The sequence below is a fragment of the Balearica regulorum genome, chromosome 2, assembly GCF_011004875.1.
Source record: "Balearica regulorum gibbericeps isolate bBalReg1 chromosome 2, bBalReg1.pri, whole genome shotgun sequence".
Taxonomy (NCBI): domain Eukaryota; kingdom Metazoa; phylum Chordata; class Aves; order Gruiformes; family Gruidae; genus Balearica; species Balearica regulorum.
In genome coordinates this window covers 140,036,067-140,106,775 of record NC_046185.1, presented here as the reverse complement: position 1 = coordinate 140,106,775, position 70,709 = coordinate 140,036,067, and the positions used below count along the sequence as shown (strand labels likewise).

The 70,709-nt window shown below is 41.3% G+C and overlaps 3 protein-coding genes and 1 long non-coding RNA gene across 6 annotated transcripts in view; 3 read left to right on the top strand and 1 right to left on the bottom strand.

Moving 5' to 3' along the window:
• TAC1 (tachykinin precursor 1) overlaps window positions 1–4,978 on the top strand; it is a 6,435-nt gene extending 1,457 nt beyond the window's left edge. Inside the window, exons 4-6 of the mRNA XM_075747147.1 lie at window positions 515–538; window positions 1,965–2,018; window positions 4,597–4,978. Coding sequence (XP_075603262.1) covers window positions 515–538; window positions 1,965–2,018; window positions 4,597–4,646 — 128 coding nt within the window. The 3' untranslated portion in view covers window positions 4,647–4,978. The remainder of the gene's footprint in view (window positions 1–514; window positions 539–1,964; window positions 2,019–4,596) is intronic.
• Window positions 4,979–19,328: 14,350 nt separating this feature from the next.
• On the bottom strand, window positions 19,329–48,155 carry ASNS (asparagine synthetase (glutamine-hydrolyzing)). Its single transcript, XM_075746113.1, has 14 exons — window positions 47,948–48,155; window positions 46,850–46,941; window positions 36,544–36,836; window positions 35,143–35,425; window positions 32,638–32,875; window positions 30,972–31,157; window positions 30,581–30,682; window positions 28,279–28,406; window positions 27,375–27,501; window positions 25,895–26,001; window positions 25,448–25,548; window positions 22,625–22,706; window positions 22,207–22,362; window positions 19,329–20,853 (listed from the first exon to the last, which is right to left on the bottom strand). Exons 4-14 carry the CDS (start codon window positions 35,389–35,391, stop codon window positions 20,644–20,646), a joined length of 1,686 nt encoding a protein of 561 aa, XP_075602228.1. The 5' UTR covers window positions 35,392–35,425; window positions 36,544–36,836; window positions 46,850–46,941; window positions 47,948–48,155; the 3' UTR covers window positions 19,329–20,643.
• On the top strand, window positions 37,899–42,155 carry LOC142600577 (uncharacterized). Its single transcript, XR_012834135.1, has 2 exons — window positions 37,899–38,070; window positions 39,166–42,155. It is a non-coding gene; the product is annotated as an uncharacterized LOC142600577 (long non-coding RNA).
• Window positions 47,610–63,771, top strand: C1GALT1 (core 1 synthase, glycoprotein-N-acetylgalactosamine 3-beta-galactosyltransferase 1). Of its 3 annotated transcripts, XM_075746115.1 has the most exons (5): window positions 48,412–48,550; window positions 48,717–49,021; window positions 54,417–54,656; window positions 56,309–56,976; window positions 59,213–63,771. In XM_075746115.1, exons 3-5 carry the CDS (start codon window positions 54,434–54,436, stop codon window positions 59,420–59,422), a joined length of 1,101 nt encoding a protein of 366 aa, XP_075602230.1. In that variant the 5' UTR covers window positions 48,412–48,550; window positions 48,717–49,021; window positions 54,417–54,433; the 3' UTR covers window positions 59,423–63,771. The 3 variants fall into 3 exon arrangements, with proteins under 3 accessions (XP_075602231.1, XP_075602229.1, XP_075602230.1); XM_075746116.1 differs by lacking the exons at window positions 48,412–48,550; window positions 48,717–49,021 and adding an exon at window positions 47,610–47,739; XM_075746114.1 differs by lacking the exon at window positions 48,717–49,021 and having other exon boundaries at window positions 48,392–48,550.
• The last annotated feature ends 6,938 nt before the right edge of the window (window positions 63,772–70,709 follow it).

Sequence of the window (70,709 nt, the reverse complement as noted above, 5' to 3'; positions counted from 1 at the left end):
GTTTGGGTTTTGCTTTGGGTTGGTTTGTTGTTTGGGCGGGTTTTTTTGCAAGTTTAATATCAGATGATAAACTCACCGATTGGAAAAGAGTGGGCTTCACGTTGAAGTGCCAAGTGCACACCAACTACAATTACAGCATGTAAATACCAGTAAGGAGTATCACGATAATTCACAGGTCGGCATATGTACCGCTGAATTGCCCAAGTGTGGAAATTGGTTGTATATACAATTATTGCCGTGTTTTCTACATGTTTACTGATCCAAGAATTATCTAAGCAACTTGGAGCTAAACAGATCTGAATTGTGTGGGTTTACCTGAAACAAGATTTTGTAGTCTATTCAAAAAGAAGTGCAGTTGTAAATGATCACCTTAATTTTCCTTAAGTGGAATATGCATAGGGTAGTTTCTGTATTTGATGCTTCAAAACATTGCAGTAGCATCATATGTATATGCCAATCTTTTTTCAACGACTCTTTTTCCTTTTTTTCCTCTTTCCATTCCTCTTCCAATCAGGATATGGCCAGATGTCTCACAAAAGTAAGTTTAAAAAATGCAAATATTTAAAGTAATTATTAGAATATGTTCACATAGGGAATAGAGTATTTGAGGGGATTAGTTAGAAGGTGACTGGGTTCAGCTGAGGACTGGCAGCACCGGTGGTGGAGAAATGTTCTGTTACAGGATTGAAACCCCCCCCAGTGACGCCATGAGCCTGTACCTCATCTGAGCCGCCACAAGCTTTGAGATTTCAGTGCGCATTAATGTGTGGATGTTGCAGCTCTCTCTTATTTCCCATGGGGGGGATTCTGTAAGCGTTTCTCATAGGCAAGGCAGGCTTACTGCCAGACTCGGAGAGGAGCAATTAAGATGGCAAAATCTGGAAAATTAGAACAGCGAATTCCCAAATCCCCAAGAATGATTCCACAGGAGAGCCCATGTCATCACATGTGAGATAATGTATCTGTGCTCTCAGCGTTGTCTGGGTGGGAATCAGACCCCTGCTCCCAGCAGAGGCTGATTGATGATCTGCTGCCATATAAACAAGCGTATCTTGTCCCATTAATAAGCGTGCCTTCCTTCGCTTCTCTGTAACACCAAGCGGGAGATGCTATCAGCAGTGTGGTGTTAGCTTGTTCTGCACAGTGATAGTTTTATTCTCTGAATTTATCTGAAGATACTTAGACTGGAGCCGGAAGACTTTTAATAAGTAAAAACGATCTTATATTCTGTGAGACCTCCTCTGTCCACAGAGGTCAATAACTACCCTGGTGCTCTGTTACCCACAAGATTTTATTACTAGGATTATGTATTGGAAGACCAATTAAAGAGTCCGATACAAAGCTCTAGCTATATCTGATATATATCTGCTGTAGGCCAAAACTTGGAATAATTTATCCTTTACACATCCAGTGCCTCGAGGAGTACTAATGGGACAGGAAGGTAATATCTGAACTCATAAATATTCCAAAAATAGAGCCAGACTGTCTAGCTCAGATGTGTGCAGACATAGAGTACCATCGGCTTCCTCTCCAGTAAGGGCTCTGCCTGACCTGCGAGGAAGAGGTTTTTTCCATGTTACAGAAAAAACACCATCTGATAGAATAGGTGCATCAGACAGATGCAGGTTATGCCAAGATACTGCCTTCTGCATTGCTCAAATCAATAGTAATTGTACTAGGAGAGGAATAAGAATCAGTCATTTGCCATTGTTTTATACGTAAAAAAACCACAAACCAAAACAAAACGCCTACCTGAGTTAATGAGTTCTCCACTAACTGGCCTGTGCCTTGGTCTAACCTCTTCAACCTGATTAGTCAGACTGATGTTTGTTCTCCATTGCCTGAGAGTGGTGTGAACAACTCGTATATTTTTGGAGCCTGTGTCTTCCTTCCTCATGAGAATGTAATCTTAAAAGCCCGCCTACTGAAAATGTATTAAAACACCCCCAAATATATTTTTTCAGGGCATAAAACAGACTCCTTTGTTGGACTTATGGGCAAAAGATCTTTAAATTCTGGTATGTATAATACTAAATCTGGTACTCGGTAACATACAGCCTCCTCATTCGGTTGCCTCTTTGTTCTCTCCCAGCGGATGGAAGAAGCAGTCTTTATGTAGCGTAGACCCAAAATTCTCTGAAAAAGGATCAGTATTTTCTTTCTTAACTAAGATATTTCAGGGTCTGCTTCACTCCAATGCTTGAGACAATCAGGCTGGTCTGAGCTGCCATAGTGCAGGCAAGGTCAGGTAAAAGTCCTCAGGGCACTTTCCTTACAGCATGTTCTGCTGGTCCCCAAAGGGCTAATACAAGAAAAAAACTAAGTTTTACTGACAGATCAAGAAAAATTCAGAGGTTGAAGATGTAAATCTTTAAACTCGTGATCCAAATCTCCCCAGATAAAGGGATACCCTCATTGTCTCTGCAGATCACTATTCCACAGACTTGAGCAGGAGGTGAAAGAGCAGAGATCTGCTATTAACACTACCTCATTCTGCAGGTCAAGCTGTTAAGCATTCCCAGCCTCCTCCAGCTTTTCATTTTACTTTAAAAAAAAATAGCAAAAAACTTTTAAGCTTTGAACTACTATTGTGAATTTTTTGCTATTTTCCCATAGCATCTGTATAGAGCAGAATCCTCCTCCCTCGTGTGCACAACCCCTGTGGGTAACTGCAGACTGCCAGTAGCTCTACCTTCTCTCTGCTATAGGGCTATCATGAGGAAATCCCTCACTGTGAAGCATAAAGTGTCAGTTAATTCCCCAGAACAGGAATTAAAAAAATAAAAAAACCCTAAGGCATATTTCACGCCTCTGAAATAGTTCTCACTGTTTTGTTAAATGGATGATAAAAGTTAAATTACTAGCTGACACCTTTATATTATGTGAATACACGCTGTGATCTATATTCTGCAATTATGGTTGTCAGTAACTTTTATTTTCAATTAAACCCTGTTCAGACTAGTAATATTGCTCTCTGCATCATTTTGCAAATTGCTATGTATCATGAATAATTTTGTACAATTTTATCTGTGGTGGCAATAGCTATTAAATGCATAATACCTGTAAATATATCTGCTATCACAAAAGTAAATAGCCTGGAAACAATAAATTTGGTTTGGTTTCCATTGGGATTACATTTACATTAATACGAGAATGTAAAATACAGCAAATGTTTTAAAAAGGCAAAGATTTGATTGCCACAATTTCAAAATTGCTGGTATAGTCAGGATACTGTTATGTGGTATTTGTAACAAAGGGGAATCATGAAGTTTTACCCTGTCAGGCTATGTAATACCTGCCTGACAGGTAAAACTAGAATTCGCTGCTTTTCAGCCCGATTCCCTGAGAGGAAAATGGTAAGGAGTTGCTTCTGCTCCTCTGGACAGGTCCTAAAGACTCTGTAATCAGAGCAAGATCAGGAGTATGTGCTAGGACTGTCTTTACGTCTCGCTACTCAAAGAAGTTTAACCGGGTGGGACCTTTTCTTGGTGCCGTGCCTTGGAGCTGTGGTTTTCTTCTGCAGAAAGCCCCTGAGTCCCCTGGCAACGTGCAGGAGTCTACACCGCCCCGCTGCCGGGTGGGAGCGTGGTGCTGATCTAAAGCCCCGTGTGACCAAGCAGGGTACCGGCATGCTGGTGGCTCAGTCCCTGGTTTGGTAAAATGGGGCCTGACGCCGGCTGGCTCCCAGGCTGTGCCGTCTGTCGGGTGAACGCTCCAGGCAGAAACTAGAAAAAAAGTCACATGTGAAGTCAAGATACTGTGAGAATCCATATCGAGAAAGAAAGCTCAAGTCATTTTGCCTTTAGCCTGGTGACAATTGCAGCCTTATTAATGTAAAAGTGTCACTGATCCAAGATGCCAGCTCCCTGCCGGATGCAGCGCTGAATGCCCCCAGGCTAGCTGTGAGTTTGCATGCACTAGTCAGGCATGGACATGCTCTGTGAAGGAAACCCTCCCTCCGGGGTGGAAGCAAAGATGGCTCTGGTGACCAGCTACGTCACCCGACGATCAGGCTCTGACCAAGAAGGACTCTCTGGCTTTCCCTTTCGTTTTAAAAAAGCAAGAAGGAGAGATCTATTGCTACTAAATGCTAAATGTGTTCCTGAAGACTGTTTTAGGCTGCAGGGTAGTTTGAGGTTTGCTTAGCTCCTGCTGCAGGTTTTAGTAGCAGGTATCCCCGTGCGCAGGGCGTGGGGACGGGGAGGGTTTAAACCTGGCAAAGAGCTGACTGCAGGACGGAGGGTGGACATGTCAGTGCGGAAAACCTCTACCCACAAACTGATGTGGGAGTTCAGATCCCATCAGTTAGATGGATTACTGGCAGGTAAAGAGCCTCTGAGTTAATGGTGCTTCAAGCAGCTCGATAGACGAGAGGTAGAAAGCACGGCTCAGACCTTCAGCTTCCTGGAGGATACTGTAGTCTGAGGGGTAAACCCAAATCAAAGCATCTTAGGGTTGGGCAGGGAGTGCTCATCTCGGTTCCGCACACGCTGATGGGGGTGAGCCAGCAGGCTGCCGGTCCCTGGCGTTTCCTTGTGCTTGCTGGGGTCTATGCAAGGCTGCACCATGTGCTTCATTCTGCTTCATTTTTTGCAGGATCCTCTGAAAGGAGCATAGCACAGAATTACGAACGGAGGCGTAAATGAGACATTCGTGTGCATTATTTATTAAACTTTGTTTGTTCCAATGGCCAATGCAGTGTAATATAAACTAATCACTGTATGGAATAATTATTTATTTAATAATAACTGATGGTTGTTTTGTTGCTTTGGGTTTTTTTTTTTGAGTTGTACTTCAATAAAATGATTATTTTTCATATTGTGGCAGTGATACATGTTGTGTAGGTGCGTTGTGGTTCTGAAAGGACCAGCAACCCTGGTGATGTCTCACAACAAAGCACATCGTTTGATATGACCCGTAAAGTTATGTTCACTAAACAAAGAAAATATTCTTTTGTTCATTGAAAGCGAGTCTATCAGCTTCACAGCCAGTGCAGAACAGAGCTGATGTACAGTCTAGTGCCTCAATTTGTTTTCATGGTTTATAATGTACTGTAATTTCCGTATCAAAAAATATATTTGTATCATTGCAGCATGTTTTATGTTTTGTGATTACGTATCTATATAATTTAAAAAGGGGGTGGGTGGGTAAGGTTTGAATGGGAATCCAAGGTCTTCATTTCATAGTCTGGAATTTTATGATAGTAACATTTTAAATAAAACCTACTCTGGGGATTTTGCAACATACTTTCATTGGTGATAGTGATGGAGTTATTTCCCACGTTGGTGTGGAATGATACTCGGATCCAAGGAGCAGTGGTCTGAGCCTGGAAAGAAATATGAAATTAATGACTTACTTTTGCAGGGAGGCTGCGAGCCTCCCAGTTTGTGAGTTTGGCAAATGTTTGGGGGATTTGCCACTGGAGACAGGCATTCCCGGGATTGCTCCATGTCACACCAGGTGCCGTCCGTCCTAAACCCAATGGAAATCAAGCAGTGTGTTGCCTGAATGAAAAGGGCCTGATGTATCCCCCAGGTCCAAGTGGAATAATTTGCTGTGGAATTCATCCACTATTGCAGGTTTATTATTTGAAAGCCAAGCTTTTAATAGATCCTAGCCCTCAGATTCACAATAAAAGCACCTGTTGGCTTGAATCCATGCAATATAAGAGAAAAAAAAGTGACCGTAATTATATTTTTAATTAAAACGTCTGGTTACTATATTTCCAGGACACTCCCAAAATGCTACGTATGTCTCACCAGATGCCAAGGCATCTGGAGATCTATATTCTTTCCACCTGCTAAAAGCTATACTTCTCTGTTGGATGCTATCATACTAGCTTTCATCACAGATGAACCAGCAGTGAAAATAGCCAGCGTATAAACCCCAAACTTCAAAATAAGTAATACAAAGTTATTAACTGGTTGTTGTTTTCCATTTTGGAAGTGGACTTGGTAACCTCCATTTTCCAGTTTACCTGAGGCATCCCCACAGCTGCACCCGTGAAGAGCGGGTGGACGTAGGACCTCTCTCCTGCCAGCTTAGAAGCAGTAACTCAGTCTTAAGCCTTTAAGCCCGTGCTTAAACCAGACCCCACTTCCAACTAAGTAGGAGCCGGCTCTAGCGAGCTTGGGGGCTACACGGTGGGGAAACTGAGGCAGGCTTGCGCCGGGGACCACGTTCGTGTGAGACGCAGCGGTTGTGCTGGCGCTCTGCCAGCTCTTCGTCTTGCCAGGGCTAATTTTCAGACTAATAAACTTCTGTATGAGCTCCCACTGAGCTCCGTGAGGGGGGGAAGCTGATTGCTGGGCTAACAGCTTGGCAAAAGCACTGTGGAAGTGCATGTCAAATAACGCTCAGCGAAGGGTAAAAAGAAAGAAAAAAGCTTTAAAATGTTGTTCCATAAGCCTGGAGGCCCACAGTGCTCCCAGAGCTCACAGCCCGTATGCGCTGAATTGTAAGACACAGAGAAGGAAGAAAAAGCCCAGCCGCTCGCTCCCTGCAGCCTGCGCATCTCACAAACCTCCCTGCAGAAGCAACCACTGCAAACATACCGGCATCCAGAGAAAGCCACACAAGATAGAGTAGGCTTTAGGCGTTTGGAGAACAGCACAAATGTTAGTTAACAGCATCCAGGAAAGGGCTGGAACTGAATTTTCTGGCAAAAACATAAAATCATAGAATGGTTTGGGTGGGAAGGCAACTTTAAAGATCATCAAGTCCAACACTCTGCCATGGGCAGGGACATCTTTCACTAAATCAGGTTTTTCTAAGCCCCATCCAACCTGACCTTGCACATTTCCAGGGACGGGCCACCACAGCTTCTCTGGGCAACCTGTTCCAGTGCCTCACCACCCTCATTGTAAATAATTCCTTCCTTATATCCAATCTAAATCTACCCTTTCAACTCCGAACTGATGCTCCTTGTCCTGTCTCTACAGGCCCTGGTAAAAAGTCTCTCTTGGTCTGTTTTGTAGGCCCCCTTTATATATTGCTCTGGATGGCATCCCTTCCTTCTAGCATATCAGCTGCACCACCACCAGTTTCTCCAGAAGGAAAGGCGGACCCTCCGGCATCAAAATAGTCTCCTGTTACATAGTTGAGTGATGAGTGGTTTTAATTTGGCAATTGAAACAACTCATTTTAATTTCTGGTGGCAAAATAATGTCAGATTTGTGCTAATTAAGGTTTTGAACAATAAGATTAAAATTGGCATTGATTTATATATTTGTACATTCCAAGCTAGAAATAAACCAAACACACACCAAAAGGCGCAGCCTGAAATGTTCCAACGGACTCTACCAACAACACGAAAACCCTTCGTCATATTTCAGCATTGGTGGGGGCCGCTCGGCCGAGCCGTGCTGCATCGGGGCTCCGGGGCAGACGTGGAGGTGCACAAATCGCACACATCTACAGGCCTCCAGCTCAGCAGCTGCCCGCCCCCACCATGGGCTCTTTCCCAACACCCTCCTAACCCAACATTTATCCTCATAGGCATCCTGGGATCCTGGATACTCAAACAGGAATTCTTATTCTTATGCCTTTTTTCAGCCTTTAGTAGGAAGCAATATAGTCTATACATTGTTGAGTACTTCAAAGGGACTTTTTAATAATTTCTGTCATCATTAGTCTCCCTTTTGAGGCTCCTTCAACTTTTAAATGCTTTTAGGTGTTGGACAGCATTGCTTGCAGCCCCAGGCCACTCGTGCCTTGGATCGCTGGGCAATGGCAGCTCTCCAGCTCCACTGCAGGCTTTGGAGGGGCTTTCACTAAATCCCTTGCTGTCTCTGCAACAGCCAGCCTCGACCGTGACACAGACTTAGCTCTTTTTTTGATAGCAAGTCTGACATCCCTCAGGCTGCGTAAGCTGATCGATAACACTGCAGCAAGGGCATCTGTCCGCAAAATGCAAGTGAGCTTTAAATAAAGCAATAAAAATCTTTCTAGGAAATCAGCACAGAGAGTAAACCCAGGGTGATGTTGGTAATTGTCCCCACAGGGACAGGCAGTTTGACACTACAGCCCGCCTCCAACATGTTCTGCCCCCTTTTTGCTTCTCTTTTTCCCCAGCAATACATCATTCATCTGCATCATGACAGGCGGCTGCTCTTCTGGTAGGCACTGCCTCCCTCACACACACAGGCACTCGCCTTCCCCCGGATGAGGGATGCTGAAGTCAGGCTCTCAGCAGCCTACCTGGCCCAACTATGACCCAGAGGACCATCAGCTCCATCCATCATCTCCATCTCTCTGCTGTTGCACAGAGACTGGTCCTCCATGGTGCAGACGCAGCCAAACTTACCCTGGGGAGCCAGAGCCACGGTGTACGTAGCCCCCCATGAACCGGGGAGCTGGGAGGGGGGCTGGCCCCCTTATGCACCTCATCGGGGCAGCTCGGGCTCTGCAGCGCTTGCCCACTTGGCTATCAAGAGCCAGTCCTTTGCAGTGTTGATGTCAGGAGGCTGGTATTTTTCAGCATGGTCCTAACCAAAAGAAAAGGAAGAATCTGGAAATGTCTGGGCATGGAGATCTTTGCAGGGAACCCAGCCCCCAGCCATCGTTAGCTAGAGCAGAATAACATCAAGTGGTTTTTTTTAAATTATTAAAGTGATTCTTAAAAATGCTGTTTATTCAGAGTACGCCAGTAGCGGCTCCTTCAGAGCTACCAAGAGCCATTATTTGAATGCAGACTTTGTCCCTGTACTTTCTAAAACTACAGCTTAGATAACTGCTTTAGCATAAAGAGATACTAAGCAAGTCCCAGTGCAAACTTCGGTAATGACCAAATTTTGCCATGATGAGCCTGAACAGTTCCCTTAGCCGTAATATCACAGACTGCATTAATGAACGTCTCCTGGAGCACCGGGATGAGAGCACACAGTGACTCCTTCCCTGGAGGTGTCAGGATGCAGCCACCTGCGATTCTGGGTACAGCTCCATGTCCTCACACCACTTCCAAAATGGCTCACTTCCCTTTACAGAAAATAGTTGTTACTGGAAAAGTAGGGAATTTTTTTTTTTTTTTTTGGCTCTTAGCAAGCATACAAATGTCCTCAACCTATCTACATCTTTCATGGAAGACAAACAGACTGTCTTTGCATTATTCTCTTATTGTTTTTGAAAGAACACAGACTGAAACATTTGTCAACAGGAGAGGCATCTGGGCTATATGTAATTCATTATGATATTCATTAAAAATTAGCACTGCTCCATCCCTGATAGATATCTGGTTTCTGTCAGAATAAACCAGCAACTCATCAGCTCAGAAACCCCTTTTTAGAGAGGTATGCAGAGTGCGTGCGACAAACACCACCTCTTGTTTTCTACATCCATCTCCAAATTAAACAGTATCACCACTTACTGCATATAGAAGAAATTAAATGTGGACAGACTGTTAAAAAGCCAAACTCTTTGTCTGTCACGGTGCTTCATGCTCTCCCAGAAGCCTGGAAGGAGGAAGCCTGGCAAAGTGAAGTGGCTTGGCCAAAGGTAACAACAGTGGCCGAGCTAGAAATGCAAAGCCCACCCTGTACCCAACCGGCCACTTCCACAAGGTGCTACCTAAGCACTATGAAACTTATGAAGAACTATGAAAGATAAGGCTGAATGTTAAGAAAATGACTGGCAAATTAAAAAAAATATTTTTTTTTCTATCTAAACCATTTCTTTCATTGTTATTTTAGAAGCACAGCTGTAACAGAGTTAAAAGACATACCTGCACCAACATAGGACAATATACTTCTAATATTGCTTTCTGCAATAACTAGTTTGTATTGAAAACACCTAACTGAGCAACAGAAGAACACCTTTAATCACAGGCATTCAATTTTGGCACATAGAAATGCTCTTTATTTTCACTGTTATAATACTAAGAAAACAATAGGCATATTGTAATTCAGTGTACCAAAGCACTAACACTCAAGCAATACCCTCTGGAAGCAAATTTTGCTTGGAGAAGATACACATTAATTACTGAAAGAACATACACATACAGCGTGGCTACATTAAGACTGCATTTAAAAGCAAAGGGTAAAAGTAAAATCCTGTTGGTAAGGAATCAAACAATGGGGACAGATTTTCTGCATATCTGTGTCTGTTAAGTTATACGATGGGTACAACTGAGAAATGCAGTTTTCAGTGCCATAGAAAAGAGGTATTTTAAGAGATATTTTGCATATACCTGCAGCTATCTGTTTGCAGGTGAAAAACTTTGCATATGCACTTAGCTATTTTTTTTTATTGCTCGTATGATGTACCCATGCACTTGAGTTTATTTTAATAGAAGTATACCACATAGCTGAAGAAATACTGTTGTATGCTGTTTCATTTTCTAAAAATATTTCATTTTTGAGATAACGCTCTGTAGTGGATTATGGGGCACTGGGACTACACCCAGAAACAGAGATGCTGCATTTACTTAAAAATAAGACCGCTGGGACAGTCCAGCAAAACGGATTCTGTGTCAGTGCAGCTCTGGGGTGTCTGCCGCCGGGAGGAGGGCTGGGGAGCAGCCTGAGTTTGGCAGGGTGAGGGTGAGGTGGCCGGATAGCCCTCTGCAGCGGTGCTGTGGGACCGTGCTGGTGCCCATGACACGGTCCCACCTACCGCTCAAGCAGCTCTGGGCCGCAGGACCCGCTGCTCTGCGCGCAGGTCCTGGTGCCACACCGGCTGCTGGTTTGAGTGACCTCGTTTTACAAAAATCATCTGGAAAAGAAGGTAGAATTGCACAAAACATCTTCCTCTTTACTCTTTTCTATGCCTGCAGTTACTGGAAGAGTCACAGGGCACGAGCTGCTCAGACAGAGGGGATGTAGTTTGACAGCACCTGCGGCAGACAGGAATGGTCCCCCAGGCACTCTCCAGCTCCTTTAAAGCGAAGCCTTCTCCATCCATCGCGGAAACTCTCCCCCAGGTGCAGCCTTTGACCACCAAGGAGGAGGAAGAGGAGCTGAATTTGTAGCAGGGAAGCAGATCATGCGTCTGTCCTATGCGCCCAGCTGTGTCAGCAATAGTTCTACCCCCTTTTCTTTCCTTGGAGTCAGCCACCGCTACAACTGCATTGAATATATGAACAGCTTAGTTTTAAAGCTCCTGTGTCTATTCAGAGCTGAGAGTCTGAAAAGAGTTTGTCCACTTATCCTTTCAAGTGTTTTCTGGAGAAACAAATGTTTTACCATCATTGTTGGTATTGCTGCATCTAAAGTATACAGCTGACTGCGCTGCAGAGATGATTTATTGCACTGAATATGAAAAGCAAATCTCATCCAGCATTTACCATTACAACAGCAAAATGGATTTGGGTCGGAGCACTTACCAGCTCAGACAACTATTAGTGGGGAAAAAAAAAAAAGGAAAAAAAAAAAAAGAGCTTTGCTGTAAAACACAAAAGTAAAACTTCCAAACAAAACAATACCAGATACCAAAATGATCAATTTACTTTGCCTCTCATCAGGAAGTGTTTGTGCTGAACACAAACTGATGAGCCCACTACGTATTATGCATCAAGGGAAGTGTTATGGCTCAAGCAGACTTTCTTTAGTATTGATATAATATTATTAGCACATTTCAAAGATATTTTATATATAATTAAGATATAATTTAACATTAGTAGATTTTATAGGTGAACTACATAGCCAAATGGACCCTCTTATTTGTTTTTCCTTTGCCAAGCAAAAGAACTGTTTTATAATTCTTAATGCTAGTTCTTCCAAAAACTTAATCAAGAGACTCCTTGAGGAAGATGACCAGCACCAGGGCAGTGCTGCCACATCTCTCTTCCTCTGATGTTTTCCACAGGCACTATGGCCTGGATTATCACATATAATCATGTGATTATATGAGAGTCTCACATTTTATGCTGAAAAAGAAATAAAGTTTCCAGGCAAGAGGTTAAGAGAAAACCTTGAAATTATTCAGAAAGGAGAAGGAAAAGAGAGTTCCAGGTACAGTCTTATAAAACTTTATGGTTTTAATACATGGTTTTAAAAAAACCCAGATGAACAAATGAGTGCCTGGCACTGTCAGCACTCCATATGTTTGTCCACTCAATCACAGATTCTCAAAACCATCAGAATTCTGTTCCCAGGGGGAAAAGTGTCACCTTGTGTTAGTTAATCCCTTTCTCTGCAACTTGACAGAGCACTGAAACTTTATTCTGTAGAATTACTTCTGCATTGCAGAAGACACCCCGTACCATGGAAACCCAAGGTAGAGCTGGCACTGTGGCCTCTTTGGGATTTTCATCCGTACCTTGTTCTTCTGTTAATGGCTTCACCATCATAGCCATAAGATATTGCTGTTAGAACAGTCCCCAACCAGAAGAGACACACACCATATTGGTTTGCTCCAACAAGCCCAAGAGCGTGGCCAAAGACAGGTAGGAATTCTCTTTTGTCACAGGCATATGATCTGAGTGCATAAAGAGAGGTCCCAACTTCAGAAAAAAATCCATGAAAATTGTTAAAAGAAAAGTCTCTCTTCACTAGAAAGGATTTTCCTAATGATTTTCTTTGAGCTTCTCAGAAGAACTTTTGCTTTGAACTTTCAAGTTTTTGGTCAACTATTAGAATTGTAAAGACAGAGTTTCCACATTCCTGATACAGAAAGAGGAACTATCATGGAGTATAGCTTCTTTTATCTTTATTAGCTTTTTGGTTTTAACTCTCATGGTGACGTTAAGGGATAGATCCTGCAGGAAATAAAAGAGAGATTTTAGCAACTTTATCTGAATGTGATATTTCAGGGACCTGAAATTCAGAGCAACCAAGCCACAGGCTCTTTGGTTATCAAAAGAAAAAGAAAAAAAAACCCAGCCTTTTTTTTTTTTTTTAAAGGTGTAATGGGTTACATTATATCATGAGATGATGAGATATTTTCTCAAGAGCTATGTGGGTTAGCAGGGGACCACCAGCACTGTCTGTTAGCCGTTGCCCCTCTCTCAACCACATTTCACTGACAAACCCATGGTTGGAAACAGAAGCTACTGCAGAATGCTACAACATGCTTAGCAATTCAGAACAGCACTCTGACTGCATTCCTCTCGTATCATTGCACCTTTTAAACACACCTCAAAAGATATAATAACCATGACGCCCCCAAACACGTGCGTTAAGCATTTGATCCAGCTGAGGCAGCTATTGTGGCGTTTAAGGGTGATTATGGCAAATTTCTAAAGCTCAATATTTCTTCAAAACCCCACTCTACTAAAACACTCATGAATCTTTCTATTTTTGTCACCTAAGAGCAAAGTTATAATGCAAACAAAAAAAAACCCCTTGCGTAGTTGCAACATTGTTTTAAGATAACTTAATTGAAAAATCATGATTGATACCTCCTACACTTTAGTTTTTGATATTGATTCCTTCAGACTTATCTAAAATAGAAACAATTAAACAAGCCAATAAAAAATCCAGAGATTTAGAGTAAAGATCAGCCTCGAGTAAAAGGATGCTTTTTACAGAGTATCCTGGATGGAGCCATCCATTTCTGTCTGCCGAGCAGCATTATCACTTCAGATAAAATTAAATTTGGTGTTTACCTATCACTTTTTGTGTCTGAAGCAAAAAAAAAAAAAAAAAAAAGTCTTGTCTTGCTCCACTTTTTGCCTAGCATTGCATGCCAAGACACCTCTGTATCTGTTGAAACACAGCACGCCAGTGAGCAGAACTCCTCTTCCCTGGCTCGCGGAGCTGCCGAGGACAAACCCGCTCCATTTCCAGCCCCTCCGCTGCTCTGCGGCAGATGACCTCTCCGATGTGGCTTCATGACTCCCAGGATTTAGCGGACATCAGCCAGTACTTCAAAGGCAGAAGGTAAATAATATTCTGTTGTCAGTGCCCTACTGATAAAAATATTTATCCTGAACTTGTTCTGAGTGCCACCCACTCGCTTCTTAATCCAGTTCTTAGAGACTGCTGATGCCCCTGTGTAACACCTATTTTCTACAGAACTGTAACGCTCTCAGCTCGCTCTTTCTGTCAAGCTGGCTAAGGCGAAGCCTCACGACGTGTGTCTGTATTAAAGCAACACATCTGCCAACAGATGAAGCCTGAAAGTTTTGTAGCGGGCTGACAGCAGGCTTTCTGCTGCGCAGATCGCCAGCGGCAGAAGCAGTGCTGTCCCTCAGACCCTGACAGAAAGGATCACCTCCAGCCGCGTCGTTTCACATCGCACCGCGCTGGGCAGCGTGATGGCTCCCGTGCAAAATGACAAGGTTTTCCAACCATCAGTCCTCAGCACGTGTGTGCACGCAGAAATAAAACCAATATGTGGCAAGCACAGGCTGGGATGGGAAGGTATTAACTCTGCACGACGTTTTTCATATCCCAGACCTGCTACAAACTCGATGTGCATGTGACCTGTTCTTTGGCACTGCAAAATTAACAGTGAGGAATTATCAGGGAGCCAGAGGGCTGCAAGTATTGCTATGCCAGGGCAACTTTCATTCACAGGAATAACACGGGCATCTCTCATTCCCTCCTAGGAACTTCGATAGAGTCAGGTCATCACTGAAAATTATTTGCATATTTAAATTGTTTCATTATCTCATAAATGCCTCTAATCAGTTATTTGCATGCTAAGAGAAGAAGAATGGTAACAAAACTGAAGAGGCATAGGAAATTAATGCAAATATCTCTTCCCAGTCTCATGGAGCAAAAGATTTTTTTTTAAAAGTGTATTTATGAAGAAAAAAAAGAACAAAATTATAAAAGGTCTGTTTTGGCCACAATGATTAAGAAAATTACACCATGGTAATAGTTTCCATAATAGACTATTTCAATAAAACATTTGTGTAGAGGACACTTACATTTCTACAGAGAGCTACTTACTGCATTTATCTTTTCTATTTCAAGCTGGGGCAGTAAGTCATGCTTAATTTTAAACATGAGAGGAGGACTGTCTGACAACTCCAGCTGTTTTAGCTGTGTTCTGCACCAGAGCAAAAATATCTGAACAAAACTCTAGATTAATCACCCTGAGCTATATTGAAACCAGTTAATTCTTTAACAGTGAAGGAGATGTGATTTAAAAATAAATAAATCACGCTGAGAAGTCTGAACAAAATTCCCATAGCTTGGCATCCTCCACAAGTACTATTTAGAAGATACGGGGAGACCAGAGAGACCTCTAGATAATCATACATATTTTATCTCGTTTCTATCTATATGGACCTGCAATTCAACTTAGTGCAGCCTACTGTCGTTACACAGAACTGTAAAGCACTGAAAGACGCTGCTTCTACCTTAGCCCTAATCCACCACAGTTAAGCCTGAAAAGAGAAAACCTTGTCCTGTGGACCTTGCCTAATGCATGACAAAAGCGATAGGAATCTTGCAGTGATTTCAGCTTGGTTTCGACGAGGTCTCAAAATCATAGCTCTGTGTTTGCTCTTGTACCCATGAGAGCCAAACTCTGCCTAGCTGCATGCCAGGTTGCTGAGCTTTTCTTCTTCTTCTTCTTCCAAACATGAAGCATTCAAAAAAATTCAGCATTCAAACTAATACAATAGGCATAAATATTAGCTAGTTAATCAGTTGACTTTTACATCAGGTCCTTTTTCCCCACACAGCCCCTGCCTGGTACATGACTGGTCTATCAGGGGTTCTGCTCTGTGGACGTTGCTGAGTGCCTTCTTCATGATCCTGAGCACCACCAGAAGCTGCTGAGATCAGACACTGAGAAAGGTGAGGGGACCAGTAGAAATTACTGATTTTCAGTCACTAGATTAGTCCCAGCAGAGAATTTTTAGCTGAGAGGATCACAAATTAATTTGCCATCTGAATCCCTGCTGGTCAGTCCTCAATTTACCTTCACAGCACCCTTTTGAGCATGGGAAACGGCTGTGCTGGAAAGGGCAGAGAGGCTTAAGCGTTCTCCTCCTGCTCATGAAAGAAGTTTCTGTTGGAGTGAGAGGTAGAACCCAAGTTTTCTATCGTCTTCGAAAACTAAAGATGGTTCAAGAGCTGTGCTGGGAATGGCATCTCACTGTGCCTCACAATATGATCTAAAATGCATTATTTCAGAAAACAGAGCTGGTGTCATAGTATGCGTACACATACCCCCTTCCCTAACGACCTGTGAGTTGTTAACGCATCTTTTCCATGAATAACTTACCCACTGCAAAGAGCAGGCTGTCACACCAGGTTTCTTTGTCTACCACACTGGAGCATGGTGGCAGCAATGGGGAAGAATGAAACGGCGACAGACACAGCTGAGAAGACACGAGTCTAGACAAGGAGTGTGAGGCTGCACGTGGATGCTGTATCCTTGACCTCAGTATGATTGCTAACCCTGGTGTTACTTCCACTCTTTCTGCAGAAGAGGAGGCAGGAAGAATTTTCCAGGGTGGAGAACAGGCAGCAAAAGCTCCCGGTTGCTAAGAAAATAAAGAGCTCAGTGAAAGAGTAACTAACAGAGATATAACAGCCTGTCACCCCAGAGAGCATCACAGGGTGTCACAACAGATGTCTCACCTTAACCTAGGAGGCTGTCTCTCATGTTTTGAAAGTAACCGATGACACCCAACACACGGGCCTCTCTGCTACGCAACGCGAGTGCTGCAGAGGGACAGCAATCCTTCCCGCTGACGGGCACCTCTGCCATCTTCTACACCAGCTTCTGCACCAAAAAACTCGTACTGACTTAGGGCCCATAGAGCTCAAAATTCCCAGACACCTGCTCTGTGCACAGTCACCCTGCGGTGCAGACTTTTCAGCTACCAACAGTGAAAGTCTTCATCATTCAGTGAATTTTAAGGCAGTGAATTTTTATAATTCAGAAAAGCCACGGTACGTCTGTCTTTCACGAGAGCCGAGCGTTCGCAGCTTGGATTCCCGCAGCACCGACTGAGCCCGGGCAGAGCCCGCACCATGCGGGGCCAGCCCACCTAACCAGCAAACCTCACCGAAATCATGCACGGGCAGAAGATAGCACATCAGAGCATACTCTTGAAACACAATACGATGAATTTTGATGCCCACGGATGATGACCTGCTTATCCACACCACATCTTCCCCACGCTTCCTTACCAACCCGATTTCAGCTGGAGGAAACAATCAAACCTTCCTGCCCTGCCCTCCCAGGCTGCCAAAGGAGTTCCAATTAGTGTCAATTGGGATAATAGCTCTATTTGCATTTTTAAGCTATTATTAGCAAGTTGTCAGTCAGCCAGTAATTTGTATCACTTTGGTATAATGAGTATTTAAATGTTTAAAAAGAGAACATTCCTTTCTCCCACCCCCTTCCTTTTTGTGCTAAAATAATAATGGTTTTAATCAAAAGTAATTTGTATTAATATACATTTTGCCCCAGGTGTTAAGAGCAGTCTTCAAGAGCAGTGGTGAGAGATGTTAAGTAATACAGTATATTAATGTAGAAAACTACTTCTATCCTCAATAGTAGCAGAAATGGAGGCTGCTTGACCAGGTCATTCTGGCTCTCCTCTTGGCTTCTGTAAGATGATTATGGTGTAGAAATTGAGGTAAGTTCCAATAATTTTATGTTCCTGGGATTATAATTCTCTAAGGGACTATTTTGGACCCAATTACTTCATCTTCTCCCTAGTGAAAATTCCTCAATTAAGCACATTGTACCACCAAAAAAGGCTGTGTTTGTCAAATCAGCCAGCCAGCTCTACATTGCCATTTATGCCACCAGTGGTCGCTGGGGGATGTTTCCTGGCACAGCTGGAGTCTAGGTTCTCAGGCATATGCAGTCTAACACTGTTCATCGTCAGATAGAGCTCATAAAACAACTGGATTGCCTCATTTACAGAAATAGGAAATCTTTCCAAATTTATATGATGTACTGCATTTTATAATGTATGTATATACATACATGTTTTAAATAATTCGAGAAAAAAGCAGAGGTATGGCCCTAAGCCTTTCTGATAGGCATCTGTAAAACTTCCTAGCAGGACTTAGAGAGTTCTTTCTGTATGACTATCTGAAATCCTATGATCCACATGTTAATCATGGCAAAAATAGGAAAAAAATAACCCCTAACAAGTTCAGAGGTAAAATTAACATTTTGCATTCCCCAGCCCAGTATTACCTTCCATCTTCCCTAGAACTGGTATTTTACACCTGATATAACTTGCATTTCTAATTTTTTAATTTCATAATTGATTTTTAATTACTTTCAAATTGAATATTGAATGTCTTCAATACTAATGCATTTAACTCTCAACTGCAGCACCAGCATGAGAAGCTCTGCACAGTATCTTGTGAGCAACAGCAACTGAACAACCTTTTTTGTTTCTGCTTGGCTTTGCCCCTATTCTGATACAGTACTTATTAAATTCCCTTCCACAAAGCTCATGCACGAATCCTACTGACAAGTCTGTGTGAAAGAAAGCTAAAAGCAGGAGAGCAGGATGGAAAGCAGTCTTCCCTAGGGATGAAGAGCTCGTTTGCACGGACGTGCTAATAGCGGCTGCCATCTGCTGGTTAGAAAAAAAAAAAGATTTAAAAAAAATCATCCCAAGAAGAAACTTCTCGATCCGAATTCAAACTTTGGCATGCTCTTTTAGGCCTGCTGGAGCAAACGTGTCTGTTCTTGGCTTCCTCGGACACAGGCTGCATGAGCACAAGCACACATTGCAAGGGGAAAAGCTGTGAGGCTGCAGAGTGGAGCCAGCCCCGACCCGCTCGCGTGGGAGAAATGAGAGTGTTGGGTAGATTCCAGTGTACCATCAACATCTTCTGTTGTAGCCCATAGGACACTTGAGAGATCCAAACCACTCTCCTTTGGGTTGATTGTTCAACAGCCAGCTCAAACACAGGGTTACCCCTATAAATAGGGTCAAGTTCCCCTCTGCTCAGGGGGCCTGCAGCAGTTTGCATCACTTAGCCTTATTCAAGTCCTCAAAACAGAGCTTACCATGTTGCAGCAGAAAGTGCATTTGAGTATTGACCCCAAAACATGCTGAGCCTCATTTTACTTCAGGCAAATGGTATTTTCTTATCATCTCAACCTTGGGAAGTTTACAGAGAGTGGTAAATCTTGTCTTTACATATTAGTACTTAATCAACATACGCTATACTCCTCTCCCAAGTCAAAATATACTTTACTGCTTCAAAGAAATCCAAAAAGACAAGCACATGGCCCTTAAGTAAAGAAGCCTGCAGGAACATATTACCTTACTCATCGTATATTCATAAATAACTAATATGTGCAAGTTTATGTCAAAATATGGCCGCTACTGGCCATAGCTGGACAGTTCATGGGCTCTGTGGTACCACTGAGAGGTTCAGTAAGGTTTCTGGAATAGAGCTTCAAGCACAGGATTAGCAGAGAGTAATAAATAGACAGTCATTTTATGAAGATTTTAAACCAAAATTGCTTATATTTTATCTTTTAAATAACATTTGGCTTTGGTTCCCTAGTCAAGAGGGACAATAAACTAGACTTATGTCTTCATAAAGGGCATGATGCTAATCAAGTCAAGCTGCAGCACACATGGATATTTTTTGACCACCCTTATCTTTAAGTAACCTTTAAAAAAACAGCCCTCATGTCTAAGTAGCTAATAGAAAGTTGTCCTGGGTAAAAAGTCATTTGTTTTTCAGTAGGGTAGTAGAAGTTCTTGTGGTTTCTGGAGAAGCTTTTTCTTCCATTTTTCCAAGCAAGGTGCTTGATCCCATTGTCTTCAATGATGATTTGTCCAACTAAAATCTATGGGGTACAGGGCTGGTTCACCACACAGTTGGCCACATGCAGTTGAGCAGTAACGCAGCCTACCTTTTCATCATACAGGTGGAAAAAATTCTTACCATAACTGAAAAATGTCTTGAAATACTTTGCCATGCAACTTCCATCAGACTGATACAAATCACCCAGCAAACACTCTACTTTTCAAGAATGATACATACATTTAAAAATCGAAGCCCCTGAGTAAGAAACAAAGACATAACTCGGCTTCTCTTGTCTGTTCTGCTCTTTGATGAGAGTCACGATATCTTTAGACTGCTGGTATATTTACAAGATTCAAAACAACGAACTGGTGGCTTTACAGTAACAAATAAGATTCCCATTCATTTAATAAGTAACACCCAGCACCACCACTATTATAATCTCTAGTAAGCATCTCTGCATAGCTATGAATATCTAAATAACTTTTGAAAACCAGATCAAGGTTCTCAGGAATGCTTAAGAAGACATTCAGAACAGAACAGTATAGACAGACTATCCAAATCCCACAGCCAGGAACACAAATCACTAAATAGAGTCAAATTCCCCTTTGCTCAAGGGGCCTGCAGCAGTTTGCATCACTTAGCCTTATTCAAGTCCTCAAAACAGAGCTCACAGTAAAATATGTTAAATGACTGCAAAGCAAATGAATACAATCAAGGTCACATAAAGAACAGAGCTGCCAAATAGGGTAGTTCCTTATCCAGGAAGTATTTTCCCTTGAATTACAAAGTTTTGGAACAGCAGGGTGAATTTTTAACAGTATACTAACCACAGAAAGCTCTTATTTCCAATAGTATTGTCAAAATACATCTTAAAGACCATTTAAGCTTTAGGTTTGCATAATTTGTTTGGTTTTGGTTTTTTGGGTTTTTTTTGTTTTGTTTTTTTTTAAGCAGAGTGCATGCAAATTGCTTGCAGCACTTCTATTTGGGGGATTGTTTCAACAGCCTATTCTTGGGTAGCTGACTTGTAATGCTTCAACGTGCGAGCAGAAGGATCAGTAGCTTTAACCCATCTTGGCATCCAGTAGTGGGGCAGCCAGTTGCTTCGCCCTGGGTAGTGCTTTTCAAAGATCTGGCGGTAGTAATAGCTTTCTTTTGTTTTAGGAGGATTGAAAGGATATTTCTCTGCTGCCTTTTCCAGCAGAAGGTCATCAACCTATAGACATAAGCAAAACTCAAGTTTCAGTTGCAAATACATTTAACTTTCACAAGTCAATTTGCTGCAAGTTAAAGACATACAAGGATTCACCAATGACTGAATGCCTACAGGTTTAAAAAAAAAAAAAGTCTATTCTAGAGGCAGAGGTTTCTGACAGGTGAATTTTTGTCATAGGCTCCCTTGATCTTTATGAATACATAACTGTATTTCCAGTGCTATTAATATTTCTCTCTGCCCATTTCTCTTTGGGTTACGATCACCTTTATTAGTAAGGTCACAAAAACTTCTTTGCTATCCTTCTCTTTGCTGTAAATCCACCAGAACAACTTAAAGCAGTCTTTTTTGCCATCTATGTGGCTTCCTGGTTTTTTTTTCCTCAGCTTGGAGAGCTGTTTACTCTGCTTGTATAACCAAGCTCTTAGCAACAAAAGACCTGGGATGCAGAGGCAAAGACACCTGCAGTTGCTAAGTTGGCTAAGAAAGGGAGAATGAACAGTTGCACCAGTTGAGGCAATTTCTAAAGCAGATAGCTTCCACTGCCAACATACTGTCTAACCCCTCACGGCCATGAAATAAATTTGGCCCCACTACACCAATGCAGGCTCAGTCCAGGCAGCACAACGCTGTTGCCTTAACCAACTGCTTTCTTGCCTGTGGATACAGAGAAAGAAAATGGGAAATAAGCAGTTGGTGGTAGGACAGACAAGCACCTGTCCACAGGCCCAGCTACACACATTTCTGTAGAACAGAGCTCTGGTGTAAAATGGGTGTTATTCCTTCCTCTTGATGATTAAACTACCTCTGTACACCAGAGATGATTATCCTTTGTCTAAAGCCAAAATACTGTAAGTCTTCATTGGTTAGTAATGCAAGCAGACGTTTTAAAAAGCAAAAGGCCTTAGCTAGGCATGACTGGGAAAAACAAATGACATAAACAAGAAAGGACATTATAAAGTCATTATGCTGTTACTCTGCTGCAGAGTAAGTTCATGCAAGTGCCTTCAGCTGAAGCAGCTGCTTTGCGTGTAACCCAGAAATTGTGTTTGCTGATACACAATCTAATTTGCAATCCAGATACTTAAGTGAAGCTCACTTCCTTACACAGTCACTTCTTTCAGACTCTAGCATTTCTTTATATCTAGGATTTCAAATGCCTTTAACCAACTCAGATGGCTAGAAGACTGTGATTAAAGTTTATCTTGCTCCTCCATGATGAAGCTCAAGTTACTGTCCTACCCATATTTATTCTCTCAAGTAAGCATGCAAGCTGCCTCCCCTTGGCAGCTATATCTAATACACCTAAACGTGAAAGACAAAAGAAAAAAAGAAAAAAAAAAGGTGGTATTGTACCTGTTGATCAATATAATCCTGAAGAATAGAAAACCATGATTTCTTTACTGATGCTATACCATCACTAAAAGCTTCTTTGGGTCTCCAGAGTATTTCTTTGGGAAGCAAGTTGGAATCTTCAAAGGACTGTCTTAAAAGGTATTTTTCAATTCCATTCTGTTTGCAGAAAAACAAATGTCATGAGTCTCAGGAACTGCAGTACAAAGATCTGGCTTTAAACACTTAAGAAATGGTTTCCTTTCAGAAGGTCTGCTCAGAAAAGGGTTCCCAGTAGCCCAACAATCCACCAAAACATTTAAGAGCATGCTTGACTTTGGGTAGAGGACTTAACCACTGAATTCAGCAATTTGGTCATGCTGAAAACACGTATCAGTGAATTTGTAAGCTTACACTTGGGCCCAACCCTAGTTTTACGTACCTTTGGGATACGCAGTTCTGCTGGTAGAGATAAATAATAAGAAGTAAATCGATGATCCAAAAATGGGACTCTCAGTTCAAGACTAAACAGGGGAAATAAACAGAAAAGATAACGAATTAATCCAACAAGTCATCTACTTATAAATTCCATAACAGTTAAGCTTTCCCTGACTTTCACATAAAGACAAGGTTTTCTGCTTTTACTCAGAAGAAATTTCATGACTATCTGCATTTAATTCACCAATTTGGAAAGTTAAGAATATGGTCTGCACAGATTAAATAAAGATCTCGATGATTTATGATGCCATCTGCTGGATAGTTTCTAGTACAGTGAATTTAAAGACTACAGTCCTGCAGGATTTGCAACAACTGTTGTTCCACATAAGCAAAAAAAATCCTGTTGCCCCCAGAGAACAACCAAGTTGCTCACTGGGGTTTATATCAGCATTTATAAAGATGTCACAGAACAAAGCAAGGATTTCTGCTGTCATTTCTGAAATCCACATTTGTTTGTGTTTTCAAGAAACAAAGAAAGGAACCTGCATGGACACCATTAAGCTATTGACTACTGATCTTGCAGCATTTGCACAAGTTCTCTCCTATACCAGTGGCAGATACACACGTATAGAGTCTTCCTGCTTACATTCTCTTATGTATACCATGGCTTCTAAGGACACTGAAGGCAACAAATAGAACTACAGTAACTGTGTCTTCAGTAGGAAGAACCCCTCTCACTGTGTTTCCTCAAAAGACATTATGCTGCCCAGCTTCAAAGTCAAATGGGGATGTTATACTGCATTCTAGTAATTTCATTGTCTCTGTAGCTTCTCCTCTGATAAAAAGTATTACTTCAGGTAATACCCACCTTACCAAAAAAAAAGCATCACCATTCAGCAATCAAGTACTGAGGCTCAGTTTCCACATATACTGACAAGATTTGCATTGCAAGTCTCTCCCTACAGTTATTTTTTTTCTAAGTACTTTCATCCTTTCTCCCATCATTTCCTCTCTACTCTTAATTCCTCTCCATACAATGGTTCTTTCTTCCTATGAATGCTGTGAAGCTGACCCCAGCTTCTTTTCAAGAAATGGCAAGTCTCCAAAGTGCGGACAGTGTGACATTAAACAGCCTTGAATATGTGGCCAAACCTTTCCACACAAAACAAATTATGAGGCAAATGGCAGGTCTCCTGCACCCTGCTCATCTTTTATACAGGAAAGAGAGACATAAGAAGGTTGTAAAAACCTGGGCAAGTAATTCTGTGGCAGGATCAATATACAATGCAAGTTTCCTGATCAGTAAGTTGCTTTGCCAAAGGTATCATCTTTTTCTCATCTATAGCCAGCTTCCCAACAATATTCTCCTTTTAATTCATGTGTTCCTTTAGTAAAACAATGCTATTTTCTGCAGTGTACAATTTGGTGGTTCTTTAAGGTACCAGTCACAGACTGTATCCTAACATCTCTTTATTACAGTCAGCTATCCGAGTCAATGCACATACTTTTCTCTTTCAGTATGTTTTTATTCTTCATATGCATGATGATTATCAGATTCAAAATTCCTCTTTGTCTAAACCTCAAAAAAACCCACACTCAAATACAACTTTGCCTGCCTTCCATAACTCTGCATATTTGTATTTCTAATCCACTGCTTCTATAAACACCAGTACAACCCCAGACAAAAGATATTTCCTGCATTAGTTGGCAACACAGTGGGCTCTGCAATCACAGAAAACCAGATTAAATTTTGCAGTGTTGCTCAAATTCCTTCAGCCTACAACTTCCAATTTTAAAATCATAGAATCATTTAGGTTGGAAAAGACCTTTGAGATCTTCAAGTCCAACCATAAACCCAACACTGCCAAGTCCACCACTAAACTATGTCCCCGAGTGCCACATCTATGCCTCTTTTAAATACCTCCAGGGACGCTGACTCAACCACTTCCCTGGGCAGCCTGTTCCAATGGTTGACAGCCCTTTTGGTGAAGAAACTTTTTCCTAATATTCAATCTAAACCTCCCCTGGCGCAACTTGAGGCCATTTCCTCTTGTCCTATCGCTTGTTACTAGGTAGAAGAGACTGACAGACACCTGGCTACAACCTCCTTTCAAATAGTTATAGAAAGCGATAAGGTCTCCTCTCAGCCTCCTTTTCTCCAGGCTAAACAACCCCAGTTCCCTCAGCCGCTCCTCACAGGACTTGTGCTCTAGACCCTTCACCAGCTTTGTTGCCCTTCTTTGGACATGCTCCAGCACCTCAATATCTTTCTTGTAGCAAGGGGCCCAAAACTGAACACAGTACTCCAGGTGCGGCCTCACCAGTGCCGCGTACAGGGCGACGATCACTTCCCTACTCCTGCTGGCCACACTATTTCTGATACAAGCCAGGATGCTGTTGGCCTTCTTGGCCATGTGGGCACACTGCTGGCTCATATTCAGCCGGCTGTTGATCAACACCCCCCGGTCCTTTTCTGCTGGGTAGCTTTCCAGCCACCCTTCCCCAAGCCTGGGGTGTTGCATGAGGTTGTTGTGACCCAAGTGCAGGACCTGGCACTGAGCCTTGTTGAACCTCATACAGTTGGCTCCAGCCCATCGATCCAGCCTGTCCAGATCCCTCTGCAGAGCCTTCCTACCCTCAAGTAGATCAACACTCCCACCCAGCTTGGTGTCATCTGCAAATTTATTGAGAGTGCACTCAATCCCCTCGTCCAGATCATTGATAAAGATATTAAACAGAACTGGCCTCAATACTGAGCCCTGGGAAGCACCACTTGAACATCTGCTAAATCACACAAGTCCTCAGCATCCAAGAGACTATGGTTTACCCGTGCGCTGCAGTAGTTCTGTCCGCACGAAGTACATCAAACAGGTACAGCTCCTTCAGAAGCCTCTCGCTCTCTTCTGCAGCTTCTTCAGGAGATGGCGCCTGTAACCAGACATATGCATGTAGCACACAGACATAACACAGCTGCACTGAGGGAACCACTACTTGCTGTCTGGTGTTTGAGTTGTAACGACCGCTGAGTGATCTCAGAACTAGCAAAGACCACATACAAGAAATAATATTCTCGGGAATTTTGACGTTTAAAAAAAAGTTATTTTTCAAGTGATTAAATTGAATCCCTTGGATTTTATGCACCTTAGGAGAAATTCTCAGCAAATATACACCTGTGGCAATTCTCCAACTTCACACCTTGAAATCTCAGTAGAGATTTGCTGTTGAAAGAGAGAACAAACAGCTCAAGGGTTTTCTATACAGTGAATATGTTTACCTTATGGAAATATATATATCCTTGTGTCAGCTCATCTGATCCTTCTCCTGAAAAAATGACCACGCTGTCTGTTTTCTTCCGTATATATTTGGAGACAAGATACATACCTTAAAAAAAATTATAGTTATTAAAATATGGCTACAAGTATGGTGCTATATACAGCTAGTACAGTTTTAAATTTAGCATTATAGAAGTTCTCTCCTACACCGTTTTCTTCTGTAGCAAACAACTGCAACACACTAAAATAACATCTCATTGTTATTCAAAGCCATCAACAGCCACACAAAGTAAGTGCTGCAAATACATCTAAACTGTGTACTCATATGTAGCCCTCAAAATATCAGAAAGATGTGTGTGTGTGTGTGTGTGTGATCCTGGGAATGCTGGAGCATTCCCGTGGGAACACATACAGGAGTTGCTCTAAGTTTGAAATTAAGCACATGATTAATTCCAGCACTGTCCTGAACAAACCTTCTAGCTTTGGAGAACAAAACTACCAGCAAAAGTTGCTGCTTAACTCTCTGCCACTGTGGGCTGAACTGCATGAAGCCCTTTATTCTGCTTAATAAATAATTATTTAACAAAACCCAGAATTATGCCCTCCCCTCATTACATCTTTCCAAACAATATGCTTTTATAACAAAAGAGATCTAATGAAAAGAATCTAGCTTATTATTTCTCATACTAATCAGCAATCACAAAGAAAGATGACAGATAAAAAGTTGGCTTTATTTTTTTAAAGAAACACTTTCAGTATTTCACATTGCAAAGTCCTATCTTCATGTACCAAATTCCACTCAGGGACCTGAAAGTTCAAAACTGTGTTGTCTATTTGGCTTATTAACTTTTTTACAATGTTTCAGGCTGACACAAGATTAACTGGGTAAAACGTTGTAGCTGGCATTACACAGATGGTCACATTTGATAACAGTTTTTCATTCTTATCAGGTTGGAAACCCTTTGTAAGAAGCTGCTGGTGACTTCCTTCATTTCTCAGAATCAAACATACGTTATAAGAAGTCTACCTGGCTTGAACGCACATGTGTTACTAGATGGTGACAAGAAATACTTCACTTTAGTATTAAAATTATGCAAGGAATAGGGTAATCATAACTGTTTTGCTACCGTAACATTCAGTACCTCAGATAACCTGTAAATTTTCCCCCTTGCCCCAAGGTTCATACTTGTTAGAGCAGAAAATCTAGACCTAGACCTAACATTTCTTCTTCATGTAACTTTTGGTTTTCATCCCAAAGCTTCAGGAACAGGTCTTGACAATCATTTTGTACAGTCAGTAACTTTAAAATGAATAAATGGTTTTGCCTCAGTGTGGTATCACAGATAAGACTAGGGAGCAGAACTTGGGAGTCCCAGTTCCCAGGTCCTGTGACAAGTAAAGGATCTAGTAGATGACTACATGATTTTGCATAGAATTTTATTTGGCAAGATAAAGAAAATACTGCTATTAAAAAAATCTTACCAATTGAAGCTCTTATTGTTGTTATATCATAGGTTTCCAAGGAGAAAATAACCTCCTCTATTGCCTGAATTCCTTCTTCAGAATTGAATATTACTTCATGGTGTTCACTGCCTATATGTGCTGCCACCTGTTTGTAAAAAGCCACAATAATGTGTCATTTTTCAATTAAAACATTTTTTAAACATACATGGTGTTTAAAATAGACACTGAGTGGAAGCACCAGCTCCCTTCTGCCACAGTGAGAACTATATGACATTAGGCCAAGAAAAGACGATACTATAGCAGCCGCTCTGACTTGCAGTGGTATATTCGCCAGAGGGAACACAGTGTCCCTCATTACAGTGCCCAATCATGATTGCAACAGATCATCCAGCTGCTTGCCCAAAGCATAATAGAATCTGTAAAGCCTCTAAATACTCCAGATATTTGCCCTGAAGAGAAAAAGCACGACAGCCACAACAGCCTGGACACCTAAAGGGTACCCCAGATGCCAAACAGTTTGTACAAGGCTCTTAATTCAGTAAACTGAAGATTATCTTACAATATTTAACATATATGCAAATGCCATACCACAGGAACCACAGCATGTAGATTTACCCTAAAACTCAGAGGCAGAATTGAGACAACTCTGAAGTACCATCCTTTTGGTAAAAATGCAATGGGAGTCTGTCATGAAAGTCTTCCAAATGCAAGAGAAAACAGGTAAGGCTCAATTATCTCTTTCCTAAGATTTAACTAAGCAGCAAATGTTGTAGTAAATGATTTACTGCAAACTGATTTACATCATAGCAATACATGAATATTTACTATTACTATTAATACTGTACCATGAAGTTAGCATCATTAATACACATTGTTTAGCATTCAGCAGCTCAGAACAAACTGAAAGCAATGCTTACTATACCTTTCTGGCAGCCAGTAAGTCAGGACTGTTTTCCATTCCGATTGCAAAGGTTTGTAATGGATAATTGATGTTGATTTCTTTCATCAGTTTCAGAAGAACAGCTGCAACCAAGCTGGAATCTAAGCCCCCTGCCAACAAAGCAAATTATTTGGTTAGGTGTTTGACTGTTTTTTTTGTTTCCCCTTAAGGACACTGAATCTAGACAGTGGAATCTCATGAGTGGTCTTCATTTTTAAGCTGTGTGAATCCAGGGTATTTCTGTACAAATGCACATTTACCCCTGCTTAACAAGAGAATCAGGCAATTTTAGTGGAACATCTTCAGTAACAGTTGTTAGTATTTTTGGTGTCAGAAGCATCAGTGGAAATCCTTCTTTAAGAGACACAGAAAGTATTCTGAAAACACTGTACCACTACGGAACATGCCCCTTCTCAACTCTGCTAAAATGGTATTTATTCTCCATTTCAAAACTGCTCTCTATCCTCTTCTTATCTATGCATCTGATACTCTATTAACAGAACTATGTAATTTATTTTTTTTTTAGTTTGCTGTTTGAATAAAAAAGAATTAAGTAAAAGAACAGAACATTTAGTTCTGTTTAGTGGAACCCTTAGTTAGGGACTCCACTCCTCCTCAATCATTTTTCCAAAGTGTGTTTCACACATTTTGAGTGGAATTAATCTTTTAAACATCACTTCAAAGTGAAAAGGTTTACTACTGACATTGGGTTTTCTTCCTCCTCTTCTTTCTCAGAGGAGGCCAGAAGGAAGGATTTGAACAGTGTGGAAAATCAACAAAAAATAAACCCAAGAGATGCACAAGGTGCCCAGATGTACTCTAAGACTCCACCTTCTTGTGAGCGAGTTCTGCTGATCCTTGACTAGTTCTACTTGCTGCTCCCTTTTGAAGTACTGAGCAAAACACAGGACCTGTTCTCCCACACCTACCTGCCGTTCTGACAAGCACGAGGCAAAATCCTCTTTCTCTGTTTCTTACAGTCCGCATATGTTTTTTTAGCTGAGTGCATTAGCACCCATTCCCACCCTGATCCCCTTTGCGGGCATGCTACCTCGTAAAAAAAAAAAAAAAATCTCCTTCTGTAGAAATCACATGCAGAGTCTGAAAAAAGGAGAGCACAGAAATCAAACTGAGTGCTTGGGATGCAGAAATCTGGGAAATCAAAACCTGAGTTTCCACTGTGAAGCTGCAGAACTCCCTCTGTGATTGGAAACAAAAGCACTTCTCCAACATGTTGGAGAATGTTCCAAGCATATGAAAAATTGTGAAGCACTGAGATCCTCTGGTATTATACCAGCACAGGCACTTAGTTTTGCTACTAATACATTCTGCCTGTGCATCTGAGGAGCTGCGGACTGCCTTCTAATTTGATATCTGAAATCTGGGGTTTGAACAGGCTTGTTACTGGAACTGGGATCTTCCAACTCTGTATATGTCCCTGTTTCATTTACCTCCCTCCTACTTTTTATGATGCCACAGTAAGGAAATGGTCCAATGGTATCTCCTAGTCAGTTCTCCCTCATTCAAATGCACATTTAATAAGGTTCATGATAAATGAGTGTAATTACTGATGTTCAATGCATGCATGAACAGCATATCAGAACTCTAACCACAAGTAAAAAGTGCTACAAAAACACAGTAAATATGGTGTCAGTCCTATAACTACAAAGCCTTACTTCTGTAAAGCACCTCTGTACACTGATCTGGTAACCACCAGATCACAACACTGATCAGCCAATTCAGTGAACAACTTCCTGTACCACAAGCTATTACCTTACCTGAAAAAAAGAATGTAGCAAATAATTTTGGTCTAGATGCTCCCCTGTAATTTGGTAAATCAAGGGCAGTCTACGATGGAGGCTAAGCAAAGAAGGTGACAAGTAAGAACTTCAGTTCCTCCTGCAAGCTGAGCATGCCAAGGTCTTTTTCTATGTTCACTCAGTGCAAAGTAAATGTAATAATCAAATTTTCTTTTTATATACCAACCTAAGCATAAATCTTTCATGTTTAAGAGTATATTGAGTGATTTTTCAGTAAGAGCATTGTATTTCTTTCTTCTTAGTTAAAAATGGTCAGTGTCTCAACAAGCCAACATCCCATCCCAGAGTAAGCTTTAAAAGCGTAAGACTTTCAAGATACTTGTGAACTGGAAAACTTTATCACAAACTAACAAGTTCTCTCAGATCACTTCAGGTACATCACAGCAGAACAGCTAGCATACTTTCCTCTCACTGGTAGATTATGGGCGAAAGAGAGAAAAGACACAAAAATTCTTGCTTCTTACCTGACAAAAGACAGCCAATCCTTCTGTGAGCCATCAAACGTTTTCTAACAGCATTTTCAAACAGAATACGGATGTTGCTTTTCACTGTTTCAAGATCAAAGCCTGTCCACAAAATAAGAGGAAAAAAACCCCAAACCAAGAAGTGTTACTTAGACTTTGCTGGATTATGCAACTAGGAAAATATTTTTCTGAATTTCCTTTGATAAAGAGGGCATGCAAGTTCAAATATATTTGTACATGACTTGCTACAAAAACAATTCTCAAGTTCCTACATGACAAAGGTTCTTCCAGTGTTTTTTTAAAATGGCACTTTTTTAAACCAACCAATACAAATTTTATATTCAAAGATTGTAATTATTTCACTTAAGTATCAAATACTTTGTTGTACTACCTGAAGGCAGAGTTTCTACTGTATCACACGTAGCATGGAGTGGTTCATCTTTATAGCTATGAAATTTTACTAATTCCACTGATGCAACTTTGCCAGAGGGCTTTAAATCCAACACTTCATAATGACCCGGGAGAAATGGCTCCACTTTAGGACATAAGGATGTTGAATGCTTTAAGTTGATAAGTCCTACAGGTAAAATGGAGAGAAAAAAAAAAAAAAAAAAAAAAAAAAGTCAGAGCTTTTAACCTAGGATGGTTAAATTATACCTCACTCAACAGCCTCTGTACTAAAACCATATAAAAATATTTTATCCAGATCCTAAATTTGGTATTAAAAAAATATAATTTTGAGTCCGAGTCTGCCTTGGATTCTGCTACTGGCAGGTTGCACACATAGATCTGAGCCATCTCTAGTTGAGGCAGACAGCAGAGAAAGGAAGCCAGCAAGTACTACTAATTGGTAAGTAACAATTTATTCCTATGAGCATTAAGAAAAACATTTTTCTAATGGACTACATGATGCCCAGGTCAAGGTGTAATATGCTTATGAGAATTCAAATGACAGTTAATAAATGATTTTGTGTTTAAAATTAAGTGTAGTTAAGCTAACAAAGGGTTTGCAATAAAACTACATCACTGAAGTGATTGCTTAATTGACATTGATTTAGTGATTTCATAACTCATCAGTTCCAGACTGATCTACATTGCTGCTCATGAACACCAAGAATCAGACCTGTAGCCAAACCTCATTTCCATTCCTCTTGAGAAAGAGGACGTTTTGCACTTGCTGGTCACCTGAATGCCACTTGAGGAACTCCACAAAAGAGATCCTGAATTGCTGGTAGAGGGACCAGTAATCCACTGTGACACTTATGGGACATAGTCCCTAAAATATTCACTTCCCTTCTTCCTTCCCAAGGAGCAGAGCTGGTACAGCTCTGGTACTACTCAGTACTACTATTACAGGAGTCAATCTACATTGGAGTCTGATAATAAAATTGATACACAGTAAATGGGAGAGACACAAGTAATCATGAAAATCAATTTTAGACAATGCATTTTAGGCAATAAGCTCCCTTTTGGCACTGTTTGGGTTTGTTTCTACAAGTGTCAAGGCTAGAGATAATTACTTTAAAAAAAAAAAGTATTGGATGTGTCATCTCAAAGGAAAAAAATTGCCATCAAATAAAATAAGTGTCAGTAGAAAATGCTGCAGGAAATTTCAGTAAGGTTTTAAAATTCTTGGCTTTTACAGATTAGCAGTTCCTGTGGCATTACTTCCCAGTTCACCATAGAACTCCAGGAACAAATCTAATATAATTTATTGTAGCATAAATCTAGCCTAACTCTATAGACTACATTTAACTTTGGGGTAACATAAAACATCTTGGGCTCAATGCTGCTATGATTCCAGAACAGAAAGAATTCTAAAATTAAATAAGGAAGTTATTTTAGAGATATCAAGGACAATTAAACATCTTAGACGTTTACTCTCTGTGGCTTTTGTTTTAATGATGTGAGTAGTTCTTACACTACTAAATACACTTCATTTATTACCATACTTACAATTCTCCTTCTTTCACACTTAGAAGAAAAGCCTGACAAAGTGGTTTGTCTCTGACAACAACACTTAAGATTATTTAGGCACTAAACACAATTGGTATTACCTTTTGCCTCAGAACAGACACCCAAAAATCCATCATCAGTCAGCACCTTAAACAGTGGTCTGACTCCATAGGTATCTCTCGCCAGAAACACTTTTCTGTTTGCAGTGTCCAGAAGGATGAAAGCAAATACACCATCTAGCATGGATGCTGTTTGTTCTATTCCTCCTCTGTTGTAAAGATGAAGGATAACCTCACCATCCACTAACGTCTGATATTCAAATCCAAACTGCTTCTGCAACTAAAAAAAAAAAAAAAAAAGAAAAACATGAATAAGCATTTGTAAACATTGACTGCTTATCAATTGAAAAAACACCACCACTCATGTAGTTGTTTAATTACAAAAAAATATTTTTTTTGTAAAATCATAGTTCAAGAGATATATAAACATTTCCACCAAAGAAGGAAATTATATGTTTGTGTTCAAAATATTATCCAGGCTCATCTCTCAGACAATGTAGATTGACTCTGTAGTCATAAGCAATTCATGTTTTCAGGGATACATTTCTATCTGAGGATGACAAACTGCAAACCCAGGACCCTGGTCTTCAGAAGCACTAGCCTCCCCATCTCCCACAGACAAAGGGCAGAAGGAGGCAGGCATTGCTTCTGAAAAACCAACTTAAAACAGGACCAGAAACAGAGACATCATTTACTGTAGTCTCAAATAACTCCGTGCCACTTTCCTATCTGATAATAATGATATTTACATAAGCCCCCCCCCCCCCGCCCAAACACATAGACACTGGTTTCTGCAGAGTAAAGCACTTCAGAAATAAACTTTGGTTTACTTATGCAGTCACTGCAATTCCTCAGGGGTTTTTTTTGTATGCACAGAGAATTTCCTTCCGCCTAATCCTCCTCCATTCCTCAAACTAACCTTTTCACTCTGCCTGTGCAGATGGAGTGGGGGAGGAAGAAATTAGCTGTCAGACTTAAGTCAGACCAAATATTCTTCATGTTCTTGTGGTACTACACTTTAAAGTCCTTTCAATATCTACCAGAGAGATGGAAAGAGGGAATTTCAATAAAACACTAAAAAGCCAAGAAACCCCACAAAACCAATGCTTTAGCATTTTAACTTAACTTCTTTGGTTATAATTGTTATTTCTGGGGCAAAGTCTTGGATCGAATTGAGTCAATATTAAAATAACTAAGTCATTGCCCTAAACAAGATGCCTGTTTCACCGATGATCCTTTCCTAGGTAGGTTTCAGCCACAAGCTTGAAAGAAAAGTCTCTTTATAAAGAAAGAGGGTGTATAATGTAGTGAGAACAACTGAACAAATTCCTGCTGATGGCAATGCAAGTTTTGTATAATTAAATTCCCCTTAGAATTATGCATGTAGCACAATTGAAAGTAATTCTTATTCCTGTCAACAGCAGAAAAAGCATGATGCAAAACATAGCAAGTATTACCGACTGTTGGTAAAATACATTTCACATGTACTGCAGGGCAAAGTATATCTCACCTTTCAAACAGCCAGAAACTTGAAGTTTGGGGGAAAAGAAAAAAAATCTCCTGCCTATTCAGTCAAATTCCCAATGACATTACTGATCTCACTGACACCACTGACAGCAGCCTGACTCTGACTTAAAAAATATGATGTTAGAAGTACCAAAACATCTCAGATTATTCATACATTTTTGATACTACCATGCTTAGTTTATGATTCATTTTAAGCATTCAATTTCAGCATGATTCAGAAACAGTCACAACTGTAAGCTACTTTATACGCCAAATTTGCATGATCTGAATCACTTCCCTTCCAAGTAACACAGATAGCACAGACATCTCAGCACAGGGACTGAGGCACGCAGAGGATGTTCAGCAGCAGTATCACACCCATCAGGGACATTCACTTTGGGAAGTAAGTACAGAGCTGCTGCTTGTTTTGTGCCCAAGAGACTTAGGTGGCTCTCAAAACCCCCACAAAGCATCTGTCTTAAGCTGCAGACACCTAAGGACTTTGGCGGCATACTGGAAACATCTCCCTAGAACTTGTTGCTTTACATAAATACATAAGCATGCATGCTATACATTAATATGTGACATATGCCATCTAGATTGATATGCAGAAATAAAAATGCAATACCCAACAGCTTGGGGAACAACTGAAAATAACTGAAGAGCAAGAGAGTCTAAAAGCATTTGCATTATAAAGAGAGAAGAAGGGGAGAAAGAGGGTTGGAATTCCCCTCTCCAAGAGAATAGAAGAATGCATCTTTATTTTAAACTGATCCAACCTGAAGATACAAATACTTATTGCCCTTGTTAATTAAAACGTGATTTTTCAGTATTAAAGACCAAGTATGTTAATAATTAAGGCACCACAGATTCACAGCTCATTGAGATCATTTCATTTTAAAATACTAATCATTTGATAACTTTTAGGTTTTTTTCTGCTATTTTAATCCACCATGCTTTACACATTTGCTGAATATCCACTGGTTTTGAAATTTAAAAAAAAAAACAAACAAAAAACCGTATGATCCATACAATGCTTACCTGTTTGAAATTGTAGATTTCTCCATTGTAACACAGCCACAGATATGGGAATTTCTTCACCCGGATAGGCTGCATACCATATAGCTGATCGACAACCGCAAGGCGGTGGAAACCAAAACAGCAGTTGGTGAATCCATTGACGTTCTCAAAACGAAATGCGTCAGGACCTCTGTGTGCTATCTTCATGGCACTTAGACACTGGACTGAAAGGCATTCATCGCTCCCAAAGAGGGCCCAGATACCACACATTGTGAGGCTGCTGATCTACCCGAAAGTGGAGAATCTGTTCAGTAAAGACATGAACATTGTAAGCAAGAGCTGACACCTAGAAAACACAGGTAACAAACGTAGGCTACTAATACCTTAACTGTCAAGAGGCCTCCTCAAGCGAGCAGCAGACTTTACTAACACAAGGTAAAACCCAGTTTGCCCAGAATATGATAAGCAACCTTTGGCCAGCAAGACATTAGGCTGAAGTTTACCTTTAGGTAAACACCAAGGCTGTCTATGATTTTTTTATACAGCACAAATAGAACAAATCATTACTGAGCATTGGGTATGATCTGTTGAAGTAATATCATCTCAGCAGAAATTTTAACAGTCCTTACAGTTTGCGGCCTTTCAAACCTATACAACCCTGCGGCCTATATAAAGGGGGAGACAGGCTTTTTACCACGGCCTGTAGTGACAGGACAAGGGGCACTGGTTTCGAAGTGAAAGACGGCAGGTTTAGACTGGGCTTCCCTAGCCCAATGGCAGGCCCAGATGAGAAAGGCGTGGAGGGATCAGCGCCATGCTCCCCTTGGCGTGCCTTTTCCAGCCCGGTGTCCCTGGGGATAGAGGCCTTGTAACTCTCTGAACCCTAACAGTGGAGGTGGGCTGAGGCTGGGGCCCCCATCACTTGGCCTGTAGGTCCTCAGCCCCCGCTGCCAGCCGCAGCTCCAGGGACACGTGGCTGGAAAAGGCACGCCAAGGGAGCACGGCACTGCGCCAACATTGCTCCCTCCGCACCCTTCTCACCTGGACAAGCGATGGCGCTGGGGAGCTCAGCCCCAGCACATGGAACTGGGCTTTCCCACCAGCTGGGGCGGCTTCCGGGTACTCCGCGGTCCCCGGGCCTCTTCTAACAGGCTACCGCAGGCACCTGGGGCACTTTCCCTCCGCACACGCCCGCTACCCCCCAGGCCTGCACCGCTGCAGCGCACCCCGGGCCCGCTGCCCCCTCGCTCGCCACTCGGGGCAGGATGCTGAGGTGCCGCACGGCAGCGGGAGACAGGCCGGGTACTGCGGCCGGCTCCCGGCGCGGCAGCGCTCGGCCCGTAAGCCCGGCGGCGCCCCCCGGTCGACCCCGCTCGGCGCAGCCCCACGGCCCAGAAGCCGCCGCCCGCTCTGATGCCTTACCCCGTCCTGGCCGCCGGCGCAGGGACAGCCGCCGTCCTCGCCGCGGCGGGTGATGAAGAAGGCGGCCCCCGCCGGTGCCGGCTCCTCCCCTGCCGCCGGCTGCTGTTGAAACCCGCCGTAAAGTTTCATCATGCGCCTTTCCGCCTCGCCGGTCGGTGCCGGCCGGGCACTGTCCTCGCACGCTGGGCCGGCATCGCGGCCTTGCCCTGCAGCCCCGGCTCGGGGAGCCCCAGGGCAGGGTAAGAGCCGAGTCGCAGGCCAAGAAATCCGGGGTCTGCCACCTCGCTGGATGGCTGTGAAGAAAAGCAGGCACCACTGGGCATTGCTGGGCTCGCTAGGCTTACGTGGGCAACTTGCAGCCATCAGAAATCCTGGCCCTGCAAATCTGCCCTGCGCCGTACCTTGTATTGTGTAAAGTGAAAAGAGCACAGGCACCCACGTGGGGTTGCCTTGAAGCTGCTTTATTTGGTTTGGGAGAGAGAGCGCTTGCAAAGCTTACACCTTTAGAAGTGCTTACTGAGGACTTAAGGTTTTGCTGTGCAAAACTTGGTTTCGAATAGTAGATGCTATGGGTAAAAAGGGATTTTAGTGCCTAACTGAATTTCATTATCGGACAGTTTTGCCTTTTTGCCTTTGAGAGTGCTAAAGTAAATGAAATTCAAGTCTGAAGACTAGGATGGGAAGTGCTAAATATAAACCTTAATTCTCCACACATACTTCAAGAGAGTCATTAGTAATTTGCATGCAGTGCACTTTCATAGCTAGCTTTAGTGGACTTAGTGTAAAACTGCAGTGCTGTGCGTAAAATTCTTCAGGTTATGCAGACTGTCAGCAATAAGCATGGTCTGTGCATAGAATTGTAAAAGGATCTTTAAGAAGTCGTTAAAATTATATTTTTAGGCTTTAGAAAGAAAAAATGCGTTGAAGTGTCCTATGTGTGAGAAGCAGGCTCCAGTGGTGATCAGGAATAGGTGTCGGAGGCTTCTGTTCAACACAGCTTTGCCTGAACACAGGACAGGCCTTGGCAGTGAGAAGGTTTTGGGCAGCCTGTGGGTGCCATGCGTACAGTCCTCGAAGCTGTGCGCTGCCCGGAAAAGCAGAGTGAAAGTGCATGCAATGGCACACTGAGTCGCTGCTCACAGAATAATAGTGGTTGTGCAGGGCAACGCCTTATACCTTGCTTTTTTTCCAGAGATCTAAATGTCACAAACTCTGCATTTTGAAAAACTACAAGAAATAACAGACAAAGGTTGTATTAACCTAGGTTATGGGGTTGGTTTTGGTTTTTTTGGGGTTGGTTTTTTTTTTTCTTTTGGTTGGTTGTTTTTTTTTTTTCTTTTAGTTGGTTGGGGGTTTTTTTTGCCAGAGACTTCTGTAAACAGCTTTTCTTTACATCTTTACTTCTTTTCTCTGCAGATCGAAAAGATTTTTTTGATGAGTCTGCTTAGGCTTAAGTTATGTCTGGACATTTTCATTTCATGAGCAATTCCTGGTTCATAACTAGATCTCACACAGTGCTTTACGATAGTAAGTGACAAACCATTTCATAAAATAAGAATCTTTTCATGGAGACACTGAAGCAGGGAGGGTGAGAAACAACTTGCAGAAAGTGGCAAGCACAGCCAGGGAAGAGCTAAACCTTTTAAGTCCTCATTAATGTCTTAAGTCCCTCATTAATTAAGGGCACACTGCTGGGTAACAGCCACGTATTTCTTCCCCATTACTACCCACTTTTAAAAACTGAGGAGAACTGCTGCATTTTACTATGTCTAGCATGTTTAATCCTCTATTTTAATGGAGTTGATGGTGTTATAGGTGGGACTAATGGCAGAAATACCACACACAATCTGTTTAAAAAACATTGGCAATGTTGCTTTTTGGTAGTTACAGTAGTGCAGGTAATAACTGATATGTCCCTGTCCTTTTCTAGCCTTTTCTCTATTTTTGCCAAGTAGCCCATTACAGTCCCTTTACATTGTGTCATTCTTCAATGTCCAAACTTCTTTCAGCACACAGTACTAGACGTAGTTACACCTCAGTCTCACAGCTCTGTTCTTTTTCAGTCATCTTCCATCTCAGTTTTCTCCTTCCTGCAGACACTATCGTGTAAGTTTCTCCAAAGCAATTTCTTTGCCACTATACTCCTCTAAAGCTGATTTTTTTCCCACCTCCATTTTTGTTGTGAGAAATTTCAATTGATGCTAGCTGGGTGGAGAGAACAGGCTTGAATGTAAATATCAGGTGCCATGAGTAGCTAAGAGACTTTCTACCTTGTTGTATCATCTGTTTAGTGCTTTAGAGTAACCATCTGGCCACAGGCTAAAACCATTTAAGAATGGCTGAAAAACACTGTAAGAAAGTTCCTGATTGATTAATTATTTAAGACGTACTTGGATTAGTTTTGTTTCTAATCACCTGAAATGAAAGGCTAAGAGGTTTCTCTGAAGGCAACAGGTAAAATGAGTAAATGACATGTCAAAGAGAACAGGGAAATGAGTGCAATGTAGAATGAACTGTTGCAGCTGCATGACTGTTCACACTGAGCTGGTCACTGTCAGCTCAACTGTCAGTTCAGCATTGCTCATAACTGAAGCCGGTGCTCCTCATTTTTCCCCACTAAAGATGAATGCCTTTGGTGGCCCCACATCCGATGGATGCAGCAGCATGCCTGGAAGACTGGAAATATGTGAGTTCTGTGAGATCTGTGAAATCTGTTTGGAGAGGAGGCAGAACTGAGGGGAAAGTGGAAAAGTCAGAGGCTGTGATTGAGAGACATACAGTGAAGGTCTTTTGCTTTCACAGGGATGACTAACAAATTAACAACCTGTAACACCTGGAGGTTTTACAGGGAGTAGCCTCCTGAAGGTATTCCTCATGATTTCTGGCTTTTTGCATGAGAGAACATGATTCAGCTGGTTTTGTGATGATGGCTCTCCCAGCTGTTTCCATCCTTTGCTCTCACTGGAGCTGTGGAGGAAAACAAGATCTGAAGTAGAAAACAATGCCCAGACTCGGATATTAGAGAAAGACTTTCCCTTTTCTGTCAGCAACAAATGCACATAGTCTGCAGTTTCTCAGACAGGAATTGAACACCCTTTGTTGATGGTGAAGGTTGCCACGAGTGGATTCATGGGCCAGGTTGTTATGATGGACAGGACTGTAAAACATCAGAAATTCTATTGATGTGCCTCAGCTCAGCCTTGCACCAGCCCTTTGCGTGCCAATTGCTAGTGAGTAGCTGTGGAACACAGGCATTCTGCGCCCCACCAGACTATCTACATAGTCATGGACTGTTAAAGATGCTTCATCACCAACAATTTAAGAGATAATAAGGATAATGCTGAAGCACTTTCTCTTTTTGAAAAAGGGGAGATTTTGGCTGTGGGAAGGAGAGGGATGTATCTTGTCTACACCCTCGTGACTCCCTTTGCATCCAGTACCCATTTTTAGCTTGGGCCAACTACTTTCCATTTGGTCTTGAACACATCCTGAATTGCAATAGCAATACTTCTCCAATCCTAACTGGTATAGTAATGGAGCCATGGGAATAGGCGGCTTCAAGTTTCCAGATGCCTCAAACTCTCCTTTTCTCATCTCCCAGTGACTGAATGTTCGTGATGTCAGTTGGGCACAGATCACTAAGAATCCTGTATTTTCCATCCTGCATTTTTTCCTTGATCTATTTGCTGCACAGAACTTTGCCACATATTGTCAGAGGCCCCGACTGAATGAGATATGCTGCTATTGATTTGTTTGTTTTGTCAGCATCTACAAATTACTTTGGTGTTGAAGTCTGTGTACAGTGCATTATGTGTTTACATCTTCTGTTCCTCAGTGCACACTAATAAGAATCTTGGGGCAGGGAGTTAGTGTGCAGCTTCATTTCTGCCAGGAAACAGTGACTTTAGACAGACATTGTTCCATGATCCAGCATTGTAGCCACAACAGAAAATCAAGTGGCAAATGGCAAATGCTCTTTCTGGAAGCAGCCTAGTGTGTATATATATATATAGGATACATGTACATTTACCAGGCAATAGTTGTAGTGCCAGGTGTTCTTTTAATATGTCTGACATCTGAAACATATGGTTATTGTCAGGGATACATGTATGTAGACAACAAAGATCTTTTTCTATTTTGGTTTTCCATCTCCAGGAACATAGTAACGCGATGTGCTATTAAAGTTTGAGTGCTTGCACTCGAGATCTCAGGCAGAACCATACTTGCATCCCTGTATCCGATTGGGGGGAAAAAAAGTGAAAAGAGAACCTGTGAAATGCAAAAGGTGTTTGGAGATCTGTAGCTTGAAGCAAGGTAGGCTCCCATTTGTATCACTTAGTCACCCTTTTACTCAGTGGGACTGCACCACATGCCAGTGAGCTTTCAGCTTGCAGCATTTAAAGAACTTATCGACCTAACAGAGCTGTTTGTTCCTACAATTTTGAATATTTTTCTTTTTTTTAATCTCTGTTCTTTTCTCTTCCTTTGGAAGCCATTTAAAGGACATGCAGACTACTTGCCTCTCCTCCAGACAAAATCCTCTCTCTCGTGGTATAAAAAGTAGTTGTCTCTCCCACTGGGAGTTCCTATTGCTATAGTGTCTCTTATTTAATCTCTTTTCTTTTCACTTAATTATGTTAAGCTTCAAAACAAATAAGACTTGCTCTGACCTCGGAGTTAGAGGTCACAGCACTGAAATGTTAAAATCTTTTCTAGAGCCCAGGCATTCAGAACTTCAGTAAAGTACTAGGAAGGCACGTCTAGTGCAGCAGCGAGAGAGAACACAAAGTAAGGCAATTTGTTATTGCCTCACAAAAGACTAAGCATTTTGCACTACTGCGGCATCCTTTTTTTAACATCCCAGCCCTTCCATTATCCCCCGTGTTTCTTAGCACAGACAAGAAAGGGTTGTTGAAAGAGCCGTTGGCCATACAGTGCATGTTGCAGGCATGGCATATGGCATACCAATGGCTCTATTGTCGGTAGGCCCAAGACCACAGAGGAATGAAACATTGCTGACTTTAACTGAATAGTGGTCTTGGCTAATGGGAAGGAATTCAGTGTAATTTATTCTCTCATCCTGGGGGAGGGAGGCAGGCGGTGGAAAACAGACCACTAAACTGTTACATATGCTTTTTTAACCACTTGCAGAATACGAAAGAAAAATGGGTTGTCTGATACTGATTCTATAACGTAAAGTGGAATAGTTCTCTAGAGTTTTTAGAGCCATAATGGTAGAACTAATTTAAATTCTGGTTCTTTTTCATACAGTAAGAAAGATTAGGTGTCAGCTAAATTAGCATTTAAACTAACCGTTGTAGTCAATACAGCAGGATTAACTGCAAATTACAATCTTCAGTTCACTTTTTCATTGTGATTTGCTCATTGTGAGATTTTGCTCCGCTCAATAGATGTTTTGTTTAATACAAACAAGATCTTTTTCATCTAGAATACAGCTAAATTCTGCTGTAAGAGACATGGTTAGCTGGTATAAAGCTGTAACAGCTAAATCCATGCTTGGAACATATATATCAGAGACTTAAAATACGTTGGAATGTATTTTTCAGCTGGAATAACTGGGTATAATTCTAATAAAGTTATTTTGACGCACATAGTTGTGCTGCTTTAGTCTTTTAAAGCACTGTATTTAATTTTTGTGATTTGTGTCTGGAAGACATTAAAAATGTCCAGTGAAATATGCTTAAATGCACATATATGCTCTTGTAAATACAATTAAGAACAATAGAGGAAGAAGAATAACAATTACTGAACACTGCCCGAGGATTTTTTTTTTTTAAACAAATTTAGATGCTCTTTGGTTTGTAAAAGACTGAGAAACTATTCTAAAACATGACTGCAGGTGCTCTTTCCCATCACTAGGTCGAGCTGTTACCTCAAGATGAGAAACCATCACCCTGCTGGTATTGTTGCTACCAGAAATAGGGGTGTAGAACAAATGCAACAAAGGTCTGCAATGAAATAACTAGACTGGAAAATATAACACTTTGCAGTGTGGAAAATAAACAACTGCGTTATCACATACACTAAGCCAATTATTTTCTGTAAAAGAAAATAAATTTAATAGTGAAAACGTTTTTTTTGTGTTTTCTCACAGAAGTACACAGTAAAGTAGAGCTCGCTTCACAGTATGTATTGGCATCTTACTAATTCTGTTAAATCAAGCAGTATCGAACCCCTCAAATGATCGCCTTGTTTCTTCATTGTAGCTACTCAGTCTGCTTTTTTTCCTAGGAATTAATTCTGAATTCTGTACAGAGGTAAACTATTGTTGTTACTGCTGTCATATAAACAGTAAAATGGAATGTCTCCTCTCCTTCCTATTCTTCCCTAGCTAGAAACTCTAACAGACTTTGTAAAAATAGCTTCGTCTCTTTACATATAAAGAGAATTCTTCCTGATTAGAAAAAGAGAAGAAAACAAAAAAGAGAAGAAAACCAATTGTAAAGGAACTAAAAATGCAGTAGCAATTCAAAAGGATTAAAAGAATTAAACAATTAATGATTGCAAAGTAGAAGAAAAGTTAGTTCTGCATTCTAATTCTTACTGAAAAAAACCTCATCTCTTATCACAGATGCCAGATGATAAGGTTTTTCTACTAATTTAACAGGGTAATTTCCAATATTAATTCCAACATTTTTATTAAGCTTTTTTATCCCCAAAGAAAAGAAACAAGAGACAACTAAAATCTTCTATCCACCCTCATGGAAATACAGTTATACAAGAGCAATACTTTATGGCAGCATTACTTTGAATCTCATTTTAGCTGACAACAATCCCCTGAACCTCTTTGCTTTTGACAGAAACAGGTACAAGATAGGCAAACAAAAGAATGTATCCATAAGCGTTGGCTATGCCTCAAGCTGTTCTGAAACACATCTCTTTTATTAGAGATCTTACTACTAGAGAATTTATTTTGTTATTATTGTAGGATTTGACAGAGAAAATATTTGCACTTGTTCTGGCTAACTAACTTTTAAGTTGCACATGTATGTAAAATAAACGGAAATATACTTATCTATACAGAAATATATCAGTAACAAGAATAAAGAGGGATGTATTTTTTTTAAGTGCTTAAGTAGGTTTTGCAAGACCATTTCTATAAATAAATCGGGGCCAGAAAGTAAATTCAATTATGGGAGGCTGGCTAATTAGTAGCACACTCATCGGTGTGATTTATGTCCATGCCAAATAGCATTCCTTGAGAAAATCTCTGGGCAGGGTTTACAGAGTAATGCTTGCCAAGAGCTATTTCTAAAGAACGGTAAGGACAAGATTGAGGTTTCAGTGTATCCACAGTGCAGCCCTCCAAGGAAATCCCAGCAGACTTCCTAACCTGTCACTGCTCCTGCATCCCTTCCCACCACAGCCCACAGCACCAAAAATGAGTGTTGTTTTCTCAGTTTTGTGATGGGAAAATGTCATTCTGGTGGGCTGCAACACAGCACTCAACTTACTTTGAACTGAAAAATGGTAAAATAATTGCATCAAAGGATGGTCCCTGGCACTGTTTCATCCATAGAAATATGGACATAGATCGGAGCATTCTAAAGCAGGCTTTGGGGCAGGCCTAGAAACATTGTGGGAAGTGCTTCTCGTATGAAATTTCCAGAATGATAGCTTATTACATTTTGTCTGCTATTTCCAATCAAAACACAAAGACATTTAATATTCTTTAATTTCAATAATGAACAAAACCCCTTTATTTCACAATGTTTTGAAGTGATTTTTAAAATATTACAATTTTAGCAAGATCCAGTGATTAATTTCTTTAATTAATGCCACTCAAAATGTATCACTCAAGTTTTTGGCACACATGGAATACTAATCTCTAAGTTCACAATGGCTTGTTTTAAGTCAGTTATTTGTCGCAAGCAGATCTGATTAACACAAATAGCAATGTAGAGATTGTACATTGTTTAAATGCAGACAGTACTTCTAACTTCACCGATCAGTAACGTGTATTACTACATGGCAATTCCACTATTGTTTGTGCAAGAAATATAGCGAGTAAAGTTCCGTATCCTAACAGGATGTCAGACTTTCAGCCAACTGGTATTATGAGTAAAAGGAAGGTGCAGCGATATGCTCCAGCACAGAGAACCCTCTTACTTCTTGATTACATTATAATCTGCTTCATCTGACACAGTAATCAAACAGATTATAGTAAATAAGGTAAGTTAGTTTTACAGCTCTGTAAATGGTTCTGACTGTTCCAGGACACCACAGCACCAAATTAGTGTGTCCTGTGGGCAAAGGCGTGGAGATAAATTGAAACTCCGTTCACATTCCAAAAGGCCTTTGTTCTGCTCTAGGATTTCGGGTAGGCATGGATAATACTTGTTCTTGATCTGGTCCAGTGTGCCTGCAACTACAATTTGTGGGTTCATAAGTTGACGCAGAAAGGGTAACAGGTCCTTTAGAGAAGAATGGCTTCACTGAATCTGAACGGTCAAGTCAGTGGATTTTTTTATAATATTAAGCAAATAAGGCATCACATTTAATCTGGTTGTCTGTCTGACCAAATAGGAGTGAATAGAGAACACAAAAGTAGCTTTCAGTCAAAACATATGGGAATTACTCATTAATATATATTTTCATGGACTTGCTGATGATCCATAAAAGCAATAGCATAAACAGAGTCATGATAAGACCATTTATAATTGAATAAAATGTTAAGAAAACAAAATAGTTATCCATGGAAGTATGTAGAACTTGAGCTGGTAAAGCTGGTTTCCTTGTCAGCCATTAGCATGTAGAAAGCTACTTACAGAAGGAAATCACAGTGTCACCACAGATATTTCTTAGATATGCAATTAAATATTTAAATGTTATGTATGTAGACAATGACTTGCCAAATTGCACAGCCTCACAACAGCTGTAGCATTTTGCACCTTAACTTTGTGTCAGCTTTCTTATTTAGCAACCTGGATTCTCAGACTCCTGCTCATGGAAGTGAAGAGAGTTGAGAGTAGCTCATCTGTGAGTGGGCTTTATGGTAAGTACATAGTAATACACATACTCTGGAGTGCTCTCCAGAGGGCTTATGGGTGAAGATGCCCAGCCAGGTAGCTCATGAAGACCTACCTAGTGATGAGTAAAGGGATTAAGGGCCTGCTACCCTGCTTTTGCCCTGTACCGTTTGGAAGCGTGCAGGAAACAGCCTATGTTGAGTATGGCTAGCCCTCCTAGGTAGGGAAAGATCTCATTCTTTTGCGTATACTGACATGAAAACCTGAGTGATTTATTTCCTTTTAAATTAAATTACTAAAAATTTAATTTCCCTCTCAATTGTTCCCAGCCACACATGCCAGAATGTAAGTGAAGTGAATTTCATTGCCATATTACCAGTGTGTCCCCCATCACTGCTGGACTTTTGCAGCAGCGGAGGAGAGGCTCCCATGGAAGCAGCACTTCTATATAGAAAGGGACTGTGATCAAGCAGATCTGCACACAAGAAAGAGCACCAGGCCTACTCCTCCTTCCCAAGCAAGAGAATGGCTTTTTCCTCTATGTAGCCACCCAGAGGCTGTTTGTCATGCAAAGCAGCACTGCACAGCACAAGGCGTGGAAGTGTTTGCTACCATTGCACACACAGGGCAGCCCCTGAGAGGGGCATGTTCCCTTACTCTGAACTGCCAGAGATCGCTCATCTATCCCCAAGTAAAAAAAAACCCAGTCCTGCTTTGTATGGGTGGTATGTAAATGTCTCCATAAAATGTTAAACAGCCATTAGAATGTGGCCAAACCAGTCACATTTGTTAAAGCAAACTCTGTGTACACTGATATTAATAGGCAAGCCATGACTGACTTTTGTTAAGTTACAGTACATTCCACCTTCTCTTTGAAATTTTCCTTTCAAACTAGCCTAACAAAGAGTGACAAGGCTCAATGAATGTGTCTGTATGAAAAAGTGCAGCCCTTCATACATGCATACACACGTATGTAATGTACATGGGCCCATAGCCCTCGACAACAGAACTCCCATGATGCAAGACCAGGCTTTAAAATTTGCCAAGCAAAATGAAGTCTCACATTCAACTCAATCATACTGCATTATCTGTAATAGGAGACATTTTTAAAACGTCATTTAATCTCTTTTAGAATTTTAAGGGATGCCCTGGACATGGGCAGACAGAACTCCTATCAAAATTTGCAGGGGGGGGATAAAAAGACACCTCTATTTTTTCCAGTAGCCTTTGCAATTTCCATTGTCTTTGTTATTGTTTATAGTTGAATTTCTTAATGCCAAACACTCAAACTTCCCCCCTACAACAAGCATGCTTACCTCACTTCTGCCCTTTCTTCTATGACGACACTTGCTCAAGGAGATACCATTCACCGAGTTGCTTGTAATTTGTATTTTAAAGGGGCAGCAAACTGTGGGATAGAGCACAAATGAGAAACTGATCTGGAGCCACATGGGACAGCATTTCTTAAACCAGCAAAAAAGCCAGGATCTCCTGAATGACCAATCATCCAGAGAAAAAGAACTAAAAATAGAGGATGAAAGAGTACATCCCTGAGGGGGTAGTTTTGGAGAGAGGAGATGCAGAAAGCAAACACACAGATCTATAGCCATGAAGAGGCAAAGCTATGGTTTGGACTGAACCCCTGGACCCGCTGGAGGAAGGACTAAGAATCATGGGGAGGCAGGAGATCCAGTGAGACATCAAGAGCAGTCTGTGCATTGACCTCCATTTACAGAAACACTGGTGGCTCTCAGCATGGACCAGTTCTTGTTTGCATGTACGTGCACCCTAGTCCTTTTTATAAAAAAAAAAAATAAAACCTCTACCTGTTAACTGCAGACATCCATTAACTACTCACTGTTTGCAAAATGCTATCCTTAGGTTACATTGTAATGTAAACCACCTTTTAAATCTATAATCCCTCTTCACATTTAATAGATTTTTCCTAAGGAAAGATATCAAGAGAGAAACGTCACAGATGTTAAAAAGGTAGGCAGCATTAGCACAGAGAGATAAGGAACGATTTCAGAGGACTCAGTTACCTAGCAACGTCCCTTGCAGTTGCCTAATGGTATTTTGGAAGTGCAGAAGCTCCAGACCGGCAGAAGTGAAGGGAATGAGAGGCTGGAAAGCAGCGGAGCTCCGCAGCCCGGCCTGAGCACACGATACAGCTGCTTCCAGGCAAGACCAGGCAGACAAGAGCAAGGTAACGCGATAAAAGGGTGGAGGGACAGCCCTGCCCAGGGCGTTTCTTTCCTAAAGGTGTCTGAAGAGGCAGGGAAGGAGGCCAAAATCCCTCACCACTTACCACCTTCAAGTGGTCAAGGGGAGGTGACGCTCGCTGCTCTCCCGTCTCTCCCTTGCCCTCGCATGCTCTCCCCTTTCCGCCCTGTGCCATTTTTTCACCCACACACCTCAAAGCCCTGATCAAGCTACCAAACGCGGCAGGCGAGCTGGCTCCCGCCCTCACACTGTAGCTCCAGCCCGGGGCACTCTCCTTCACCCACCGCCGCCGCGCAGGCGGCCTCCCCACACGGGAGGCCCGTGCTCTACTCGCGGCCCGACCCGACGACGTGGCAGCGCTGCCGGCGGACAAGCGGAGGGGGAAAAGAACGGACGGACTCCCGTCCCCGGGCGCCAGTGCCGCGCGGGGAGGCGGGCAGAGCGGTCGGAGAAGCCGCGGTCGGAGAAGCCGCGGTCCTCCCGCGCCCCCCAACGGCGGGAGCCGCGCACGCGCGAGAACACGAGGAGATGAGCAAGCTGCCACGCGGCTAGGATCGCCTAGCGGGCAAGGGTTAAATGCGCGTGCCAGGGCAGGCCACGCCCCCCCAGCGCTCACCACCCAATGACCAGGCGGCGGTGCGGTTCTGGTCCCGCCCCCGCTCCGGGGGTGCGCAGCGAGGGGTAGCGCGATGGTGCCGGCGGCAGAGAGGGGTGGCGGCCTTCCTTGCGCGCGGCCGACGGCTGCCTGCGGACCGCGCGGCTGAGCGCGCGCCGGGCTCCCGCCGGTTGACGAGGTGAGGGAGGGGGGGGCGGGCGGACGGACGGGCCGGGCCGGGCCGGGCCGGGCCGGGCCGGCTGCGGTGGCGAGCGGCGCTGAGGGGGCGGTGACGGGCCCCGGGCCGGGCCGGGCTGTTGGGGGGAGGCCGGCGGGCAGGCCCCTGAAGGTAGCGCCCCGTCTAGGGAGGCGACGTGAAGGAAGGTGCCTCCCTGCGGTGACGGGGCGGAGGAGGTGGCCGGGGCGGTGCGTATCACCCCGGCGGCGGCGAGAAGGGTGCCCGCAGGAGCCGCGGTTGCGAGGACAGCAGGTGCCTGGCTGCCGGCCTGGGAAGGAGAGGCTCGGAAGGAGGGGTCTTCTTGGAAGACAGCGAGTACTTCCGAGCCCCAACGGAGGGAGCAAGGTGCCTTCTGGAGGGGGGAGCTGCTCGCTGCTCCTTGTAACGGGGACTTCCTGGACTGACGTCGCGGTTCTCTTTAGTCAGAACTAGGTTAGTAGAGGTCTGGAAAGCCATGCTTTGGACATGGTAACTTGTTGCTAAAGTGTTTGGAATGAGGAAGGAGATTACCGAGATCTTTCTTCCCTCTCACCTGTGCAGTGGCTTGTTTAATGCTGTTATTGGCCACCTGTACCAGAATACCTTGCTTTTGTTGTCTGTGGTTTTGGATAAAACAACCAAGAGTTTTTGACAGAAAAAGTTCCTCTCTAAAGAAATGCTTACAGCATTAGATACTAAAAATCAAACAATTTGAAAGTAAAAAATATAATCTGTGCTTAGTTGATAGGAAACTGCAGCAGTTCACAGTAATCCTTGGTGCAGGCAACATTAACAGATGTACTATTTTGCATATAGCTTTGTTTTAGAAGCATATGAATATTTACATATAAAGCTTTTAGAAATAATGGGACTTAAGGTGAGCAGAAGACCTTTCTTGGACACTGCACAGCGAGCTATGTTTTCTACGTTTTGACTTTAATTATTCTGATGTGTTGCTTGACTGTTGAGGACATGGTAGTAGAGATCAATTTCATTGGTAATTATGCAGCTCTCAAAGGACATTTGCATTCTGTTTCATGCTGAGGCCTCAGAGCTTCCCCCTTACTTTGTAAGTAAGAGATACAAGGAAGAGCCAGCTGTGTGTGTTGGATAGCCATATTTCTCCCAGTTAATTTATCAAATCTTAAAGTGATTATGGAATGATGCTGGGAAAAACATAGATAAAAATATCTAGAGTTACGTCTCACATTCTGTAAATTTCAAAGTCTAAGATTTGGGGGTTTTTTTGTTGAATGTGTTTTCTCTTGGAACAAGTTCAAAAAGTTACATGGTCTGATTTTGCTTAAAAGTATTAATTTTAAAGGTGGTTGGGTTTTGGTTTTTTTGAGGGGTGGGGATGGGGCAAGCTCCAGTATCATATATTCCTGTTGCATTCCCCAAGTTTGCTTTGGCTTAGGAAGGTGGCCTTAACCCTTGTTGGAACAGCTAGCCGAGTGAGAACAGTATTTTAATGCGTTAAAAGGCTCATCACCAGGACCGCACAGAGGCACAGCAGGGTGAGGGGACCCCATTAATCTCATCAGAGGAAGCAGCCCCTGGTTCTGTCACTGGAGAGCCATCGGCCCCATTGCCCAGGTGTGACACGCATCAAGATACGTCAACAGAAAGGCTCTCTGGAACAGCTTACAAGATTGAGGGAGGTCACTGGCTACGGAATATGGGACGTATTATGGGATGCAGGAGAAGAGCATCTTGTGACTGTACAAATCTTATTAGGGGATGCTTAGGGGAGGGACTGAAGGGAGGGAAGAAGATGGTTTGAGGAAGAACAAGTGTGGGGAAAATAGAAGGATAAAGGGATTAAGGGCCTGGTCAATTGTAAACAAGTGGCTTGTTTGGCCATGCCCTGTGCCAGATTACCCACAGCCTGTCCTCTTTTCTCATTAAGCTCCATTTCTAACTGTTTTCCTGGATGAGGGGACTCTGCTATATTCATGTGTGCATACCGAGGTCTAAGTGCCGGCAACTGGGGTAATACCATAAGTTATAGGGACTTCTGCGTCTGGTGTGCCAGCAACTGGTGAAGCTGGAGTCAGTGACAGTCTAAATGCTAGCAACTGGAGTGGAGTAGCGCTCATTTGCATGTGTATCTCTGTGTGAGGCAACTGGAGACAAAAGGATCGAGGGCCAGTTACTGAGGTGACTGAATGTCTAAGGCCATATACTGGGTATGGAGCATGGTATGCCTGTGGGGGGCTGTGTGTGTGTGTATCTGGGTGAGGAGGTCTGAGGAGGTTGTACCAGCAACTGGAGTAGCGCTCTGGGGAAGCTGTGGATTCAGGGTTGGTTCCTGGATAGATAGAGTGTCTGAGGCCAGTTACTGGAGGGATCCACACTGTATGTATGTATATTTCCCATTAACGGACTTTTGTCCTGGTCAGCTAGGGAGAGGAGCAGCATAAGGCCAGACCATGTTTGTATTTGCACGAACGCTGTTTTTTAGCTGTGTGGATCTTAATCTATATGGTCAGCCATGTGTGTATGCATGTTCGTGTAGGCAAGTATGGGAGTACATCTTCAGTCTTGTCACTGGCTGGACCTGGGGACGTGGAGTTGCAACAGCCTTGTCTCCATTAGGCTGCCAGGTTCAGCAGCCCCTGACACAGAAAAAATACTTTTTCTGTAAGTTTGAAGATGCAGAAATGATTGACTCGCAAAACTTAAATTTGGAGGCAGACCTACAATGACTGTTAAGTTGTGGTAGAATTTTAAAACATTTGTTGGTGTGGTTGTGAATAGGGCTACCTGCATGAATTTCTAAATAGATATATTTGTTTAAGCTGCCATGACAGAGTAGTGGAGCATAAATTAAATTTAAACCTAGGCTTTTGTTGTAGGTGAATTTTTAAATAGTGTCTGGTTTTGAACTTAAGTAAAAATAGAAATAGGAATAAAAAATGGGGATCTTTTAGTGACCTGGTAGGTTTTGCACTTACCTTTTCCCTCTCTGTATGTCATAGAATCATAGCATCACGGTATGGTTTGGGTTGGAAGGAACCTTTGAAGGTCACCTAGTCCAGCTCCCTGCCATGAGCAGGGGCATCTTTCACTAGATCAGGTTGCTCAAAGCCTCATCCAGCCTGGCCTTAAATGTTTTGCATGTCTTGCCCCCGAATAAATCCCTGTATAGCAAAAAATGCCAACAAAGAGTCTGAGTGGGGATGGTTATCATAATAAGAACTGACCTTCCTTTTAGACGTTTTCTGGTTCTAGTCTAATGCTATAGCATTCAGTTATTTTTGCTGGCAAGTTAAAAGACTCTACTTATGTGAAATATCAAGATAATAGAAAGAATGAAGATTTCTGTCCTGTCCTGTTGTCCTGGAGTTTATAAATACGTGGATACCCTCACATGTATATAGTTGTCCAATCTGTTGATATAAAATTGATAGAAGCAGATTATTTTAGATTGAAAACTGTAACTAGAGGCATTTCGTATCAAATATGAAGTACTGCTTCAGCATCTGTCCCTGCCTGCTCCCAGAAATCCTCTTTGCTTGTGGAATACTGCCAAATCAACTTCTGTTTTCCAAATGTGATAAATGTGCTTTTTTCTCTTTTAACATTTCCAATACACATAAAGTTCTTTTTCTAAAGAATCTGATTTAACATAATTCCATAATTTAATAAACAGCGGTTATTTTCAAGTTATTTTCTGTTTTTTTCTCTCAAAGCAAGAGTAATTTTAACAGCTGTTAGAGCAGGTAACTGAAATTGTATGGCAAAGAGACACCTAATATTGAAAAGTAGAACAATGGAGACTTTTTCTTCTAGAAGATGCTGTAGCTATACTGTGTACATGGATGGATTTTTATTTTTTACCCCTTTTAATATGCTGAAGGAAGGCATTGTTTTATTCTGTCCCTTTCCCTTTGTGTATTGCAAATTTTGAGGGGTCTTTATGGTGATGGGGAAAGTGAAAACAAAAAAATAATAATTTAGGTACAGCGGATACTTTTCAGTATTTTTTTTTTTGGAAGGCACCTGATCTAAGTCCTGGTGTTTTCTTCCGAAGTTAGTGGCATATAAGACAATAGAAATAAAGCTGGAAATCAAGTTATTTTTTCAAGGCCTGAGTCACAAATGATAATGCAGTCAATCTTATACTTCAAGATGTGATGTCTAAAGGCAATCATTAGTCTTCACCAAGATGTAGTACTGAATTGAGGGAAGATGCTGTATGATTAAAAAATTGTATAATGTGCTTTTTCATATGAAAGAACTACAGCTCCTTATCAACCATAGTTATAATTATGTGAATTTGATAGAACCATTAAGTTTCTGGATTTTTATTTTGTGCTTCAAGTTGTGTTTCTAGTTTTCTTTCATTTTTTTAGCAGTGTGGAAAAAAAAGCATATCACGTTCGAGCTCCTTCACTCTCAAATTATCTAGATCTGCATGTGTGCAGTAAGTCTGATGATTTCTGAAAGTGCCAACCTAACAGTGTGCACACTTGCTTTCTGTCCTCTCTGCTTTCCCTTCAGGAGAGAGTTCAGAGAGAAAGCTGATATTTGGAGTGTGTGTTGCTGCAAAGTGATTCGTGCAGCTTGCTTGGGGACAGTCTTTTTTCCAATAGATTCTGCACAGCCAATGGGAGAAATGTGTGCAGGCTAAATGAGTTGTTTTGGTGGCTGCAGCTCTTTTCTGATCAATGGTTTTCATCGATGCTCTGTACATTCCGTAATTTTCTTTTTTTGGTTCCCTAACTAAATTGGGTTCTGCCCATTGACATCAAGAATGATCCTAATGGAGGGAACATCATCAACTTGTTTGTAAGGTTCTGGCTTGAATCCAGTATGTATTTAACAGTCAATGTTTTTGTAGTTTAGTCATGAGTTATTAGAAAATATCTCAACGCTTTGCAAAGATGAAAAGGTCTCAGGCCTCAACAGCCTGAAATTGGTTTGCAAATGTTTAATTCACACTTGACTTTATGCAGGCATAGATGCTGGTTTTGTTACATTTTATAAAAATGGCCAGCCAAGTCCTTTAAAGTTTTTGAGGAGCAAGAGTGTGGCTGAAGTGAAGGTTTTGTATTTATTACTGGAATACAAGATTTTTGATGTGTAGAAGAGGCCTTGAGGCTGATGCATTTTCTTCTCCTCTTCCTCCAAATGCCTTTAAAAAATTGAGTATTTCTGTATGAAAATTCAGATGTTATCTTATTCTTCCTTCTGGAAGTCTATCCTCAGTACTTCCTAAAAGTGGAAGGAAAACTGCTGTACTTTGAGCATAGATTTGCTTTTATGACTCTTCAAAATCTGCTTGTGTTTGACATCTGTTGAAGAATTCCTGTAATATACCTACTCTTGGAGTTTAAGTGCATCTCACGCCCATATTGTATCTTTACCTGTAGATTGCCTTTGATCACCATCTTTTAGCTTCGTAAAAGACTTAGGTATTACATTTTGAAGCACAGATTTCTTAGGATGAAGAGAACAAAGAAGTGAACGTATATTGCAATTTTATAATTAAGATATTGCACTTTAAATGTATACAAACTTGTATAATTAATGTATAAATATAATGGATGCTTTTGTATGTACAGTAGCTATGGTGATTTATGACTGTCCTTTATAATTTTAAGCTAAAGAATATACAGCAGGCCTTTTGCACTAAATTTATCAATGGTTGTACAGTTCTATATAAATATTTGCATTGTTCTTGTACTTAAACTTACATGCAAGGCTGGGGGAACTATATCTCAGCTAGAACTGAGATCTCTACTTCCAGAGATTTAGTCCTTGATTTCTTCCTGTAGTTTTAGATTTGATTTCTGTGTTAAGCAGCTTTAACCTTAAAGTATTTTTCATTTGGTTTTGACAGTGTATTACCTTCAGGAGATGGCCTCTTCTAAGTCTTTGATGAACCTTCTAACCTTCACTTTTGGATCAGCAATAGGATTTTTTGTATGCTATCTTCTGTTTAGCATTATACTAGAAGAACAGGTTAAGATCCAGCCTCATATCCTTCACAATGATCCACATGGTCAACACTCAGCAGATACCGATAACAACGAGCTGCAAGGACAAATGAATTTCAATGCAGACTCTGGACAGCATAAAGGTATTTTGTTAACGCCTCACTAATTACATAATATGCTTCCTTTTCACACATTGCTACACCAAGAATTTGTATGAATCCTTTTCTTTCGCTTTCCTCATGTTCAGGTTGCATCTAAATAACTTTGTTCTCCTGAGGTCTCCTGAATGGTGGTTTTCGTTGCTTACATTTTTATTACAGTAGTGATTTTTTTCCTTAGAGCCCAAGTGTTTGTCCAGCTTCTGTATCCAGACTTGTTTGGAGCAGGAACTTCTCAAATGAACTGCTGACATCAAATGATGGTTTTGCTAAGCAGATATATTTGCTAGCATTGTAGATGTGACTGAATGCTTTTTAGCTTTAAGAAGCTAATTTTGGACTACTTCTAACTTTTTAGCCTCTCAGCTAAAGCTGGAAAAAAAAATATCACTTTTTGACATGATTAGTAAAACTTGGAATTGAGGTGGACATTGTTTGCCAAACTGATTATGCAGCAGTCCAAACACAGATTGCTGTTCGCAGTCAAAACCAGAGAAATTCTGTTGCACTCTGATTTTTTTTATTTTTTGTTTTTTTTTTTTTTTCAAAGAAGGTAGACTTTCTAATATTTCAGGCATGCTTTTAAATTTGACATATCTCATTAAATGAGTTCATTCTAAATCCCAAACACAGATAGTGTCCGAGTTGGGACAGTTTGGATGAGAAAAAAATGCACTATAATGCATTTGCTGAAGATGTTAATAAGTAATTTGCTATTTAAACTACAAACTTTGTAAGACAAGTTTGTGAGTGTTTCACATGCAGTTAGAGAACATCTGATCTGTTGTTGCCCAAAGTGTAGGCAGGAATATTTTAGGACCAGTTATGCAGATCTCACTCTCCATGGAATATTCTTTTACATGAGTTAAAATCACTCTGTATGTATGAAGTGAAAATGTTTCTTTGAGCGAAATGAATGCTTTGGCAGCTTGGAAAACATCATATTACACACCTCACATAACTGTATCTGTTTATTCTCTTGGATTGTCTGCAAATGAAAACATTTTATCACAACAATAATACTAGTTTCATGGTATCCTAACTTATTTAATCTGATTTTTTTACAAATAATATTTAACTTGATTTGGTGATAAATTCTTTCTTTCTGGCTTATCATCTGCTTTTTCCTTCAAAAATATGTTGTTATTTTAGAAATATTTATTAGGTTCTGTTAGTTAACATGAATTATATATAAAACAGAGCTTATTAGCTTTTTGACCTTTCTGTGTTGTAATCATTATGTTCATTGTGAATGGTAAAAAATAGTCAGCTTTTTAATTTTCATTAGTCCTCCAGTACCATAAAGAAGTTGCTTCTGAACAGTTTTTATGTAGAAATCAAACTTTTCTAAAGCCACACTTCCCTGAACAGATACCCATTTTGATATGGCTCTTATGCTTGCCTTTATCCTGCGAAGATGAAGTAGCTTTAAGAATTTTAGTTTCTTGGTTTGGGGAGTCTTGTTTTCTTCCTAAACCTAACATTAATTTCATTAACTGGTACATTTGGAAGCAAGTGCCTCTTCTCTGTCTGCATGTCTTTTCTGATGTAGAAACAGAATGCCTGGGGGGAGGTTGCTCTTACATTCGTTTTGCAATCAAGTCTAATATTGTTTTGGAACTTTCCTCTTTTTTTAGATGAGAATAAAAATATTGCAGAGGGACTGTATCAGAAGGTGAAAATACTGTGTTGGGTCATGACTGGACCTCAAAATCTAGAAAAGAAAGCCAAGCATGTTAAGGCCACTTGGGCCCAACGTTGTAATAAAATACTTTTTATGAGCTCTGAGGAAAATAAAGACTTCCCCACTGTGGGGCTAGAAACCAAAGAAGGAAGGGACCAGCTGTACTGGAAGACTATTAAAGCTTTTCAGTATGTATATGACCATTATTTTGATGATGCCGATTGGTTTATGAAAGCAGATGATGATACATATGTTATATTGGACAATTTGAGATGGCTTCTTTCGAAATACAGTCCTGAACAACCAATATACTTTGGAAGAAGGTTTAAGCCTTATGTGAAACAGGGCTACATGAGTGGAGGAGCAGGATATGTTCTGAGCAAAGAAGCTCTGAAGAGATTTGTTGCTGCATTTAAAACGAACAAATGCTCTCACAGTTCCTCAATTGAAGACCTAGCACTAGGAAAATGCATGGAGATCATTAATGTGGAAGCAGGAGATTCTAGGGATACAAGTGGTAGAGAAACCTTTCATCCCTTTGTTCCAGAACATCACTTAATCAGAGGATACCTACCAAAAACATTCTGGTACTGGAATTATAATTATTATCCTGCTGTAGAGGTAAGTCCTTAGAAACCTGGTACCCATTTTATGAAGTATATCTTATGATGTGTATGAATGTGTATGATGTGTGAATTAGCAGTTGAATAGCAGCTCAATATGTTTTAGAAAAGAAGATTTTTTTTGTTGTTGTGATACACCTGTGTGTAGATTTGTTGAATACACTAGTCATCAACTAGAAGTTGATGCTAAGAACTTAATGTTCCAGAAGAGCTAGTGAATCTTAAATTATTGTTGCAGTTTTGCTATGTTCTGTGGACAGCAAAAAATGATGAAACCTTTATGATGTGTTTGGTTCTGTTTTGTTCCCTCATATCTCACACACAGTGTCCCTAGCTTCTCCTCCAGCCACCCAACTACCAGTGTGCAGTGAGAAGTGAGACCAGTGTGGTTCATTCCAGCCATGTGTGCTGACTGTACAGAGCTGGGTCAAGCAGTATGGCTTAGTTACAGTAAAGCCTACTGAAAGGGAAGGTGGCACTGATACACCTTTATCTTCTACCCAACAGCAAGCTTTGCATAAAACCTGTAGAAATAGAAGTAATTTTGAGACTTGCTCATGATTGTAGTTGGCTACCGTTGGCTAAGAGATTCCCAAGTTACTGGAGGGGCTGGTGGGTAATGGTATGTGTGACTGTACTGCCTGGTAGGTTTTTTCCCTTCAAATGGAAGCGCACTGCAATATACTTCCCTTATCACTGATAACTGTGTGCAATGTTGCCTGGCTTGAATGCTGGTAACTGCCCTGCCCTCCCCTAATTTTTTTATTGAAGGTTGTTAAAATGTACATGTAAGTGAATTCCATTGAAAAGATTACAGAAGAGCGAACGTTGCCTAGAAGTGAAATCAAAGCATTACCCAAACAAGGAAATATGATTAGATTTCCTTATGTAGTTGTATTGGACTCTTGTCTACCTTCTGTTGAAATGGAGGCAAGCACAAGAGCTAGCAAAGCTAATTTTTTAAAAATTTTTTTTGTTGTAGCAACAAAAATAGCATTTGCAAGCTGAAATGTTCTTACTGCAAGAACTTCAGATGATCATTTGTGTTCCACATCTGTAATCTCCAGTTTAAAAAAAAAAAAAAAAGGAGAGGGGGAAGGGAGCAGGACATTACTTAAAATTAAAGCGATCTGAAGGTATTCTGCATTGTAAACTTCGATGATCATATAATCTGTGATGTGGCTTCTTTTTTAGGATTATAATCTCACTTTTAAAGGTATTATTTTTCAGCAAGCTTTGAGATCAGCATAAGTGACCAAAATCAAGGATAGGATGTGGGATTTTTTTGCACATAAAGCTGGGGCGAAGAAAAAAGTCTAGTTCTTCAGTAGACTCTTTTCATTGTAAAGCATTCACTTTTATACTTGCATTCAGTGGCTGGAGCACTTCTGTAGCTTAAACCAGCTACGATACTGTATTTAGTGTGTCAGGATGCAGCAGCATTAGCTATGGTTGCAGTTCATGGGTGGCTGAGCTGTGGACAGTTACATCCATTAACTGATGCAGTGGTGGTGGGGATCCATAATGGGATATTTGATTCTGCCTTAGCATATTTGTGTTCAGATAGAAACTACTTCGTCTGGTATCAAAACCAAGCTATATTGGTCAAACTTTGTAAGTTTTGAAAGAGTAACAATTATGTAACAATTGTTCTGTCTCTTTACATGTTGAATCTTACTTCCAATTAGAGGCAGAATTTTAGCAGCTCTGCAATCAAATCTGATGACCCCCCCCCTTCCCCACCAAAAACCCTCACCCTGTCTTTTAAAATATATAATTGTGAACACACACGCATAGGTGTATGCGTGCACACACGTTTGGCTTGTATACTCTGGATGGATGCTGTCATGAGTAACAAGCATGTATTGCTTCATATATAAATGCAATACATTTAGACCTGCTTGCTACTTCTTGGTTTTGTTTAAACACCAACATAAAAAAAAAAAAGTATGGGAAAGGAAAAAAACCTCTGACATTAATGAGCGCAGCTAGTTTTTTCACTGGCTTGATTACAGAAGCAAAAGACTTTGTCCAACTTTATTTTTGAAAGATGTTTTCCAGGTATGTCTGATACATTTTACTTGCCTAACACTAAGTTTTGAAGTATATGAATGGCTGATGATAGTCAATTTCTTACCATGAAGTCAAATATTTGTTTGAATTCTTCCTGGATCTTTAATCCAGGGTGTGCTTTGCCATTCTTAATGATTGTTTTGACTTTTTTTGTATTTTAGGGTCCCGGATGCTGCTCCGATCTAGCAGTTTCATTCCACTACGTTGATTCCGTGACTATGTATCATTTGGAATATTTGATTTATCATCTCCGTCCATATGGGTATTTGTATCGGTACAATCCTGATTCAGCAAAGAATCCAGAAGAGCAAAGCAAAAACGAAGCACTGGAAGATAATCAAAAGCTAAAGCAAAAAATTTCTGAGAATTAATTGGACTTTGAAGAGAACAAAAAGAAGCCAGCACAATGAATAAGAGTCTCCTCAAACGCCTGCATGAAGCTTGTGGACTAAAATTAGTCACGGTGATTCTTATTTCAAAAACCACATTGGCAGTACTTCCTGTTACTGTCTGTGTACAACAGAGTCTGGTGCTGGCTCTGACTGTTTGGGATTGTGTGACCTTGCAGCCCTGCTCATGAAGATTTGGGGCCCTAAAGCTGTGAAATAGGAGGTTGTTCTGGTACACTAATATCTGGAAGAATTTGTATAAAAAACATAGTGGACGGGTTCAAAGATAATCATACAGTATTTCTGTTCCTTTTTCTGTTCTCCTCTATTTCCTTCCAGATGTTCTGTTAGGTCAGTTCTAATATCAGAAATTGGATGCTGCTCAGTCAAATTCTTCATAACGTCATTCTCTAGTATTCTCAATAACCTGAAGTTACTTTGTGTAACTTGCCCTATAAGGAAGGGAGAGGCACGAAAATAGAGTCTCAAGTCTGCTTTGCCTTAGCAGTAGACTGGTTATTATGAATAGGGAGAGATCCACCCAAAAGTTTAACCTGAATTGTTTCAGAAATTGAATTCACTGCTATGAATTACTTTTAAAATTTTTAAGTCTCTATTGTACAAAACAATACAAAGTTGGATCACTGCTGTTTTAGGGAGAAACCCAGAAATAGTTACTATTGGTTAAATTGCTGAGGTGGTGCAAGCTGCTAACATACTTGCCTGTGGCTTTTTTTTTTTTTTTTTTTTTTTTATTAACTTGCCCTCTTGGTTGAATGGATACAAAAATTCATCTCAGAATTTCTCAGCATTAGGTAGATACTTTTTTGAAATAGAAGTCTCTCTTCCATCACACCTTCCATATAAAACAGAAAGGATAGTATCTTAGCAAAGTTACAATGGCATTATAATGATTTGGTTTTAGCCAGTATTATAATTAGTTTGTTTCCATTTAATTTTCACATCACTGTACTTTGAGATTGTGGAGTTACCTTCTTCATTAAAATTTTACAGATAGAAACAAGTCCTATTTTAAAACTACAGCAAAGCTGATTTGGCTGCTTCTCTACACATTTAGTTTATTTGGCTAAAGTACTTAATTTTAATTTTCTGAACATTTTTTTTTCCTCCATTTTTCAAAATTTTGTCTATCTGCTTCTTGTTACCTTTATTCTGAAAACGTGTTAAATTATCCTCATTTCACTCTTTCTGAAGCTGAAGTATATAGTTATTCAGGTAAGCCAGCCTGAATGCGGGAATCTCTCAAAGTGCATTGACTTTCTCTACTACTTTATGAATATCTCTGCCTCTTAACTGAAAACACTTTCTTGATGTGGGACAAAAATAGGTGTTTTAATTACAGAAAAATTTTCAGAGGCCAAGCCTATGTTTTATATAGTTAACGTAAAACTTTATGATTTTTCTCTTTTTCAAATTGTGTGAATAGCAGTATGGGGGATGAGGTTAAGCTTGACATGTAGTGTGTTTTTATTCCACACTTGAACAAAAGTTTCTTCATCTTTTTATCACTTTTCACCTTCATCATATTGATGAACTTGGACATAACCTAATTACCTCCAGTCATTGTTTTGGAAAGGGCACATACTGGTAGCAGACAGCCTTATTTACTACTGCTGTCCTTCAGGATGTTCCTGAAAGAGGATGTTACCAGAAAGTACTGGAATTTTTTTTCCAAAGATAATTCTTGTACAGATTGGGGTTCTATCTGTTGTCCAACAGTAGAGAGTCATGACTTCCTTTCTGACCATTGTTCTGCAGCATGATGGCAATTACTGGTAGATCTTCATGGAGTTGAAGTATTACATGCATCTTCTCTGCCTGAGTATAGGCTGGGCTCGTATATGAAGTATTAGTTAAACGAATAGTTCCTGCAGGGTTAAATCGGTTTGTCTTTTATGAGCAAGACTGCCTCTGAAGTACTGAAGGGACACAAGCTTTATTTTATCTTAACTGAATTCAGTAAAAAAGTTATAACTGCACTTGTTTTAAAAAGGAAAAAGTCTCCAGTTTGCTGTAGTCAGAGGGATGCTTGTCCAGAGGAGAATGGATGGTGCCATGTTGAGAGGTGCTTCCTTCTGTGAGCTAAATGTTCATCCCCTGTGCAACACAAAATCATAATATTGTGAAATCCATATAGTATTGATAACTCCAGTGGCATTGTTCAAACATGCAATTAAAATTTTCTGGAATACTTAAGGAAGTTATAAAATGAAATCAAGATCCCAACTGATTCTCTTTGTAAATTCAGCCCAGTGTAGAAGATCTACTGAACTACTGTACTGTTCTGCTTTATTACTGCTTTCTTCCTCAGTTCATCTGTGGGGATTTAAAGATTTTCTTCCACAACAGGCGGAACTAATCCTGCATATTTTCTGCAGATTTGTGTCCTACGTCTACCCAGTGAAGTCACATCATTTCCTCTGCATGTTCCTTACTATCCGGACTATCCTGGTTTTGGGTTTTCAATTTCATTGTGCATAAGTCTCAGGTGGACAAGAGGAAGCAGGTAGTGAGATATTTGAGCTCCACACAGGTCAGTTGCTGAGGTGGCAAGTCAAACCAGCCCCTGCTGAGCTCAAGGTGAAGCCTTTTCTCAGCAGCAGTTCTAATTCTTCTCTGCTGCCCAGCTGTGGCTGGTGGGTTTAGCAGAGTGGGACAGGGATGCCCCTTTCCACAAAACATGCAGGACCTCAGAGGGAACGGAGAAACAAAGGAACAAGTTGGTTCCTTGAGGGAATAAGGCAAAGAGCACACTACCTTGTGATAAATGGATGGCCTGTCTGGAGAAACAAGAGTAGCCTTTTCTTCAAACATCCATTCTTGCTTTGTTTTAAAGTGTCCTTACTCTTAGGCCTCTGAATCTACTTCTTTTGCCTTTCTAACAGCATTGCAAAGATTTTTATTCTTTTTTCTTTTCAGACAAGCTAGAAAAGTATTGGGGTTTATATTCTGTGATTGTAACAGAGAATTGGTTTTCTGTGTTGAATTGCATTGCCATAACAATGAGTTGATACCTCTGAAATAATTGGTTCGTATCTCACTCTCTTCAAAAGCTTCAGTACTCATGGTGGGAATGTGAACAGTTAGTATAATTTTCATGTACAATATTACACTACTATTAGTATTTTTTTATTTCACTCTCAAGTCTTTGTGATTTGAGAAAGTCTTTATTGAGTTGGAGTATTTCTGCAGCCCAAGGAGGCTACTGTACTTCAGGTGGATTGACCTGAAGCACAGCAACACAGGCTCGCTTTAGGCTGTACCGGTTATTGCTCTGTGGTTTGGTTTTGTTTCTAAAAGAGGTTTCTTAATTTTATAAAACCTGAAAGCTTTCATTGGCATTATAGTGATTTAAATGATCCATCTGAAAATTTTGAACTAGTTTTATTGAAATTACTAGGCAGCAGGTGTTTGCAGTTGGATGTGGGAATGCCACTTAGCGTCACAGAGTAACATTTAACCTTGTGTTAAGTGGGTTTTAGTTCAGAAGGAATGAGAATGCCAAGAAGTTACTTTCCAATCACTGTTCTTAATCAGAGGATAGTATTAATCTTTGTTTGCAGAAAAAGACCAGTTTTAATCTTCTTTCATTCCCAATTAATTTTTGCTCTCTATATTGGTCTTATTTAAGAGGTTAAATGCTGGTGCCATTAGCACCATGTCTCATTTTGCAGAAGCTTTTTTCCCAGTACCTTTTGCCTTTAAGGACACTTTCTTTTGCTTTGCTGGGGGTATATATTAAAAATCACTTTTTCTTCACATGTTACCATTTGTTCTATTATGCTTCCAGGGGTATAAATTTTGGTGAGTAGCTGGTAGACCTCTTACAAACAGTTTACGATCTGAGCAGGGTGTTTTATCTTTGTACGACAGAAAAGTGCGAGTTATTTCTCTGATGTACCTGCTACTGATGTTGATAGTGCACGCACAGATGAAAATAGATCCCTCAATACAGGACCACTTGGAAAGGGAATTTTTGTCCTTTTTCTGTCAAGAAGAACTTCTGTGGAACTCCAAAAGTGTAATTTGCTTTGTTTTACCGTATTGTATTTAAAATACACCACAAATGTTATTAATACTCTAAAAGAATTGAATATTGCTGCTGGACAGTATGCTTCACTTAAAACCTGTGAATGTTTCACTTTGCAATTATAGGTAGTCGTGTCCCTAATGGCAGGTGTAAGTTGGTGACTTGTCTGGAATGATCACCATATGGATTTATTTCTTAAATACCTTCTTTGAAGTGCCTTTGACCAATTTTTAGCATCAAAATTAAGTTGAGAATTGAATAAATAAAATAAGTTATCTCATACACAGTCCATGTTTCTCTTCATTTACCCCCCTGTGTGCTAGTAGTGTAGCATAGCAGCACAACTTAGACTAATAAAAACACTGATACTTTTTTTTCTTGAGTGGGACAGGAAAGTCAAAATGCTTCTCATGCTTGCTGTTTTCTGTTGTTATATTTATGCTGTGAACAAATAGCAGGCTACCTTGAAAACAAAGATGGTGGGGGTTTTAAGTGTAAAATTAATCATAAGTGCTATTACTAGAGTCACGTACGCAGGCTGTCGTTTCTGCATTGTCCTGATTTTTCTGTGTCTCCATCTTGTGACAGAGTCATGAGTGAAGGATTTATTTGAGTGCATCTCTTCTGAAAAACAAAAACCACAAAAAACCTCCCACAAAACCAAAAAGCCCCAAACCTGTTAAGACTTAAATGTTGTACTTTCTTACCCATCTTTATGCTATTCCTGGAGAACAATATTCAGCAGTAAAGAAGATTCCACTTGCGCAGATGGGCAGCGTCTTCACGAGGAAATGGTGGTGGTTGGATGTGGCAGACACCAGGCAGGGTACAGCTGTGTTTCATGACCTTACCTACTGCAATAGATGCTGCTGGTACTGTTAACCTGGATTAATTAACTCTTTCATTGCTTTTGACTGGAGTGCAAGCATGTCTGCAAAGTGCTGGAAGTGTGTGACAACCAATTTAACTGTGCTCAAAAGCCAGAATATTTTAGCTGAAGGACAGCAGCCAGTTGAACAGACTATAAAAATTCCTCTCTGAAGTTTCCGGCATAAGTTATGCTTTTATGTGACGCTCCTGTAACTTTCGGCTGTCGGGATCAAACTTGATCCAGCAAATTGCAGGGCAATGCGAGTACTGGAGCAGAACAAAAACTACAGCTACTACTCTGGAGAAGAACTGTAAGTTTGGGGTTGCTTTGCTTGCCTTTTTTTTTTTTTTTTTTTAAAAAATGTGTAACGGACTCTGTGTATTTGATTACCCAAAGTTGTAGACACAAGTGAAATATCATTAAATGAAGTTAAGCTCTCATAACTGGCTCGCTTACAGAAAGCTTCACTGGCTCAAGGGGATTTCCCTATGGTTCTCTCTGCACTAGGGTGGACCAAAAAGAAATTTAAGTAAATATCTTACACCCAGGAACTGCTAAGGTTGCTCTAAGCTGCGAGGAAGGTAAGCCTGCATATTGCTGGTTCCAGCTCTCACCGCAAAAAGTTTAGCTGTCTTTCCTCATTTTTTGACAATTTTTACTGGAGCGAGGCCCTTCCATGGGTTCTAGAAATCTGATAGAGATGTAGTCCGACGGCTGTGTGAGGAGTGAGAAAATCAGAGCCTTGCAGTGAGTGTCTTCATTGTTCCTCATGCACAGTAGTTAAAGATGGGCGTGGGAAGCAGCTGGGTCATGGCATCTCGCTTCCAGGCGATAGGGTGGTATTTGGCATTTAGAAAGGAAAAGTGGTTATTTAATTGAGAAATACAGCCTGAGCTCTGCGTTTTTTTCAGCTAAGATAAATTCCTGCAAGACTGCTTAAAGTGCCAATAAAAATAAATTGTAGAGATGCTCTCAACACTGATTAGTCAGCAAAACGTGGCAGGGAGACTACTCCTAAGTGTGCTTTTGTTAATGCTGGCCTTCAGGTTTGATGTGGCTTTGAGGCACGACCCACGTGTTTTCATTTTAACTCTTCTTTCCAGACTCCCTCACTGCCCTGTTCCATGTGTGTCGCACTCCTCTGTGGTGGTGAAGCTACAGGCCATGAAGTACAGTCCCTTCTTTCCTTCTTCCCCCACCAAATGCTCTTTGGTAAGCTTTGTTTTATTCAGGGAAGGTTGAAGCCTCGGGTGCTGGAGTCTGCACGGGTGCTGACCAACACCTCACAGCCCAGTGTCCCCATTCCACTTGGGGCTTCTCTGGCATGTTAGACAGTTCTTGGGATGAGAAATTGTTGCTTCTGTTGCATTCAAGGTGTTACCTTCTTTGGAGCTGTGATTTGTCTTTTAAACAGATTCCCATCTTTCGCCCCCTCCTTCCTTTCCCGTTTTTCATCTTCCTGTCCATAGTTTCACCTTCTGCTCTGCAAAGTGCTTTTTGAGGAGTATGTCGTACTGGAGGATCACTCTCATTTTCACGTTCCCAAGTGTCTGTGCATCCCTTCAGGGCTGTCTGTGAAGCATAATGCTGCCTTCAGTAAAGTTGCTTACAACATGTTTTAAAATCAACCTAAACAAGTCACTACCAAAGCCAGAGTTGGAACCATGAATTTTCCAACTGTCCACTGAGTGTTGCTACAGTCACAATCTTATTTTTCACTTTTGCACAGAGGTGAACAGTCTCTCACCAGGCTGAGTGGCAATAGAGTTGCAAATTTAGATCTGAATAGAGATGGGAGTTTCACAGGAATGTTTATTAAATAAAAAGTTGATGTGAGCAGCTTGCTTATTTCTTTTCATTGAAACTCTAAACCTTTGCTTGAGTAGGAACACGAGTTTGCAGTATTGTTCTTCAGTTGTACAAGACGAAACTATGGCGCATGTGAACCCATCGCTTCGGCATCTTCAAGTCAAAAAGGCTGGTTTGCTTCTTTGAATTTCTAACCTGTCTTCCAGGTTAGACTCCTTGCCCTCTTTTGATTTCTTTCCCCTCCTAGGATAAAATCCTAACCCACTGCAAGAAAAGGAGCTTTGTCAGTAACTTCAGTCACCTGAGGAACCAGATCAGCTTCCTCCTCCTCCTGCTGCTTCCTGGCTCCACCCTGAGCTTTCAGTGATCCCCAGCAGCTCTGGATCCTGCATGGTCCCAGGTAGTCAAGGGCTTGACTCTTGCTCCTCTAAGAACCGATCAGAAAGACTTAGAAATTAATGTGCATTAGTACCCTGCACCTTTAAAACCTTGGATTATGATTTTTATTTTTTCTTTCAGTGTCCCACGTGAATTCTAACCTAGGAATCACCCGAATGTTGTGCTGTTAAGTGTTGTCTTCCTGCTCCCTGCCTCTGGAGATGGAGAGCATAATGTTTAAGACAAATGTTAATTTAGGGCCAAATCCCGTGTACTTGGTAGAAATCAAAACAAATAGATGTCTCTGCAATTATTTTTTCAATGAATTTCGTCTCCAAACTCCTAGTAAATTTGGGAGTATGACGACATTGTTAAATGTCTGTTCTCTGGCTATTCTATTGTAAGTGGAGGAGGTGGCTATAAACTGGAGCCCATATCCTTCCTAGATGTGTACCCCAGGTGAGCACCCCCCAGGGTTTAAACATAGTAGGAAAATCCCTCCTGAGGGTCTGAAATTTTCCCGGCACAGAAGAGTGCTTTACCAGTACCAGTGGTGCGAGCATTTACCCTTGAAAACAGCGGTTTCACATTTTCCAATGTGGATTCTGTTGAAATCGTAGCTGAAACACGATTGGTGTTTCAAGGACAGGTAGGGTAATTGTGTCTAAAACCAATTTTCAAACTCTATTTAGAAAAGCAAGCTCTCCTGTTCAGAAGCTGGCAGTGCTTCAACGGGAACAATGAAGCCTTTGTTCCGATTTGTCAGTGTTACCCCGTTTTTTAGCAGAGAATAGGTGGTGTCTGTTTACCCAGACTAGAACATTATTTGTGAGGCTAACTCAGAGCATCCTGCTTTTAAAGCATTTCCCTGTCAGCTAGCTCGGGCTTTATGAGCTTTATCTTTGTCAGCTTCCAAAGCTGCATTTTCGTGCATCTTGTTCAGACTCGTTTGAGTAAATGTTACTCAAAATGCATTGGACTTCTTCATTTTAGGTAAGCTTTGTGATCTCTGAGTGTAGAAGTTGTTTTATCAAATGTAGACCTGAATGTTCACAAATTCACACCAATCCCAGTGGGAAAAGTCTCATGCATCAGGTGTATCTTCATGCTTTAAAACCATTATCACAAAAGTAGCATTTGGGTCTTATTAATCACTGTACAACTACTACTACTTTCTCCAGGACAATGAGTTTGATTCACAAACCCTCTATTATTTTATATAATCCTATTGTAATTGCAGAAAAATGCCACTGTAAATGCAGTTAGGTCAGTCCACTTCTTGTTCAAGGCGCTTTCAGCGATACCAACTGAAAACCAATCCCTCATAGATGCATGGTGGCTCAGCTTATAGATGTGCGGTGGCTCTCTGGTTTGATCTAGTCTTTGCCATGCTGATCAGTCCTGCAGCAAAGAGTTTCAGTATTGCCCAATTTTTATTTTTTTTTCTGGGAGGAGGAGGAGTCCAAGTTGTGGATTTTGTGTGTATTTTCAACAATGTTTTCTAAAAGATCCATACATACTGGAGGCAAGCTGCCACCCTGAACGCACCATCCTTGTGAGCCTCAAAGAAGTAGAGGGAGCGTGAGGTACTCTTACATGTAGCATCTGGGAATTTTACTCCCAACATCACTGTAAAATGAGGAAACTGTTACAAATGTTGAAGACCATGAAAAAAATGAAAGTGTGGCTGGAAAAAGGATATATTTACTGTGTCCTAGTAGCTAAATGTATTTGTGGGCTAGATATCTGGGCCCAGGAGGGAGCGAGAAAATCCTTGCAGCACATAAAACCCAAAAATGTTGGCTGGTCCCATGGCTTTTGCAATTAAACAAAGGTTAATTACATACATTCAGCTGGACCACCTGATATTTTGACTTCTCAACATATAATTGTGTACTGTGGAGGTAGCATCTCTAAGGCGAGCATAAGGAAAGAAAACGCTAGCATGAGGAATGTGGATGTCCCATGCTAATAGATCAATCAGTAGCAGTAGAGACATTCTAACATGACTGAAGAGAGGACAAACCCTTTTGATTTTATACTTTTGTATTATGCTGCTGCCTGGATTGCTGAACTCCAGCATCTGTTTCAGCTGGACCATCTCATCCAGGGAACACCTTCACGACAGGGTTTCCGTGCACAGCTGCAACACTTTGTACTTCCTGCAGCCGGGCAGCACCTTCGCTATTTAATACCTGCCCAGGCCTTTCCGTCTGACTGCCCTGAGTGCCCTCAGGAGCTTTGGGCTGTTCAAGATGGTCAGGTTTGAGGATGAGGCTCACTTTCCTAAGATATTTGCCTGTATGCAGGAGTGTAGAGGCTTGAGTAACCCAATCTGACCTTGTAATTGACTCCTTTGAACGGGAATCCCAGATGGACTAGATGACTTCTGTGATCTTTTTCCTACAATCCTAAAATGTGTTGTCAGCTTTGTAGGGAGATGTTTTGGCACCTGCATGTTCTCCCTTCAGCTCCTCCAGGTCCTGCTGGTCCCTGCTGCTGCTTTGCAGTCGGGTCCCTTCCTCAGGCCGGAGAGCCCCTGCCTGACCGCCGGCAGGGCTGCATCCTGCCCATCTCATCCTTTGTACGTTTTCCCTTTCTCCCTTTCCTTCCAGAGGAACAGCGGTACTGTGGAAGTTCTGCTTATCATTCTGAGTAGTACGACACAAAACATCTCTTTTATGCCCTGTTTTATTGAAGGGTAGTTAGACTAATCTGTTTCATCTCAATGCTAATGTATACTATTTCCACCACGTGGGGAAGGGACTGTTCTGCTGCATCATGTAAGTGACTAACTACAGGTTGAGTTTGCTCTCCTTCCAGCGTTGTACCCTGGTTAATGCACACTGGGGCTGATGGGTGTAAAGGTTCCCTTCTCTCGCTGTTCCTGTACAGTAGTTGTGCCTGTTGCTCGCTGAACTCAGAGATCACGTTTCCTTGGTATGCAGAGCTAGAAGGTTAACTCTGGTATTGGCACAGTTCCTTTCTCTGTTGCAAAAGCTTCCAATTTCTGATAGCCAGCAGGTAGCTGCTATTAAAAACACCATAAAAATGATTATAGGCAATGTGAGAACAGGATCCAAAACGTTTTTTCCCACATGGAAATAATAAAGGGAGGGCCTGGGCTGCCTGCAGCACCTGTGCCTAGCTTAGGCCCAGTGCTTAAGAATTACTTCTTGTAATTCTTACAAAGAAAATACATAAAGAACAGGAAATAAATGCAACAAGGCAGGAAACACTTTCCCTTGATGTTCAGCTCAGCGTTACGCTGATATTTAGCGTTTCACTGCTGTTTCACAAATACATCTGTTCCATGTTAGAGAGGAAAGCACAATTAAGGAAACTCAGCCAGTATCCAAAAACTTTACACCAAGACTCCCAGGAGGAAATGCCCAAATGCTCACCACCCTATGATAACCAGCTGGCAAGTCGAGTGTCTGAGAACAGGTGGAGATGGAGACCAAGGTCTGGTACTAACGTGTCCTGAGTGTGAAAGGTCAGTGTGCACCTGAGAGTGAGAATGATCCTGATGCGGTGGTTGGAATGAGGTTGATATCACAAACAACTTCTAGATCTGATGTTAATGCTGCCCTCTCCCATTGCTGCTCTTTCGGAAGCTGGAAGTGGCACATTACAGGACATGATGCTACAGAAAACGGTGTAAGACACATAAAAGTAAAAATATTTCCCTATGCAAAGTATATAAATTAAAAAAAAAAAAGAAGAATTTAGTGAAATGATGTTCCCAGACTGAAGCCTTGTTCTCTGAGCTGTAACATGAGAAAGCCTGACAGAGTGTGTTGCGGCACTGCTAGTCTGAGCTGACCGGAGGGGTTAGGGCGGTAGTTCAGCTTGTACCCCAGGTTGTATCCAGGAGGGGTCGTGCTGGGCGCATCGAGGCACCGTCCAGAAGCAGAGAGCAAAGTCTTTACTTCTGTCTCGGACATCCTGCACCTCCCTGCACGCCAGCTCACGAGCTCTGGAGCCCTTAACCTCAGGTCACCAGGATGAGTAATCTAGGTCAGAGTAGAGGCTGCTCCTGTGTAATAGCTTCACTTCCAGCATGACACGTTCTCCGCCTGGCTTGGTACTGGAGATGTGGCTTGGGGCCAGGGACTCGCCATTACTGCCGCTGCTATTCCACTGAGCCCTGACTTCCT

What these genes read in the sequence shown, in the direction of transcription:
- ASNS (XM_075746113.1), bottom strand. Translation starts at nt 35,391, where the DNA reads ATGTGTGGTATCTGGGCCCTCTTTGGGAGCGATGAATGCCTTTCAGTC. An exon ending in AGAACTACTGCAGCGCACGG is followed by an intron (nt 22,707 to 25,447) that starts GTAAACCATAGT and finishes TCCCCTGTTTAG; the next exon opens with TCTTGAACTGAGAGTCCCAT. An exon ending in AGGATTATATTGATCAACAG is followed by an intron (nt 20,854 to 22,206) that starts GTACAATACCAC and finishes TTATGTCTATAG; the next exon opens with GTTGATGACCTTCTGCTGGA.
- C1GALT1 (XM_075746116.1), top strand. Translation starts at nt 54,434, where the DNA reads ATGGCCTCTTCTAAGTCTTTGATGAACCTTCTAACCTTCACTTTTGGA. An exon ending in AGACTCTGGACAGCATAAAG is followed by an intron (nt 54,657 to 56,308) that starts GTATTTTGTTAA and finishes CTCTTTTTTTAG; the next exon opens with ATGAGAATAAAAATATTGCA. An exon ending in ATTATTATCCTGCTGTAGAG is followed by an intron (nt 56,977 to 59,212) that starts GTAAGTCCTTAG and finishes TTTGTATTTTAG; the next exon opens with GGTCCCGGATGCTGCTCCGA.